Source organism: Brassica napus, chromosome C8, assembly GCF_020379485.1.
Source record: "Brassica napus cultivar Da-Ae chromosome C8, Da-Ae, whole genome shotgun sequence".
Taxonomy (NCBI): domain Eukaryota; kingdom Viridiplantae; phylum Streptophyta; class Magnoliopsida; order Brassicales; family Brassicaceae; genus Brassica; species Brassica napus.
The window spans coordinates 5,006,159-5,076,942 of NC_063451.1; the positions used below are offsets into that span (position 1 = coordinate 5,006,159).

At 40.3% G+C, this 70,784-nt stretch overlaps 6 protein-coding genes and 2 long non-coding RNA genes across 9 annotated transcripts; 2 read left to right on the forward strand and 6 right to left on the reverse strand.

Moving 5' to 3' along the window:
• Positions 1-1,031: 1,031 nt before the first annotated feature.
• On the reverse strand, positions 1,032-2,594 carry LOC125591657 (signal recognition particle 43 kDa protein, chloroplastic-like). Its single transcript, XM_048766229.1, has one exon. The coding sequence runs from the start codon at positions 2,334-2,336 to the stop codon at positions 1,194-1,196; it is 1,143 nt and encodes a 380-aa protein (XP_048622186.1). The 5' UTR covers positions 2,337-2,594; the 3' UTR covers positions 1,032-1,193.
• A 205-nt stretch (positions 2,595-2,799) lies between these two features.
• On the reverse strand, positions 2,800-22,443 carry LOC125591658 (tRNA-specific adenosine deaminase TAD2-like). The gene is made up of 8 exons (XM_048766230.1): positions 22,214-22,443; positions 4,031-4,110; positions 3,907-3,944; positions 3,761-3,827; positions 3,475-3,634; positions 3,312-3,399; positions 3,105-3,208; positions 2,800-3,024 (listed from the first exon to the last, which is right to left on the reverse strand). The coding sequence occupies exons 2-8, from the start codon at positions 4,094-4,096 to the stop codon at positions 2,981-2,983; spliced, it is 567 nt and encodes a 188-aa protein (XP_048622187.1). The 5' UTR covers positions 4,097-4,110; positions 22,214-22,443; the 3' UTR covers positions 2,800-2,980.
• Positions 22,444-22,607: 164 nt separating this feature from the next.
• Positions 22,608-24,537, forward strand: LOC106425169 (signal recognition particle 19 kDa protein). Its single transcript, XM_013865899.3, has 4 exons — positions 22,608-22,763; positions 23,013-23,192; positions 23,261-23,360; positions 24,245-24,537. Exons 2-4 carry the CDS (start codon positions 23,013-23,015, stop codon positions 24,403-24,405), a joined length of 441 nt encoding a protein of 146 aa, XP_013721353.1. The 5' UTR covers positions 22,608-22,763; the 3' UTR covers positions 24,406-24,537.
• A 1,738-nt stretch (positions 24,538-26,275) lies between these two features.
• On the reverse strand, positions 26,276-27,731 carry LOC106425204 (dolichol-phosphate mannose synthase subunit 3). The gene is made up of 4 exons (XM_013865926.3): positions 27,518-27,731; positions 26,887-26,997; positions 26,683-26,790; positions 26,276-26,599 (listed from the first exon to the last, which is right to left on the reverse strand). The coding sequence occupies exons 2-4, from the start codon at positions 26,986-26,988 to the stop codon at positions 26,540-26,542; spliced, it is 270 nt and encodes an 89-aa protein (XP_013721380.1). The 5' UTR covers positions 26,989-26,997; positions 27,518-27,731; the 3' UTR covers positions 26,276-26,539.
• Positions 27,732-29,730: 1,999 nt separating this feature from the next.
• Positions 29,731-30,543, reverse strand: LOC106425188. The gene has a single exon (XM_013865911.1). It carries the CDS (start codon positions 30,541-30,543, stop codon positions 29,731-29,733), a length of 813 nt encoding a protein of 270 aa, XP_013721365.1.
• A 19,075-nt stretch (positions 30,544-49,618) lies between these two features.
• Positions 49,619-50,545, forward strand: LOC106425189 (uncharacterized mitochondrial protein AtMg00810-like). The gene has a single exon (XM_013865913.1). The coding sequence runs from the start codon at positions 49,619-49,621 to the stop codon at positions 50,543-50,545; it is 927 nt and encodes a 308-aa protein (XP_013721367.1).
• Positions 50,546-52,474: 1,929 nt separating this feature from the next.
• Positions 52,475-54,777, reverse strand: LOC111209895. Of its 2 annotated transcripts, XR_007327766.1 has the most exons (5): positions 54,373-54,777; positions 53,759-53,910; positions 53,529-53,655; positions 53,190-53,357; positions 52,475-53,053 (listed from the first exon to the last, which is right to left on the reverse strand). It is a non-coding gene; the product is annotated as an uncharacterized LOC111209895 (long non-coding RNA). The 2 variants fall into 2 exon arrangements; XR_002661300.2 differs by having other exon boundaries at positions 53,759-54,774.
• Positions 54,778-57,626: 2,849 nt separating this feature from the next.
• On the reverse strand, positions 57,627-60,513 carry LOC106407152. The gene is made up of 6 exons (XR_007327764.1): positions 60,467-60,513; positions 59,142-59,500; positions 58,786-59,066; positions 58,348-58,658; positions 58,165-58,271; positions 57,627-58,053 (listed from the first exon to the last, which is right to left on the reverse strand). It is a non-coding gene; the product is annotated as an uncharacterized LOC106407152 (long non-coding RNA).
• Between the last annotated feature and the right edge of the window lie 10,271 nt (positions 60,514-70,784).

The window sequence follows — 70,784 nt, forward strand, 5'->3', positions numbered from 1 at the left end:
ACTTTGTCATGGTTGGGAAGACGAAGACCTTTTCTGGACCCTAACATGGTCGTAATCCTCACACTTGTGTATCAAACCTCTATGTATTCTGTTTGGAAGGAAAGAAACGCAAGAACTCATGCCTCTTCGCCTCATACTCCTCAGTCCCTTATCACTGAGATAAAGGACACCATCCGACTCAGACTTGACCCCTCTTCAGATCAACGAGGACAGTCCATTTTGTTTAAAGTCGTATTGGATACTATATTTTTTGGCTTTTAAGCCAAACATTAGTGTAAACCTTTTTTTTGGACCTTTGAGTTTTAATAAAGATTGGTATTAAAAAATAAAAATTATTTCTTTCACTATATATTTTATATTTTATCACTCTTATATCATTATATATATACATATATTATTTTATATATATATCAAATAAGTTTTAGTTTTTCTTTATCTTTATCTTTTAATATTCATATGTATACATTATTTTTATATATTATATTTTTGAAACTTAAATTATATTATTATCGATGGATGCTGCATAGAGGTGGATGTAGATGTGTGATGCAAGCGTGTGAAAGTAAAGGCATAAATGCAAGTGCATGAACGCATCATATATCGGTTGAAGATTAAGTTTGCTAGTGCAACATAAATTTGATCATTGTCTACTTGTCATCAAATCACTGTTGGAATTTAGTTGATGTTAAAGTGTGTGAGAAATCACTGTTGGAATAGTTCAAAGACATGCAAAACATACACAGTTTCATATGAGATGTGATTTGGATATTTGATCAATAAGATTTCCTTATGTGATGTCTTAAAGGAGTTTGAAAGTGCCTTCAGCACAATGCTTGATTGATCTGAAAATTGGCTCTACTTGCAGGCAAGTGTGCAGCCACTGCCACTAACTGTTCTTATATCGCACCATATCAATCTTTCAATTGGCATAGAAGAACAAATATCAATCGATGGCATTTGCAAGAATGTACAAACAGAGCTTGAATTGAGCTATTTTTGTTCTAATCTCAGCAGAGAACTAGCCAGACTAATTAAGAAATGCTTCTTTGTGAAATTAGAATTCACCAGGTGTTCCAGTACTCTCAGCAAATTTTCTAACACATCGTTGACAAATGCCCTTTTTGTGAAATATTTAGTTAAAAAGAAAATTTCAAAAGAAAGAAACAAAACAAAACAAAACCAAAATCATGGCGTTATTCCTTAATTATCCCAAGCTCAAGCTCATTAACAGGTTGAGCCTCTTCTTCTTGTTCGTAGAGTTGCACAAGGCTAATGTTAACGTTCTCCTCAGGCTCCCACGTGGCATCAGCCATATCAGTCCATTTGACAAGATACTCAGTGTTGCCATCGTCCCCCATCCTCTTTCCCATCACCCTCTCCGCCACAGCGTACTCAAGCCCAGCTTCGTAGTCCTTCACCACATCTTCCGCCACGTGTACACCTTTCACCCAGTCGCAATCTCCACCGTCCTTCCATTTCACCAGATACTCCACGTCTTTCCCTCTCCCTCGCTTCTCCAAAATCTCCTCCACCTCCGCGTACTCGAACACTTGATCTTCAAGAATGCTGATCACCTTCTCCAGCCCTATTCTACGACCGAACTGCATCGGGTTCCCTTTCGGCGTCGTTTTCAGAATCTCCCTCGCCAGCTCCAGCGGCGTCAACCCTCTCTCGTCTTCCACCTCAGCATCCGCTCCGAGCTCCACCAGCGCCGCCACCGCATCCGGTTGCACGTACCCGGCCGCCATGTGCAGCGCGGTTAAGCCGCCTCTTATGTCCCGGTGGTCAAGATCGGCTCCAGCTTCGGACAAGAGCCTTACGCACTTGTCCGAACCAAGCCCCGCCACGAACAGGAGCGCCGTCCTTCCGTTTTCGTCTACCGTGTTGGCGTCGCGGCGACCTTCCGACGATTCGAGAAGCTGAGCGAGTGCTTGGTCGTCGGCTTTCCTCGCGGCGGTCCACCAGGGTGTCTCGTACTCGGACACCACGTCTGCTGCGATGTAGCTGGATGGGACCCACGATGGGGAATGGCCGTCTTTCCACTCGATTAGGTACTCCATGGCGGCGCCACCTCCTCCTGCCGCCATCCGGCTTCCGATGATTCTGTTGACTTCTCCGTATGATTCGTCGTCGTCTTCCACGAAGGAGGCAGTTTCGTAGTTGTCTCTTTGTACCGCAGCAGGAGATGTAGCTCGGAAAGAGAGCTGCTTGTTTAGGAGTTGTCTGGTCTGAAAGGATTGAAAGGAGGAGAAAGCATAAGATTTGGGTACATGGGGAAGTTTGATGATGCGAGATAGAGACTGATGATGATTAATCACGAGAGATGATGTATCCATGGCCGGCCAGATGCTCAAAAAACAAACAAACGAAGCAAGGCGACTGTGAGAGCAGTGGCAAGAGAAAACAGAGAGAAGGAGAGTTAGCGGCAAGAGAAACACACTAGATTTTCTAGTGGATAAGAAATCTTAGCCATTCATTCATACAATCATCCAATGCCCATTTCAAATGGGCCCACCAGAAACATAATCTCACAAGAAACACTCCTCTCTTCTGTGTTTTTTATTAACAATAAACACATCCCCATACAGCTTGCTATCTTTTTTCTCAGTTATTAACATCAACTATGCATGTATGCATTGCATTTTGAACACTTGGGGTTTTAGTTGATAAATTAAACCATAACAACCGATACGGATAGTAAAAGAACAAGTCTGTTAGAGTGTTTATGGATAGAAAACAGAGTTCACCTTTTCTACTTCTCATGATGGTCATGTCTAATCATCTACCAACACAAGAAAAAGTTACAAACAGCAGCTAATTCCTTAAGTAGCTCAAAATTGAAATATCCAACTTAAGAGGTTATACATATGTATTGGATATAACTGATAACGTTCCATATGTAGAATCATCATTCGACAAACTCTACCTCAACTTCTTCATATCCTAATTAAAAACACCAGTTTTCGCAACATGTTCGCCTCTAAGCCATCTCTCTTTGAACTACAGGACGGTGTGGCTTTGGGGCTAAAACAGAAGGAAAAAAAACTATTTTTAAAGATGTTTCAGCAAAGAACATAACTGGAGCTAAAGATGAGAATGGTTACCGTTGGGATTGCCTTGCTCATAGAAACATTTGAAAAGAGAGACAGCTTCCTCTGCCATTATTCCTCTGCTGCACTTGTACCCTTTTCCTCCTTGACCTTCTTCACTATATTAAAAAACAGAGATCACAAACTTCAATTTAACAAGGCAGTTTCTTTGTAATAAGATTGTAGTGTGTATCTTTAGGACCTAGAGATGGATAATCTTACGTCTGAGAACTCCCTATGTGAAGCGGCAAAATGGAACCACAACCCCCAAATTTATCATTTCCGCATCCATAATACACTTCCTTTATACCTTCGATTAAAAAGTATGTCATATCAGGAACAAATCAAACAAAAAAAATGTCAAGTTCGGATTAAGGAACCATACCGAGAAACGATAAGGCGGATGCACACATTATGCAAGGTTCACATGTTACGTAAAGAACACATTTCGAGAATTTCTCGGCGACTTGTGAAGGTGAGAGTCCATCTTTTCGCCACTGTCCAATAAGTTCATCGATTGCTTCCATCTCTGCATGTCTTGTGGCCTTTTCGAACAAAATTATAAAAAAACAACTTAGTAGTATGGTTGAGGTAACAATAAAGAGACACTCTATACCATCGCATTGCAAAGGTGCTCATAGAGAGGAATATTGAAAATTTTGAAAAATTACATTGCGTGTCTCATTAGTTCGGTTTCTCCCTGAAGCAATGATGTTACCGTCCTCAAAAATGACACATCTGATCCAGACAAACAAAAAGATAAGAAATTAATTGATAATGATGGAGAGAAACACAAACTGGGATGAAGCAAAGTTACCCCACGGGAACTTCAAGAGCTTCTAGAGCAAGCTTAGCCTGCAGTCCATGTAAATCAGACATTGTAACTCTAAAAAAAAGCAACAAACTTTTGGAGTAATAATGGAAGCAGTACTAGTGTATACCTGGTGCAGAGCAAAACCCATATACTTATGCGACTCCTCACAGCAGTCCTCTTTCACTAGTGCCATAACTTTAAACTTGGCTTTAACCAGAGAGAGTAAAACAATGAAACAGGATCATTAAGATTCAGAATACCCTAATAATCGTTGAGTACTAGAGAATGTTTTTTCCTTGGCATATTGTTTATGCAGGATTCGGTTGATTAGAATAATGAACGTAGAAATGGGGTGACTAAAGACGCTTTTATTAGAATCAAACAAGAGGTTACAAGATTGACGGGAAATAAGGAGACAAAATCAAAGGTTTAAGCAACGGGATCAAAGAGATGATTAGGAAATCCTAGATCTAGCCGCTTCTGTGTGTGTTGTCCAAAAGTCTCCCTTTTCGTTGTCTCCTCATCCCCTCTTATAGTGTAACCGTCCGTGATGCTCTAATCGTGTCGTCTTTTGGGCCCTGTCGTTAAAGGCCGAGTATGCGGGCCTTGGTACTGTTCTCTATAAGCCGAGCGTATTTAGTCGGCTTAGCTGATCGGCTAAAAGTACTCTGGGATCGAGCCGACACCTTTAGCCGCTTAAGCCGACTAAACTGGTCAAGCTTGCCGGGCTAGGGCCTGTTATTCGATGGGCCTTGTGGAGGGATGTAATTCATCTCCTACAATAAGTCCCCCCCAGTTCACTTGTGAGCGGCGTAGCGGTCTCAGTGAATTTGTAGGTCACGTTCGTTCGTATATCAGGTCCTAGCGTGTTTAGTCGCATGTCGCTTTATTGACGTTTCTAGTCGCTTAGAGTAGTACTTCTTCATGATCTGCTTTGCTCGCCGAGGTTTTTGTCACGGAGGCACGTTTTACTCGGTAGGCGAATTACTCCGATATAAGAGCTCAAGCTTATCTCATCGGTTTACGTTAGAAAACCGGTTTAGACCGAAATCGGGGATTAATTTCGGTCTGGCATCTCGATTAGAGATCGGTTTGAACGAGAAACCGAACCGTCGCGAGTAAGCCTTTGGGTATTTAGGCGGCCTTTGAGGCCCATTTAGGTTTCTGTAGACCTAATGATTGCGCTTCGGAGGATGTGCCCTTGTTTTGGCTATAAATAGGCTCCTCCCTTTCGCTTTCGTCATTCTTCTCTGCAAGTTCAGGTATCCCGCTTTCTCTCCCTTCTCTCTACTTTTACTTTCTCTCTCTAGGTACGTTTCTCCTTACACAGGCTTGTCGGTATCGTCTGGCGGTTGTAGTCGTCCCCTAAATCCAGGATCATGCCTCTGAGAGGTCGTTTGTCCGGAGAAGAAAAAGGGAAGGGCGTCGCAGATTCTCCGAGTCCGACCAGAGATGAACGGGTAGCTGACAGCCCGCTGGATGATTTCGACTTGATTCATCGCGACGCTCTTCGGGATTTAGACAATATGACCCTATCTCAACGCCTTTTGGTCGCTGATGCTCATAAGATGATCCGTGACGAACGCGCGGATCACGTTGAAGCCGGGAGCAGTGACGTGAGCGGTAGCGGCTCTGGAGCGTCTAACCAAGCCTCAAGATCTTTGAGACGAGCTAGTCGGGAGATTCCTTTCGACCAGATAGACTGCCGACCCACGATCTATCATCCTGGTGGGATCTTCGAAGAACTCGGCCCACTCCCGTCCGAATTGCTTCGTGACCCGCGGGCTCAGTCGTGGGGGAATGTCTTCGATTCTTACTCCTCCCACAAGACGGTGAGGGATTTATTGAGGCGAAGTGGAGGTGCCGGCATTACATACATCATTCCTTCCAAGGGACAGCGTCCTTGGTCGCCTCCGATTGGCTATCAGTGTGTCTATGAGTCTTATTTTGGAGACCATACGAAGCTCTGGTTTCCAATTCCCCGACTGATCACGTCGTACGCATTCCGTCGGGACATCGCCATCTGTCAGTTGCTTAACGGGTCGCTGCGCATCGCGGTTATGCTAATGGTGATGGCAGCGGAGATAGATGTTTCGATGAGTGTGAGAGTATTCAAAGAGTTAACTTTTACGAAGGCGGAGCCACATGGGGTATTCTCAGTGAAGATGCGCTCGAGCTACAATGTCTTGTCAGGGCACCCGAACAAAACGAAGGACTGGCAGCGCTCATATTTTTACGTCAAATCTGACGAGCATGCCTTCTCGGAGCCACCTGGGGACGACTACCGCGTCCTATGGAACAAAACGCTTGGTAGATAGTGTTTGTTGTCATCATGCCTTATTCGAGTATCCTAACGGCGTGTTTCTTGTTGTTGCAGTTCGTCACCCGAATACGATCGCATACCCGGAGAAGTTCTTCGAGAGTGCTCAGGCGATCGCGGCTCACAATCATCTTCGTTGGCCTGATCTTAGTCGAGAGGGGATAAGACGCCAAGAAGCTCGGATTGCTAGAGGTGAGTTCATCGGTCTTTCTCCGAGAAGTTCTATCAAAACTTAGTCTCTCTTCGTTTCTTTTACAGCTGATTGGGAATCGAGGCTTCCTGTTGTGCTCGGGCCCCGTAAGTCGCGTCTGTACCTTTTTACTCGGAAACAGCAGGAACTTCTGGACGAAGCTATGACGATGGACGGAGTGCCGGATATGAGTGCACTGTTGAAGGGGAAGCTGCAATTGCTTTCGAAGAAGTCGATTCCTGCCGATGTGCAAGGGTCGACCAGTTCTGACGCTGGCCGAGCTTCCAAGGAAGGAGCTCCCGGTTTAGTCGACAAAGACGTTGGGGCGGAGCCTCCTGCCTCAAGTCCTAAAAAGAAGAAGAAGAGCAAGAAACCCAGGAGGAAAGCAACCGAAGAGCTTCCTCTTGAAGAGATCGCTTCTCTCGACGAACCTCCGAGGGTTTGGAAGAAATGAAGGGAGAGAGAGGAAGGAAGAGACCTTACGAAGGGGCTACTTCCTCCATTGATCGCGGCGAGGCACCGGCAGTAGGACGAGAAGGCGCTACAAGGGGTTCCGTCGAGTCTGACCGTTCCGAAGCGGCGCCTGAAGATCTTCCTAGAAAGAAGAAGAAGAAGTCCGTCGAGGCAGAGCCGCGTCCTTCTGATGCGTGGATTCGGTTGATTAGAATAATGAACGTAGGAATGGGGTGACTAAAGACGCTTTTATTAGAATCAAACAAGAGGTTACAAGATTGACGGGAAATAAGGAGACAAGATCAAAGGTTTAAGCAACAGGATCAAAGAGATGATTAGGAAACCCTAGATCTAGCCGCTTCTGTGTGTGTTGTCCAAAAGTCCTTATGCAGGATTCAGTTGATTAGAATAATGAACGTAGGAATGGGGTGACTAAAGACGCTTTTATTAGAATCAAACAAGAGGTTACAAGATTGACGGGAAATAAGGAGACAAGATCAAAGGTTTAAGCAACATGATCAAAGAGATGATTAGGAAACCCTACATCTAGCCGCTTCTGTGTGTGTTGTCCAAAAGTCCCCCTTTTCATTGTCTCCTCATCCCCTCTTATAGTGTAACCGTCCGTGATGCCCTAATTGTGTCGTCCTTTGGGCCCTGTCGTTAAAGGCCGAGTATGCGGGCCTTGGTACTGTTCTCTATAAGCTGATCGTATTTAGTCGGCTTAGCTGATCGGCTAAAAGTATTCTGGGATCGAGCCGACACCTTTAGCCGCTTAAGCCGACTAAACTGGTCAAGCTTACCGGGCTAGGGCCTGTTATTCGATGGGCCTTGTGGAGGGATGTAATCCATCTCCTATAAGTCCCCCCCCAAGTTCACTTGTGAGCGGCGTAGCAGTCTCAGTGAATTTGTGGGTCAGGTTCGTATATCAGGTCCTAGCGTGTTTAGTCGCATGCCGCTTTATTGACGTTTCTAGTCGCTTAGAGTAGTACTTCTTCATGATCTGCTTTGCTCGCCGAGGTTTTTGTCACGGAGGCACGTTTTACTCGGTAGGCGAATTACTCCGATATAAGAGCTCAAGCTTATCTCATCGGTTTACGTTAGAAAACCGGTTTAGACCGAAATCGGGGATTAATTTCGGTCTGGCATCTCGATTAGAGATCGGTTTGAACGAGAAACCGAACCGTCGCGAGTAAGCCTTTGGGTATTTAGGCGGCCTTTGAGGCCCATTTAGGTTTCCGTAGACCTAATGATTGCGCTTCGGAGGATGTGCCCTTGTTTTGGCTATAAATAGGCTCATCCCTTTCGCTTTCGTCATTCTTCTCTGCAAGTTCAGGTATCCCGCTTTCTCTCCCTTCTCTCTACTTTTACTTTTTCTCTCTAGGTACGTTTCTCCTTACACAGGCTTGTCGGTATCGTCTGGCGGTTGTAGTCGTCCCCTAAATCCAGGATCATGCCTCTGAGAGGTCGTTTGTCGCGAGAAGAAAAAGGGAAGGGCGTCGCAGATTCTCCGAGTCCGACCAGAGATGAACGGGTAGCTGACAGCACGCTGGATGATTTCGACTTGATTCATCGCGACGCTCTTTGGGATTTAGACAATATGACCCTATCTCAACGCCTTTTGGTCGCTGATGCTCATAAGATGATCGGTGACGAATGCGCGGATCGTGTTGAAGCCGGGAGCAGTGACGTGAGCGGTAGCGGCTCTGGAGCGTCTAGCCAAGCCTCAAGATCTTTGAGACGAGCTAGTCGGGAGATTCCTTTCGACCAGATAGACTGCCGACCCACGATCTATCATCCTGGTGGGATCTTCGAAGAACTCGGCCCACTCCCGTCCGAATTGCTTCGTGACCCGCGGGCTCAGTCGTGGGGGAATGTCTTCGATTCTTGCTCCTCCCACAAGACGGTGAGGGATTTATTGAGGCGAAGTGGAGGTGCCGGCGTTACATACATCATTCCTTCCAAGGGACATCGTCCTTGGTCGCCTCCGATTGGCTATCAGTGTGTCTATGAGTCTTATTTTGGAGACCATACGAAGCTCTGGTTTCCAATTCCCCGACTGATCACGTCGTACGCATTCCGTCGGGACATCGCCATCTGTCAGTTGCTTAACGGGTCGCTGCGCATCGCGATTATGCTAATGGTGATGGCAGCGGAGATAGATGTTTCGATGAGTGTGAGAGTATTCGAAGAGTTAACTTTTACGAAGGCGGAGCCACATGGGATATTCTCAGTGAAGATGCGCTCGAGCTACAACGTCTTGTCAGGGCACCCGAACAAAACGAAGGACTGGCAACACTCATATTTTTACGTCAAATCTGACGAGCATGCCTTCTCGGAGCCACCTGGGGACGACTACCGCGTCCTATGGAACAAAACGCTTGGTAGATAGTGTTTGTTGTCATCATGCCTTATTCGAGTATCCTAACGGCGTGTTTCTTGTTGTAGCAGTTCATCACCCGAATACGATCGCATACCCGGAGAAGTTCTTCGAGAGTGCTCAGGCGATCGCGGCTCACAGTCATCTTCGTTGGCCTGATCTTAGTCGAGAGTGGATAAGACGCCAAGAAGCTCGGATTGCTAGAGGTGAGTTCATCGGTCTTTCTCCGAGAAGTTCTATCAAAACTTAGTCTCTCTTCCTTTCTTTTACAGCTGATTGGGAATCGAGGCTTCCTGTTGTTAAGTCGCGTCTGTTCCTTTTTACTCAGAAACAGCAGGAACTTCTGGACGAAGCTAGGAAGATGGACGGAGTGCCGGATTTGAGTGCACTGTTGAAGGGGAAGCTGCAATTGCTTTCGAAGAAGTCGATTCCTGCCGATGTGCAAGGGTCGACCAGTTCTGACGCAGGCCGAGCTTCCAAGGAAGGAGCTCCCGGTTTAGTCGACAAAGACGTTGGGGCGTAGCCTCCTGCCTCAAGTCCTAAAAAGAAGAAGAAGAGCAAGAAACCCAGGAGGAAAGCAACCGAAGAGCTTCCTCTTGAAGAGATCGCTTCTCTCGACGAAACCTCCGAGAGTTTGGAAGCAAGGAAGGGAGAGAGAGGAAGGAAGAGACCTTACGAAGGGGCTACTTCCTCCATTGATCACGGTGAGGCGCCGGCAGTAGGACGAGAAGGCGCTACAAGGGGTTCCGTCGAGTCTGACCGTTCCGAAGCGGCGCCTGAAGATCGTCCCAGAAAGAAGAAGAAGAAGAAGTCCGTCGAGGCAGAGCCGCGTCCTTCTGATGCGTGGATTCGGTTGATTAGAATAATGAACGTAGGAATGAGGTGACTAAAGACGCTTTTATTAGAATCAAACAAGAGGTTACAAGATTGACGGGAAATAAGGAGACAAGATCAAAAGTTTAAGCAACATGATCAAAGAGATGATTAGGAAACCCTAGATCTAGCCGCTTCTGTGTGTGTTGTCCAAAAGTCCTTATGCAGGATTCGGTTGATTAGAATAATGAACGTAGGAATGGGGTGACTAAAGACGCTTTTATTAGAATCAAACAAGAGGTTACAAGATTGACGGGAAATAAGGAGACAAGATCAAAGGTTTAAGCAACAGGATCAAAGAGATGATTAGGAAACCCTAGATCTAGCCGCTTCTGTGTGTGTTGTCCAAAAGTCCCCCTTTTCGTTGTCTCCTCATCCCCTCTTATAGTGTAACCGTCCGTGATGCCCTAATTGTGTCGTCCTTTGGGCCCTGTCGTTAAAGGCCGAGTATGCGGGCCTTGGTACTCTTCTCTATAAGCCGATCGTATTTAGTCGGCTTAGCTGATCGGCTAAAAGTACTCTGGGATCGAGCCGACACCTTTAGCCGCTTAAGCCGACTAAACTGGTCAAGCTTACCGGGCTAGGGCCTGTTATTCGATGGGCCTTGTGGAGGGATGTAATCCATCTCCTACAATAAGTCCCCCCCAAGTTCACTTGTGAGCGGCGTAGCGGTCTCAGTGAATTTGTGGGTCAGGTTCGTTCGTATATCAGGTCCTAGCGTGTTTAGTCGCATGCCGCTTTATTGACGTTTCTAGTCGCTTAGAGTAGTACTTCTTCATGATCTGCTTTGCTCGCCGAGGTTTTTGTCACGGAGGCACGTTTTACTCGGTAGGCGAATTACTCCGATATAAGAGCTCAAGCTTATCTCATCGGTTTACGTTAGAAAACCGGTTTAGACCGAAATCAGGGATTAATTTCGGTCTTGCATCTCGATTAGAGATCGGTTTGAACAAGAAACCGAACCGTCGCGAGTAAGCCTTTGGGTATTTAGGCGGCCTTTGAGGCCCATTTAGGTTTCTGTAGACCTAATGATTGCGCTTCGGAGGATGTGCCCTTGTTTTGGCTATAAATAGGCTCCTCCCTTTCGCTTTCGTCATTCTTCTCTGCAAGTTCAGGTATCCCGCTTTCTCTCCCTTCTCTCTACTTTTACTTTCTCTCTCTAGGTACGTTTCTCCTCACACAGGCTTGTCGGTATCGTCTGGCGGTTGTAGTCGTCCCCTAAATCCAGGATCATGCCTCTGAGAGGTCGTTTGTCGCGAGAAGAAAAAGGGAAGGGCGTCGCAGATTCTCCGAGTCCGACCAGAGATGAACGGGTAGCTGACAGCCCGCTGGATGATTTCGACTTGATTCATCGCGACGCTCTTCGGGATTTAGACAATATGACCCTATCTCAACGCCTTTTGGTCGCTGATGCTCATAAGATGATCCGTGACGAACGCGCGGATCGCGTTGAAGTCGGGAGCAGTGACGTGAGCGGTAGCGGCTCTGAAGCGTCTAGCCAAGCCTCAAGATCTTTGAGACGAGCTAGTCGGGAGATTCCTTTCGACCAGATAGACTGCCGACCCACGATCTATCATCCTGGTGGGATCTTCGAAGAACTCGGCCCACTCCCGTCCGAATTGCTTCGTGACCCGCGGGCTCAGTCGTGGGGGAATGTCTTCGATTCTTGCTCCTCCCACAAGACGGTGAGGGATTTATTGAGGCGAAGTGGAGGTGCCGGCGTTACATACATCATTCCTTCCAAGGGACAGCGTCCTTGGTCGCCTCCGATTGGCTATCAGTGTGTCTATGAGTCTTATTTTGGAGACCATACGAAGCTCTGGTTTCCAATTCCCCGACTGATCACGTCGTACGCATTCCGTCGGGACATCGCCATCTGTCAGTTGCTTAACGGGTCGCTGCGCATCGCGGTTATGCTAATGGTGATGGCAGCGGAGATAGATGTTTCGATGAGTGTGAGAGTATTCGAAGAGTTAACTTTTACGAAGGCGGAGCCACATGGGATATTCTCAGTGAAGATGCGCTCGAGCTACAACGTCTTGTCAGGGCACCCGAACAAGACGAAGGACTGGCAGCGCTCATATTTTTACGTCAAATCTGACGAGCATGCCTTCTCGGAGCCACCTGGGGACGACTACCGCGTTCTATGGAACAAAACGCTTGGTAGATAGTGTTTGTTGTCATCATGCCTTATTCGAGTATCCTAACGGCGTGTTTCTTGTTGTTGCAGTTCGTCACCCGAATACGATCGCATACCCGGAGAAATTCTTCGAGAGTGCTCAGGCGATCGCGGCTCACAGTCATCTTCGTTGGCCTGATCTTAGTCGAGAGTGGATAAGACGCCAAGAAGCTCGGATTGCTAGAGGTGAGTTCATCGGTCTTTCTCCGAGAAGTTCTATCAACAACTTAGTCTCTCTTCCTTTTTTTTACAGCTGATTGGGAATCGAGGCTTCCTGTTGTGCTCGGGCCCCGTAAGTCGCGTCTGTCCCTTTTTACTCGGAAACAGCAGAAACTTCTGGACGAAGCTAGGAAGATGGACGGAGTGCCGGATTTGAGTGCACTGTTGAAGGGGAAGCTGCAATTGCTTTCGAAGAAGTCGATTCCTGCCGATGTGCAAGGGTCGACCAGTTCTGACGCAGGCCGAGCTTCCAAGGAAGGAGCTCCTGGTTTAGTCGACAAAGACGTTGGGGCGGAGCCTCCTGCCTCAAGTCCTAAAAAGAAGAAGAAGAGCAAGAAACCCAGGAGGAAAGCAACCGAAGAGCTTCCTCTTGAAGAGATCGCTTCTCTCGACGAAACCTCCGAGGGTTTGGAAGAAATGAAGGGAGAGAGAGGAAGGAAGAGACCTTACGAAGGGGCTACTTCCTCCATTGATCGCGGCGAGGCGCCGGCAGTAGGACGAGAAGGCGCTACAAGGGGTTCCGTCGAGTCTGACCGTTCCGAAGCGGCGCCTGAAGATCGTCCCAAAAAGAAGAAGAAGAAGAAGTCCGTCGAGGCAGAGCCGCGTCCTTCTGACGCGGAGACGGGCCTCGTCGAAGTTGTCGCGGGAGAAGACGTTTCTCTTGAAACCCCTCCTGAGGAGAGAGAGGTCTCAGCGCGGGGCAGTGATCCTGTTACGGGTGAGAGATCTATTCCTGATCCGTCTGCGAGGAAAGGGTCTCGTTCAGAGGGTTCTACTGCGAGGAGGAAGAAGATCAAGTTCCCCGATCACGTCGAGTTTTCCTACAACGAGACGACCCCCCTAATCCTTAATCCTCTTAGGTGCGCGGAGCTGACGCGCCAAATTCGTGGTGGGACGAAGGAGATGCCACAGTTGGACGACCTTTACTTTAGGAATGAATACATAGACGCTGCTTCTTCGAGAGCTCGGGTAACTGCGCTACCCTTCATACTTTATCTCATTATTCGATTTGTCGGGTTTACTCGTCTCACGTGGTCTGTGTTTGTCGTTTTTGCAGAGTGACGGGAGTATGAACTTTCTCGTTGAGAAATACGATAGTGCTCTGAAACAGACGATGATCCAGTTGGGATCTTCGGAGAAGCTTGCCCAGACGAGGTTGAAGGTCATCGAGAGAGTAAGGGCGGAGCATAAGAAGGCCAACGAGAAGGCCGCAGAGGAGAAAGAGATTCTTCGAGTAAAGTTCGAAGAACTGGAGGGCAAGCTTAAGTCTTCCAGCGCGGCGAGGAAAGAGCTCGTTCGAGAGAAAAGTCATTTGGAGCAAACGGCTGCGAACCTGGAGAAGGAGAAGACCGAGCTAGTCGAAGAGAGAGATGCCGCGGTAGACAAACTAATCAGAGAGAGGCAACGCTTGAGGGACTCCCGGGGTTTGGAGGTTACTCGTGAGAGGGAAAGAGTCGAGGCTGCTATGGCTGAGAAGGCAAGTCGCCGTTTTGATCGCGTGCGCGACCATTTTACTCGTCTGGAGGCTTTTGAGAAGGCGAAGAACCTGTATGGTCAAGCTTCGGGAACGAAGAAGTGCCTCGAGGTTATAAAGGCGAGTGGGACGGAGATCCCCCAAGAAATGATCGATGTCTTCGCTGAGCAGGAGAAACTTTACGAGGCGGAGGTTATGAAACTCCGAGTAGAGCCGCTGTCCGATAGTGACCTTACACTTTCTCCGCTGGTCCTTCCTTCTCGTTTCGCCGAGGACCGGTTCAGAACGTCATTCGATCCCTATGGGTCGAACGTAAATTTGATCGGGCCAGAGACGGCTTCTCGGCTCGTTACCTCGCTCGAAGTTGTTGAGGAGCCGTCAGAGGAGCCACTTGTTGATGTCACGTCTATCCCTACCGAGCCTGTCAAGTCCCCGGTGGGAAGCGGTTTTGACGAGCGCCCAGAGAATGAGAATCTGAAGGGGTTTCCTGGAAAGGACGGCCTCGAGATAGGCGACACTCTGGTTCGAGAGGGAGAGATCGAGAACGTGGGTGTCGAGGATCCTGTGCTCGTCTCTGATTCTTCCTCCGAAGGACGAGAGGATGGGGAGGAGGATAACGATGGGATCGAGGAGGCGTCGCTGCCACGTCCTGCCGAGGAGGAGACGATCTACGAAGCTGGGGATACAGATGTTCCTCCACGTCCCGTTGTAGACTCTCTTGCTTCTATTCCTACTCGGGCGGAGGACCCAACTGCTGCCGCTACCAAGGGTCCTGACGATCAAGATTATGTTCTTTGACGTTTCACTTATGTTCTTATCTGTTGTGGTCTTGATAGACCCTGTTGTTGTAGGATTAGACATGCTTTTTTTTTTTTTTGGCAAGTCGCTGTTTTAAGCGGACTTTAAATTTGTGGGTTGTGTTTCTCATCTGTACTTGCAAACTTTGTTAAAGTAAATGTCAGTATCTTTAGTGTCTCGCGATGTGTTCGCTTAGAAACAATAGATTCCCGACCTTTGGCTTTTGCAAATAGATAAGGAAACGAACCGCTAGGGGATTTATTCAGCTCTTGTCGCGTTTCGATCGAGACGACGTCTAGGCGCATTGTTCTATATCGAAAACAAGGGACTGGATCTAAGAGTGGAAGGTTCTTTCGTCCGTTTCCTCAATGACAATCGAGTAATTGGGTAGCTAGTCCATTACGCGTTTAGTCGAGGAAAGGTTAAAGATTCACTCCGTTTAGTCGGTCAATGCTCCTTGGGCATAGGTGACTAGCGACTGTTGGGTCCTCAGGCTAAGTGTCTGATCAGGACATAGCCAGGAAATGGAACGATAGTGTCCGCGTATCTCCTGCTGGAGACACGGGAGCCGTTGGGTTTGATGACAGGCATCCACTCAGTAGAAGTTGAGACAAAGAACAAGATTTTGACTTTGATTTTGTTACAGCTGGACCTGTTTAAGGCTGCCTACGTACCTCGGTTGAGGATCAAGCCATTCGTAGTTCGTTTTTCCCGAGTAAAAGTGGCCGTGAGTGGCGCATTTACTCGGTCGAGTAGAAGTGACCACGGGGTGCATCTACTCGGTTTTTTTTTTTTTTTTTTTTTTTTTTTTTTGGGATACACCTACGAGTAGAAACGTCTTAGGTGCATCGAGTTCCATGATCGGGGAACTTCTTCGCCACGTGAAGTTTGAAGTCGGTATACTCCGGGTTTGACGACTTTGATGATTTTATAAGGTCCCTCCCACCTGGCGCCGAGTTTACCGGCGTTTAGCTCCTTAGTGTTTTCAAACACCTTGCGCATGACGAGGTCACCGAGTTCCAGAGGTCGGGCACGGACCCTTTTGTTGTAGTAACTCTCGATCTGGTGTTGATAGTTCTGGATGCGCAGCAGAGCTTGATCTCGTCGTTCTTCTATCTCATCAAGGGCGTCGAGTAGCATTTCCTTGTTGAGTTCGACGTATTGAGGCATCTTGGAGCGTCGGAGGCTTGAAACGTTGACTTCAGCGGGAGCCATGGCTTCTACACCGTAGGCGAGGGAGAAAGGTGTCGATTTAGTCGATCCTCGCGGCGTTGTGCGATGGCTCCATAGGACCCCATCGAGCTCGTCGGCCCAGTGACCCTTTTTCAGATCCAGGCGCTTTTTAATGCCATCGATGATGAGTTTATTGGAGGATTCTGCCTGGCCATTACCTTGCGGGTAACGAGGAGTGGAGGGGCTTAGTCGAATGTTCCATTTGCCACAGAACTCCTTGAAGTTGCCTGACATGAACTGCGATCCGTTATCGGTAACGATCTCATAAGGTAAACCGTGGCGGCAAATAATATTTTTCCAGACGAAACCGCGGACTTCTTTGTCCGTGACTTGAGCGTATGCTTCAGCTTCGATCCATTTGGTAAAGTAGTCGGTGAGGACGAGGATGAAGCGTCTTTGGCGGGAACAGGGAAGTGGTCCAATGATGTCCATTGCCCATCGCATGAACGGGTATGGAGCGGTGGTTGTTCGCAACATTTCGGTTGGACAATGGATACTAGGTGCGTGCCGTTGGCACTTGTCGCAGCTTCTCGCGTAAGACTCGCAATCTGCGTTCATTGTTGGCCAGAAGAAGCCCAAGCTCCTTACTTTGATTGCTAATGCACGTCCGCCCGAATGATTTCCGCCAGCGCCTTCGTGCGTCTCTGCCATAACCCTTGCTGTCTCGTCGCCATGAATGCATTTTAGGAGTACTTTACTCGCGGTCCAGCGGTGTAGTTCATCGTCAAGAACGACGTAATGGGCGCTGCGTGTTTTTAGTCGGCGAGCTTCCCATTTGTCGTTTGGGAGTTCTCCCTTCGAGAGGTAGTCGATAAACTCAGTTCTCCAATCAGGACCAAATCCGTCGTCATCTGGAGTAGCGGGTTCGATGACCGGGGCAACGAGGGTTTGGTCGGTAGGAATATCAATGCTAGGTTTCTCGATACGATGTATCGGGATGGTTCGTTTAACTTGATCACGAAGCTTGCTGCCAAGGGCCGCGAGGGCGTCGGCGCAGACGTTTTCGCCTCTGGGAACTTTGATGAGTTCGAAGAACTCGAACTCTGCTGTCAGGCTTTGCACTATTTTGAGATAGGCATCCATTCGTAGTCACCGCTGAACTGACTGGCGACTAATTGAGAGTCGCAATAGGCGCTTAGTCGTTTAGCTTTTACGGCTTTTGCTAAGCGGAGTCCGGCGATCAGAGATTCGTATTCTGCTTCGTTGTTTGACGCGGGAAAGCCAAAGCTAAAAGACTGCCTGATTAGCTCTCCGGTCGGGGACTGTAGTTGGACTCCGGCTCCTGCTCCCTTGTTGGTCGACGATCCATCGACGTGCAGCGTCCAGTTTGAGCTTGGGAGTATAAGATCTTGTTCCAATTCTGGGGCCAACTCGACCAGGAAGTCCGCGAGGACTTGGGACTTCGCCGCTGTGCGGTTCTTGTAGGTAATATCGAGTCGCCGAGTTCGATGGCCCACTTCGTGAGTCTGCCAGATCTGTTGGTGTTTTGGAGTAGCGTTCGGAGAGGTTGATCAGTCAGTACCTCCACTGAATGTGACTGGAAATACGGTCATGCGTCTGCTTGTGTAAAAAATGGGCTTTTGTTCGCCGCGGTCTTCCTTTATCAGAACGCTGCTGACAGCAGCTTGTGACACCGCGACATAGAGAGATAGAACATCACCTACGTCCGGCTTAGCGAGTACTGGAGGTGTTGTCAGGTATTGCTTGAGTTGAGTAAATGCATCCTCACACTTCTCATCCCAAATGAACTTCTTATTTCCTCGCAAGAGATCGTAGAAGGGGAGGCACTTGTCGGTGGATCTGGAGATGAAACGATTTAGAGCAGCTATCCGGCCCGTGAGCCGTTGTACTTCTCTACTGTTCCTCGGACTTGGGAGGTTCAGGACCGCAGATATTTGCTTCGGGTTTGCCTCGATTCCTCGCTGTGTGACTATGTAGCCGAGGAATTCGCCTGAAGAGACTCCGAATGTGCACTTTGCTGGGTTCAACTTCATGCCGTATTTGTTGAGAGTTTCGAAGCATTCTTGAAGATGACGGAGGTGATCAATGGAATGGAGCGACTTAACCAACATGTCGTCGATGTACACTTCCATAGTGATGCCCAGCTTATCTGCGAACATCTTGTTTACAAGTCGTTGGTAGGTTGCTCCGGCGTTCTTCAAACCGAACGGCATGACCTTATAGCAGTAGGTTCCCTTATCTGTGATGAAGGCTGTCTTCTCGCGATCATCCGGGTGCATCATTATTTGATTGTATCCAGAGAAGGCGTCCATGAAGGTCAGCATCTCGTTTCCGGCCGTAGACTCGACTAAACGGTCAATGTTGGGAAGAGGGTAGCTATCCTTTGGGCAGGCTTTATTCAGATCGGTGAAGTCGACGCAGACGCGCCACTTGCCATTTTTCTTTTTGACGACTACCGGATTTGCCAACCATTCGGGGTAGCGGACCTCAGCGATCGAACCTGCGCCGAGTAGCTTGTCAACTTCTTCGTTTACGGCCTTCGACCTGTCAGGGCCGAGCTTACGTCGCTTCTGGCGGATAGGTTTGAATGTCGGGTCGACGTTTAGCTCGTGAGTCGTTATAGTCGGATCAATGCCTTTCATGTCTGCCATAGACCAAGCGAATGTAGACACGTTCTTCCTGAGGAAGTTCAGAATTGACTGCTGCATTTCCTCAGAAAGGTATGCACCAACCCTTACGGTTCGACTTTGATCGGCGTCGTCAATAGGTAACTCGAGAATCTCGCTTTCCTGGGAACGGACTTTTGAGGTTGGGGGAGACACAGAATTAACGGGTAGAGATGACCGTTGGAGTTTGACTGTGGCGACTAGGAGATCCCTAGCGGCCTTTTGATCCCCTCGCAGCGTTTTTATCCTTCCGTCCGTACCAGGGAACTTGACGCACTGGTGGTAGGTGGAAGGAACGGCTTGCATCGAGTGTAGCCAAGGGGTGCCGAGTATAGCGTGATAAGGAGCTTTTGTGCTTACAACGGCAAACTTAACCGTTCGAGTAACGCCACACGCGCGTACCGGGAGGCGGATCGTTCCCAAGATAGTTTCGGAGGATCCATTGAATCCGGTTAATGTCCTGGAAGACGCTTTTATGTCGTCAAGATCAACTCCCATCTTCTGTAGAGTTCCTCGGAAGATGAGGTCGACGGAACTTCCGGTGTCAATGAGGATCTTGGTGACATCATACTCTCCAATTCCAAGGACGACGAGAAGAGGATCATTATGGGGAGCGTGAACTCCTTCAGCGTCGTCCGGTGAGAAGGTTATCGGAAGATGACTTGTCGGTTTAGTCGGCCACTTCTGGGAAGTCGCGACCTGTCGACGATAGTCTTTTACAGAACGGACAGTGTCTCCGCTAGGAGGGGAGCCTCCCATGATGACATTCAACGACTGTCCCGTTTGTACTCGCTTAGAGTCTAGCAAGGTGCGGAGGTCTGTGGATATGTTGGTGTCATGCGCTGGGGGTTGAAAATGACCTTTAGCTTGCTCCAACTGTCGTCGTAAGTCTGTTGGTTTTGAACGGTTGAGCTGTATGCGAAGGTCGCAGGCGCCAGCGTTGAGTTTATCTCGGAGGTCTGTAATTGGCCCTTTGTTGTTGTTAGCGTCGGTTGTCGAGATACGACGAGACTTCCGTGTGTCCAGCATCGTCCGTAGATCTTTGTGCTTGGGACTGCTATCATTTTCGGACTCGGACTTCCGCTTCAGGACGTCTCTCAGATCTCCGAGTACAGGCGCATCGTCGTTATCGTCGTCGGACGACAAAGATTGCTGAGAGAGTATAACCTCGATGCGTCTGCGATTAGCAGGATGCTCTTCGTCGGCGGAGGAGTCTCCCCCACCGTTATCCTTCAGGGTTTCCTCCTCGTCGTCTTGTCGTTGAGCGTCGTTTTGCCGACCTTTGCCGGTGGCTTTGCGCTGGGCTCTTCTTTCCTTGTTCTTGCTCCAGCTCTTGCCATTCTTTGGTTTAGCTTTCAAGGGTTCGAACTTAAATTCACCGCTCGCAAGTGACAAGAGATAATGAGCGTAGAGTGATTTGCATTCTGTGGTATCATGTCCCTTGACGTCGTGATATTTGCAATGCTTGGTGAGATCGACGATCCTGGAAGACCCCGCTGTTGACCCGGCTCCGGCTGTAGGTTGGGTGGTGCAAACAGTATCGACTAGTTTGTCGGGCGAATCGAGCTCCCTTACCCACTTGTTCCATCCCTCGCCGCGGACTACGAGAGTTGAAACCGGCACGTTGTTCTCGTTGACGACATACATGTATACGTCTTTGCGGCCGTTTTTGTCGGTTGGAGCATGCTGGCGCGGTTCTTGTCGCGTGTTGGCGTTTTTAGCCGCTGGCGCTTTGGGTGCGTTCATCTTGCTGAGAATGGCGTTAGTATCTTCTTCCATTCGGATGAAGTTGTCAGATCGCGCGATAGCGTCCTGGAACGACGTAGTTGGGTTTTGGTATAAATCCTCCCGGAATTTAGAACGAACAACGTGTTCCGCAAGGCGTCAATGGCGATACCGTATGGAATGTCAATCCTTGAGACTACGGTTTTGAACTTCTCCATGTAGTCGCGAAGACTCTGGTCTTTGGTTTGGTTGAGGTTCCACAAGTTAGAGGCAGTAGCGCTGCGCTTGGTGAACATAATGTAAGTCTTGAGAAAAGCTGCCGACAAGTCGCGGAAACTTCCGATGGAGTTTTCTTCTAACTGGGAAAACCAGGTTGGGGCTTGCTCGTGGAGAGTTTCGACGAACAGTTGGCAGTAGCCTGCGTCCCTTTCATCTTCTGGGAGTCGAGCCCGTGCCATCGCAATGTTGAAAGCTGTCATGTGTTCCACCGGGTCTCCGCCGGGTTTGTACTCGGGTAGGCGCAGTTTTTCTATTTTTCTGAGTTGGACGCTGGTCAGAGCACTAGTAAACGGAGTGCGTGAGGTTGCGGCGAGGACGCTCTCGATTTGCGGGGCCGCGCTGGTTACTTGATGGATCTTCTCGCTCACTTGTTGGAAACTGAGTTTGAGCTCGGCGAGCTCGCGTATGGTTGCCAGATCAGAACCTACCGAGGGGTGGTCGGCGAGAAGGGTTTCGTTAGGCTCGGAGTCGTCTGAGAGATGTTCGCCTCCGGTCGCCGTCGGGTTGGTGTTAAAGAGGCGACGGCGTATCTGCTGGGGACGACTTGTTTGGCCGTCGGGAGCTGTGAGGGCCGCGACCAGAGCAGCTAACTGGTCGTTGGTCGTCTTTTGGTGTTCGTCTTGATGAGCAAGTCGAGCCATGATAGAGCTCATGAAATCTGTGGTGATGGGCGGCGCGGCTTCGGGCGTTGGGGTTGGTTCGCCGCCTGGAGCGCCGAGGGTGGCGTCGTTTTGAACCATGTAGATCTAGAACGTTACTTTAGTCGGCCCCACGGTGGACGCCAATTGTTTATGCAGGATTCGGTTGATTAGAATAATGAACGTAGGAATGGGGTGACTAAAGACGCTTTTATTAGAATCAAACAAGAGGTTACAAGATTGACGGGAAATAAGGAGACAAGATCAAAGGTTTAAGCAACAAGATCAAAGAGATGATTAGGAAACCCTAGATCTAGCCGCTTCTGTGTGTGTTGTCCAAAAGTCCCCCTTTTCGTTGTCTCCTCATCCCCTCTTATAGTGTAACCGTCCATGATGCCCTAATCGTGTCGTCCTTTGGGCCCTGTCGTTAAAGACCGAGTATGCGGGTCTTGGTACTGTTCTCTATAAGCCGAGCGTCTTAGCTGATCGGCTAAAAGTACTCTGGGATCGAGCCGACACCTTTAGCCGCTTAAGCCGACTAAACTGGTCAAGCTTGCCGGACTATGGCTTGTTATTCGATGGACCTTGTGGAGGGATGTAATCCATTTCCTACACATATCTATTCTACAGAGAATACCCGAAAGCAAACTCAATTTTTGCAACTCCCAATGTTCTTTATTTACTTGTGTGTAAGCTAAACAGTATGCACACATGTAAACAGATCAAAAATAGGACTCTAAAGCCTAACCTAATCAGGGATTAGTCTGACAGAACACAGCATATTTTTTTTTTTGAATTCAAACAGAAAGTCTATGAGCTATGAACGAGGAACATAAAAGTCACAGAGACAACAAAGACAGGTATGGTTTTGACAAAGCAAACAGTACGTGATAGAACAAAACAAAGAATTGATAAAAGAGTTTACCTAAGTCAAAAGTACTTTGTGTGAATCTGTCAGACCAAATCAATCCCCACTCTTTCACGGTACACGAACAAAATAGGTCTAAAACTTGAGAGAGAGAGAGAGATTGGTCTAAAACTGGAACAAGATAGATGATGTCATACCAATGCGTAAGTGTTTCTCTAAATCACAATCGAGGAGGAAGCGTATAAACTACACTCAGAGTTGACCGGCGAAGTAAAAGAAAGCTGATGTCTTCCGAGTAGGAGAAGAGTCTTTTGGTCTGTGGCCCCCTTTTTCTTTTAGACGAGAGAGAATAAGCAAATCAAAATCAATTCCACTTTTTACTGTGCCCCGGTTTATTCTGGTTCGATTTGGTACGGTTTAATTACGAAACGACCAGTCAAAAATCTTTCGAGGTCAAATTGTGTAAATACTAAATACTCACTGAGAATCAAATCAAATCTCTCTCGTTCTTTCTTTCTTTCTCCGTCGTGTTTCGTTTCTCTCTCTTCTGCCTCAAAGATTATCTGATCCGAAGCAATCTCAATCCACAGAAAAGCTTGATTTCTAGGTTTGTTTCTCTTCTCTTCGTATCAATTTAAGCATCAAGCTATCTTCCTTCTCGCGCGCATGTACACGATTAGGGCTCTCGATGCTTGCTTGTGAATTTCTGAAAAAATCGGAAGAGATCTGTGTGATTTATACGGTTTTTAATCGCGTATTAGGTCGCAATGTTTCTAGATTTTTTCAATTTCTTGGTTTCTGATTAAGGCGAATGTTTGTTTGCATCGTAACCTATTCGGATGTATTTGATCTGTAGATGGAGAATAATGGAATGCTCAACGTGAAGAAGTGGGTAGTGATGTACCCAGTCTATATCAATTCCAAGAAGACTGTGGCTGAGGGAAGGAGAATCAGTTTGAGTAAAGCTTGCGAGAGCCCTAACTGCATTGAGATTAGTGATTGCTGCAAGCATCTGAAACTCCCTAGCGCCGTCGAGGTAATTGCCTTTTTAAGGGAAAACATATAATGTATGATAATTGTCTTATGGGTATTTATTATTCTCAGATTGACAAAGCCTACCCGCGTGATTTCATGCAAGTGGGGAGAGTGAGAGTGCAGTTGAAAAGAGAGGATGGGACTTTAGTCAATCCCGCCATTGCTTCAAGTAAGACCTCACCTCACCTCACCTCTGCATTCTTTAGTGTTTCTTATGTTATTACCCTAACTGATCAGTTGAATTGAGCTTGCGGTTTTGTGTACACCTGACTACAAATCACAAGGTAGTCTTCATTGACTCACATGGAATCTGCTTTTCTTTCTTTTAGTCTTGTTGTGTTTCCCGCGAATGTTGCTTGTTATCTAAACATGAGTTGCATATTCAGTTTTGGTCGCTAGTATGAACTTTCAACAATCTTTTGTGGTCTGCTATCTTTTTTTTCCCATCATCATATCACACTAATCTTAACCTTTGTTCCGAAGGCTCTATGAGTTGTTCCATTGATCTCGAATTTTCTTTTTATCTGTGGCCAAGTCTCATTTTCCCTTCTTTGTGAAAATAAGCTGTTTCATATTTTGTACATGTCGATCTTATGCACCCAGAAGGGAACTACAAGTTTTTGTGCAACTTGTAGCTTTTGTTTGACGTGTTAGGCATTTGTGTTCATTATGATATGTTTAATCTCTGTCCAGTTCATCTTTTGGTAGGCTCTTATGTTCATTGCATATGATCACGGCAAACTCAGATTCAGAAATTAGCTTATTTTGGCCATTTTCAAGACTTCTGATGTGTTTGTGTTTGCCGTCGATAATGTTGCATTTGTATAGCTAGCTAGACCTGAACAAGCAGCAGAAATGAGGGATATGAAACTATTGTCCAAGTTATTGTTCTTCAGATGTTCTTACTTGTTTTAATCCTATCCATATGCTCATGAAAGAGTGAATATATGATATCTCCATATGGCTTTGCAAGAAAAAGAAACTCCCACCTGTGTATCACTGCTAGGTGTAACTTCATACTATATATGATGTGCTGATATATAATGTTTGCAGGGAAGCAACTGATGCAGAAAATTGCAGAATTGGTACCGAGACATCCAGAGAGAGTGAAGAAGCAGGAATCTCAGAAAGCGAAGAAGCAAGAACCCCAGGCAACAACATCAACCGCTGGAACTTCTTCAAAGGCAGGCAAAGGTGGCAAGAAGAAGCGATAAATAAACAAGCTCTCACTTATTTTTATTCTTCGCATGAGATTCTATGGTTTTTAATTCTACAGACTCACATGAGTTTACTCTTTACTCTTATGAGTTCAATACTAAGCTGAGAAAAAAGTGGGGTTTTGAGAATTAATTGTGACGCAACTAACTAGAATACCTAGATGGTTCAAATTCGATTTAAATGAAGCCGGCTTAAGGTTATTAATCGGGTGTCAATGCAAAACTGAACAACTATTCAAGAGCAATGAGGTGCAGTCTAGAACTAAGATCACTCGGCTAGAACAATCCACTATCGTGGTCTTGCTCCCTTTGCAGATCGGTCTTGAATCCTAAGTTCTCACTTGGAACAATACGCGATAACAAGCCTTAGAGACAAGATCTGATTAGTTCACTTAATATCCTAATATCTACTCTCGCTGATTAGGGATACAAAGCTCATTCAATATATGTGAATTTATCTCCTAAGCGGTTAGCTAGGTGATTAAATCAGAAATCGAACATTAAGTGATCAATTCAATGTAAGCAGTAAGAACAATATGAATGAAGAACAGTTAAGATCATTTATTTGTGTTCAGTTCATGCGGCTAACACCCTACAACCCTAAGCAAGCTTAGCCTACTACTCAATCATAAAGCAGGATGACACAGACATGGTTTCTGAATAATACTGCATATAAAATAAAGTAGAAAGACAAGGGTTCAGGATGATCTTCTCGTGAGGATGAAGCCTTCTCCCTAACAAGTTGCTTAATCCAAAGAAAATAGTTATAGGTCTCTTGCAAAAACTAGCGTAAGAAAAAGAAATGATAGCATAGGCCTTTTTATATGGAGACGCTGGTAGTAAAGAGATAAGAGAGAGTGGAATCTAGGGCAAACTTCCGGAATAGGAAGTTTCCTTAATGATCGGGAACAGTCAGACGCTGGTTCTCTTCGGGAACAACCTTCGGGTTGTTCTAGATGGCTGTTCCGCATCGAATCCTTCAAAAAGACATCTGACTTCCTGAATCTCTCTTTTTTGCTCTTTCACCTGCTCCAAACCTGGAATGATATCAATTAAACACGAATTAGGACTGAGAATTAGCTCAAAGCACACATATAATGGTATTAAAAACACCATATATCAAGCAGGGCGAGTGAGAGCTCCCGTGACATAGCCAAGCAGTAGCTGACTGTTGAGAAACTGCTCAAATTGAAGTTTACAGGAGAGGTAGTTGGTGTCGCTTAGTTTGAGAGTGACGACCTGAGTGATAGACGAAGTTGCAGGAGCGAATGCATCAGAAGGGGTTTGAGCCGCCATGGCTATGATACCATAAAAGCAGAAGCAAGATAGAAGATAACTTTGGTAAGTGATGAACAAAGAACTCTAAAGATTCATACTTTCATTCATAAGTTTTGAGATCTACATTTTGGACTCTTATATACAAGATACCACAACTGGACACACTTCTTAACCTAAAGGAATATCCTGTAGATATTCTCTTCCAGCTCATTCCTTATCGCTTAGCACTGAAAACCTGTTCCGTGTCTTGATTACATGAACCGTACGACTGTCCTTTGTGTTGCTTTTTGGTCTGCTTTGGGGACAAGTTACCGTTGGAGAATGTGGGCTTTAGTTGCTCATGGGCTAGAGACCCAGCTTCGCTAATAATTTTCTCTTGAGGAAACATTATTTTATATATATAAACACAACCCTAAAGACCTAGCTTGTTTCACACGGTTAATTCATTCTTTCAGAACTTTTGATATGACGTTGAACAAAACAAAGAACAAAAAACAGTCAATTGTGAAAAGCCAACAACTTTCAAAAGCAAAAGCTCCAAAATTCTAATACAGGAAAGATGATGAAACAGATGAAAGCAAAAGTACTATGTTTGCAGATGTAAAAGATTTTGATGGTTTTTATCACTGTGCTTTGGCTTTTTGGCATCATTATATCAATAGACAAGTACGAATTAAAGAAACAAAAGAAGAAAAAGACAAATTATTGTTAGGCGTTGCTTTTTGCGTAATGGGGTTTGCCAACATTACCTCAAGTAAAGTCAGAAAACACTGTTTGATTAAACTATTCAAACAGACACATGTAAGATCTCTTGCCATAAAAAGTTTAACTATTCTAGTGCTTCGTCATTGTATTAGTCTGATCCGACATCGACCCCTTTGTGCTTGAAGAAGTCCTTGGCCTCTGCAATATCCTGCAAGACCAGATTGTAAATATGATTGAGCCAAAAGAGCATGACCGGATCTGGCAAATAAGAAGCCTGTCTTAAAAAGTTACCTGCTGCAAAAGAACTGCTTCTTGGGGACAGGTAGGAAACTGCATTAGGCCGATACCAACCATTAATAGACCATAGCATCCGAGAGACACTACAAAGTAGATCGGTAGCTGCAAAAGCAACATTACCAAATCAGAAGGCGATCCTAATATCAAAAGATCAAGTAAAACCAAAAGGGGAAGACAAAATTGTCGGTTTTGACTTACCAACCATGTGTGGGTTCGAGGAACGATAGCAGCCTGCAAAAGACCAATCCAGAAGGCAGAGATTGCCACCAAGAGGCTCAATATCTTCACTATATGCTTCATATTTTTTACCTTCAAATAAAGGGTTTATGTAAAGAGTGTGAAGTATAGCCACTGAAAGAAACTCGGAATATTTTCATGCATTCTCCTAGAAGTTGTAAAGCCAAACACGATCAAAGTTAAACCGAACAGGATCACAAATAATACTCAAAGAGAAACAAAGACTACATCTCGAAACCTGGTCAGAAACTCAAAACCATAAGAAGAAATCAGTGATAGCAACCAGTTGCTACTAGATGAGAATCATGAGATCTAAAAAAAGAAGAAGCAAAAGGCATATTTGTTCTGTTGGGTTACAGCATTTACTAACACAAAGCGATCAAGTGTACGAAAACATCACGAACGAATATGATTAGTGCAACCTTAATCCAACGGGTAAATCACCAAATCAAATCAAAGTTAAATTCATGGCAAATCAATAGAATTCCCGATCCGAAAAAGGAAATGTTCTCTAAAGTGAAAGCAGATTAAGCGACAAATGATCCAGACACAAACAAAATCCAGGAGGAGGAAACGAATAAACTGCACTTACAGATGATAGATGAAATATCGTAATCGATAAAATCAGATCGAGGGAAGTAAAACAAAAGTCGAACAGAACAAGCTCCGGACTTGTGTTCCTCTGGTCTAAAAGTATCTTTAATCAGAATTTCGGTTCTCCGTATATCGGTTTGATTCGGTTTCAGATCCAATTCAAAATTTTAAATATATACACGGTTTTTAGATCCTCGCACGGTTTGATTAAGGATTTTCTCTTTTCAAGCCAACTCTATACGATCAAGAAGATTAATGGGAGTGCATCGAATAGAGGTGAACCATTGGTTAGGGTATCCAAAAAGACCCATTCGGAGGTTTTTTTTTTTTTTTTTGGTCAACTTTTGGTTTCATTAAGCATAATGAGCCAAAGACCTGTTTACAACTGAATAGAACATATTCATGTTGAAAACATGAAATATAGACGAAGCCCTATCTCTTATTTTTACAAATCCAAACATTGAAGATAAGGTTTTTTGCATGTACACGTGTCGATGATGGAGCCTCGCATTTTCTGGAATCAGGTAGAGACGACACCGATGCCACCGCCGGCTGCATGTCGGCCAAGAACCACCGGCCTTTCTCACCACTCAGATCGATTTACTTGCTTGTTCCTTCTTCTTTTTATCACCGTAGATCCAGAAAAAGCTCATATTCAAACCGCCAGAGATGAAATCCCGTGAGAAGCTTTAAAAAAGATAGCAACAAAATCGTGCTGGAACTTCCTTAAGAAACTCCAATTTATCTGAATCTGTACTTACTCCAAGTACTTTATCAATAACCTTTGCTCTTCACCATTAAGAAGACTTCACTTAAGACTTAAAGCGAAGATTGATTCCTGGTTTGATGAAAAGACAGAGCATGACTAGCGAAGAAAACCTGAGACTTCCTAGATCATTTGGAATATGAAATCAACCAAGAGAAGAGAAACAAAACTTAAATCCGATCCTAAGATCAGAATTTTATTTTATTAAATCAAACCAGAGTCGGAGAAGAAGATAGAAAGTAGAAGAACATCATCCGATTGGTTTGAAAACACAACAAAAATATTCGCCTAGCGATATTCAAAATCGCCTATGCGAAAAGATAAATCGCCTTAGCGAACAAAAGGATCAATCTTTCGATCGAAAACAAAACAAAAAAACTCTCTCTCCTTCATCCTTCTGAAAGATACATAGACTGTTAAGAAGGAGGCGAAGAGAGAGCGATTCTCTCTCTAGATGGGTGGAAACTTATTCGGAGTTATCTAACTTGACTCTAAATCGGGTAATTTCGGTTACGTTTGGTTTGATATTTTTGTTAAATTTTGGTTTGGTGTGAACAGAGAACCCAGCTTTCCAATTTGGGCTACTATGGCAAATAGGCCCAATATTTTTTTTTGAACAAAACAGCGTCGTAAAAGGAAAAAACTGAGATCCTCTGACCGACCGATTATAAGTGTTTAGATAGTTTAATTCACGATCATAAGTGTTAATGTTTTTGTTTGGATTGGGAGTATTGTATTTTTTCAAAATTATGGGAAAGTTGGGGATTATTAAGTTTATGCAATTGTTAAAAAAACAGAAAGATTAGCTCAAATTATCATCTGAAAGAAATAGTCTGAAATTTGTAAAGATTAAGTTAGTTAACTTATTCAAGTAGATACGAAGCCATGTTATTTATATAATAAAGATACATACTTGTCATAGCTGCATAAGAACTATGTGTGAGTCCTTCTTATGTGAATGTACCATCCTTTGGTTGAAATGTTGGACCTTGTAAATCTGTTGAATAGAATTACTTATGAGAAGACCTTTTAAAAATGGTGGGAGTGAAACGTTCTAATTTTAGTTAAAATACCTTGGTGGGGAGGAAGGCATTTGAAGATCCCTTTGTAGACTATGTTCTTCACTTTCAGCCGGTGCGAATCTTCGCCTTTAATGATTGTTAATCCTGCTTTACTTGTGACACGTGAGAGAGCCACATAAAGCTGACCATGAGCGAAGACGGGTTTAGGTAGATATAAGATGACCTCTTTTAAACTTTGGCCTTGGCTTTTGTTGATTGTCATTGCATAACACAATCTGATAGGGAATTGCCATCAACGTAAAGTGAACGATAGCTTTGTTTCATCATGCAAAAGAACAATCCTTGGTATCAAGACTTATTTTCCAATGTGTGAGCCAGTGATAATTTCGGCCTTCAGCACGCGGTCGCCTATGTGGGTTAGGATCATACGGGTACCATTGCATAATCCCTTTTTTGATTTATGTTTCGTAAAAGCATAATTGGGGCACCGACTTTCAAAGTGAGTTTGTGTGAAGGCAACCCTGAAAATTCCAAGGAATTGAGATACTCGACCGCGTATAATGTATCATTTTGATCTGATCGAGTTTCCGATATCTCAAAGCTATCAGAGCTGAAGTAATCTCTTGAAACCCCGTCAGTCTGTGAGATGGTATAAGCATTGATTTCATCGACGGTTTCATTACGGGGTGTGAGTATAGCTTTATCAATGTAGGAGCTTTGGGAGGTCATCATTTTGTTGACTTCTCCATGTACAACATTGACAACTTCTTTTAATGGGTCAACATAACTCTGTCGAATCAATGACTTATCGACAATTATCATTTGTTCATGGTAGTCCTCATACTCATTTCCCGATTCTGGTTGTGGATGACCTTCCCTGACAGTATCAGCTCTATTACCTTGTGGAATTACAGGTAGTATCTGTCTAAAATCACCATCTAACAGAACTGTCTTGCCGCCAAAATTCTGATCCATTGCGTTTGGATTTTTCCTAGACACTATGTCTTTCAACGTTTTGTCTAGTGCCTCAAAAGCATTCTTATGGGTCATAGGTGTTTCGTCCCAAATTATAAGATACGTTTTCTCGATTAGTTCAGCCAGCATTGTTCCTGGTTTGATGTTGCAGAGCTTACCTTCGAAGAGCTTTAAAGGGATATTAAAGCGTGAATGTGCTGTTCTACCGTTAGGTAGTAGCAATGCATGTCCTCGCTCATTGATTTCCATGAGTGTTCCCATAGGTGTTTAGGACTCGTAACGAAGAAGTTGTTTAGGAACGTGACAAACATATCGCGGAGTTGGAATGAGGTAACCCATCTAGCACCCTGTGACATACTCTCGTGCCATTCGACATCATTGTCCAAGTATCCTCGTGCGTAGCAAACTGATTTGAAGTCAGGGTATTTCACATCGTTAAACGTTTTGAGCTCGTCATAACTTCTACGACCCTTAATCTTATTTATGAGGATCCTTAGATAGTAACGATCACCTGCTGATGGATGAACAGCTACGATTCTTCCAATGGTTTTTTCTTTCTTACGTTCAGACCAGACTTTAGTACTGTTGTTCCATACAAAATATTCTGGTATTTGCACTTACATTAATGTCCGTGCAAACTCTGACCTTCTGCATAAAACCATCCATTCAGTGAACATTGTCTTCTCAATACATGGCTTGCAGATCACACGGCCAAGGTTATCAGTTTCTTTAATTGTGATATTATGTTCACCTTCTAAGTGATTGACAAGCTTCTCAGCTGATGGTTTTCTTTTGTGCATGTGGAATGCGAATGTCCGCCACATAGACTCACAAGTTGATAGATATCAAGCATCGACATAGTCTTGGATCTCATTTGCGTTGTTTGATGACTCTCTCCTTTGATTCGTCAGAGGTCTTTGTGTCAGATGTAGTTGCCGTATTTCCTTTCTCTATAACAGATGTTGCTCTGTCAACACCCTTGGTTATGTACTTGAATAAGTACTTCACCGCACTTGTACGATTACACCATTCAACATTAAAATGAGCTTCGTACTTCTTCATGAGCTTAATGTTATGAGGTACAACAAAGGTGTTGTTCAGGATTGCCCCATCCTTTACCACATATGCATTTTCGTTTCGGCGTCGACGATATAATACATATCCTGATTTGTCAATCGAAGTGTAGTCATTATAGGGCTGAGGATACTTTTTCGTGCACACGTTATTTTCCATACATGGTGACTTCGGATTAATGACACCACATGGACCATGAATCATGTGTTTTGTGACTAAATTGTAAGCTTCTTGGTCTTCTTCTTTGATTGGGAGCTCGGCTGAAATAATCTCATCTACTTCATCTGCACTTGGTGTTCTGGAAGAGTTACCAAACCACAATAATATATGTGCATGAGGGAGGCCTCTCTTTTGAAACTCTATTCTGTGGGGAGCTGCTGTATATGGCTTGAAGAAAGTTCCTTTTTTGAAATCCTTGAGTAGGTGATCTAACTTCATTTTGAAGACTCGACATTTAATGTTTGGTCTATCATTGGGAGAATCTTCACCATATTTCCCAAGATGCTCTTTAATCTCTCTCCAGTTAGGATTGGCAGTCATTGTGATAAACAAATCTGGATTACCATATTCTCTGCAAATAGCCATCGCATCATGGTATTTCTCAACTAAGTATCGGGGACCACCGGTGAAACTTGGCGGCAGTATAAAATTCTGACCAATAATTTTGGCATCGGTGTCGCCCTTGCTTACAGCATCAAGGACATTACTGTAGAGCTCGGCTCTCAGGACATCTTGATCATTCCTCGCCCACCTTAGCCGATCTTCTTCAATTGCTGTATAGAAGTCCACAACATATTGATGAAGGACACGACATCCTTTAATCAATTTCATCCCTTGGTTAAGACGTGTCTTGATTTGAGAAGCGTAGAATTCGCGTATGGTTAGGAATTGCCTTGTTCTTGCAGTGCCTGTCTCAAGATGTAGTGGGGTCTCGGGGTGAAAATCATACTCACCATATGGAAACATAAGAGGATTTTGGAGGCTCATGTATAGAGGGGGATCATCACGTATCTGCTGCAAAGTTTCAGATTGGAATTGGACCACTATATCTCGAACTCCAGCTGTTGATGACATTGTTTCCCTTTCCCTTTATCTAGGAGCAACCTAATAGTAAACTCTTCCCTGACGTTTTCGTAGTGGTCACGTGCTCGTCGGAAAACCTTAGCTAAGCAATTATTCTCGTCAATCATCTCAATAAGGCGCTTTAAAGTTCTCTCATCAAGATTACTTTCAGTCGAGGTTTGCCCCATCGCATTTAACCGATTTCTAGCTTCGTTTTTCGTGTAAAATTTATAAAGATGGGTATATTCTGGGAGACGTCCTTTGGGCGGTATAAGCGAGCCAATTCTATGGTGAGTTTGGCCCAGTATTCGAAAAGTGAAAGGGCCTGGCGCATGCACGACGCTGTAATCCAATTTCACCCCAATCGATGTAAAAGCCAGTATAGAGTTGTAGACTCGGATAGTATCTCGAAACCACCTACATTGAAGAGGTTCTTCTAACAGGGGTTGTCTGATCGGTGAAAGCTTGATTTTGCCATGGTTACAGCAAATCGTGAATGTTGGTTCACCTGTTTTGCGGTCCGTACCGGTGCTTTCTGAAGTCCACATTAACGCACTACATTTTGTGCACGCTACGACTGGATTCTCCTCGGTTTTTGATGTCGAACTTTTATCTGAATAAACATTTGTTAAGAATTGTTAAGTCCTAGTGTATTTAATATTTTAGAATTTTACCGGAGTTTAAAATTTGTTAGCACCTATTGTTGTTTGCAAATGTATATATTTTACATTCATTATAGGGTTTAAGTAGTATGCACCTTTCTTCTTTGCTCGAATGTGATGCAAGCCATCATCTGAATCTATGCATAAAAAATGTATATTAGAATTATAAATGTACTAAATCTAGGTAGATTTTCTTAGCTATGATGCTTACCTTGTGACGGTGCTGAAGTTCGTTTTGATATCAAGATGACCTTTCTCACACCACGTGCGTTTTTTTGTTTGACTAGTGAGGTTAAAAGTTATTAGTTTAAGAGGATATAACGTAGGAGATAGGCATTGGAGTATCGTCTCTTACCATAAGTGTCGCAATCATCACATCCACTTATTTGATTAAATTTAAAACTTAGTTGTTTTATGAATAAGTATTGATTAAAGTATGGTATTATAATCCATTTAAACTTACAGTCAAAATATTTTGGTTTGAATGTTGGGCGATCATTAATCAGATGAACTGAAAATATACATAATTTAAGTACTATCAACAAAACTTTTTAGTTTGAAAATTAAATATTTCTGAGAGTAAGGATACACCTTTCGATTTCGTACGTGATCCACGTGGACGGCCTCGTTTCCTTTTATGCGTGTGTCCGCCTGAAATGTTTGTATGGTGAAAATTAAATAACTATTTATTTTGTAAGAGACCTATATTTGCTATTACATAATCTGATATATGTATATTAATTTAGCAAAAAAGTATAATAGTTAAGTGTACATTGTTGTCTTAATGAAGCTTGTTATTGGATATATAGTATTAATTTAATTTGATAATTTTTGTAGTCATGTTATACATGTATTTATAAATACATCTAAATATATGTAGCGTTGGTCTAATTGATTCTTATAGCTGTGTCAATGAAACATGGGTTTTCGAATATAGTAACAGTTATTTGTAATTGAATGATAATTAGTCTTGATAAAACTAAAATATGTTTGAAATAAATATATTAAGTTGAACAGTTTCTAAACATGTTTTACAATTTTAAATATGTCAAAACAAACTATAAATTGTAATACGATATATATATTTTTCGATATGAAATGATTGAGTAGTATTTTATTACATTTCATTTTTTTAAACGCATATAATCTTTTTTCCTAATAAATAAACTATGAATAAATCTGAGCATTACAATCCCTTATATATTAATTGAGGAACATTTGAAAAGATGTAACCTCAATTTTGTATTAATTAAAAGAGGCCCCAATGCATAGGTGGCACTCAATTAGGTAGTCAATTACATTCAATTGAAAAATAAGTAGGTCCACATTCAATTTTTATATGTTGTTAGATACATAAGTTGGTCAAACTATATGATATAATGATATGATATGATATTTTCTTTCCTTAAATAAAACCTACGGAATTACCATAAATGACTAATATATATATGACAATTAATGAGTTTAATAATAAAGATTTGATAACAATGTATATCTCCTCCATCATTTTTTGTTTAATTTTATATTATTAAAATAAATTAAACAATCAAATTAGCTATAAAAATAAAATTTAGATTTTTTCGTATATGTTATATTTTGAATTTTTAAAAACGACAATAAATGACTAAAACTATTAAAATTATTATGTTAAAAATTAATGATCAATGGTTTAACATTTTTATTATAAGAAGATACACATGATTTAAAAACCATATGAGTAAAAAATATCATTAATAATAAAATAAATAAATATATATATATATATATATATATATATATATATATTAAACACTATATACCATAAGATTACATAAATATTTTAATATTAAAACTTTCAATGAATTTTCAAGAACATTTATAAATTATAAACTTATTAAAGATTTCAGATTGAAAATTTTGTTATCGATGATTTAAATATTTTGTTATAAAACGATATGAACGATCATAGAACCGTATGATTATAAATTCTTATTTAATAAATAACTATACAAAATATACTATTCCTAGAAAAATAGGTTGGTCCATCTTAACTTATATTACACTTTTTATTAAACTAACTATCGAATTGATAAATAACGTACCAAAAAATATTTTGCACTTTCCTTAAATAAAAGCTACGAAATTACCTAATATGATTAACGTATATGTGAAAATTAATTATAATGAATAATAAATATTTGATAACAATTTTTGTATCTTAGTTCTTTTTTAATTTTATATTATTAAAATATATTTAAAAATCACATTAAATATATAATAAAAACATTTATAATTTTTCTTATATGTTATATTTTGAATTTTTCAAAACGTCTATAAATTATTAGAAATTTGAATATCCCCACCCTGAAAATTTTGTGATCAATAGATTATTTTTTTTGTCATAATAAGTTACAAATGATCATAAAATTGTATTAATATGAACTTTTATTTAATATTATAAGAAGATACACATTATTTTAAAACCATATGAGTAAAAAATATCATTTAATAATAAAACATATATATTTATATATATATATATATAGATTATACTATATACCATAAGATTACATAAATATTTTAATATTAAAACTTTCAATGAATTTTCAAAAACATTTATAAATTATAAACTTATTAAAGATTTCACATTGAAATTTTTGTTATCGATTATTTAAATATTCAGTTATAAAATGATATGAATGATCATAGAACTGTATGATTATAAATTCTCATTTAATAAATGACTATATAAAATATACTATTCTTAGAAAAATAGGTTGGTCCATCTTGACTTACATTATATTTTTTATTAAACTAACTATCTAATTGATAAATAATCTACCAAAATATTTTTTGCACTTTCCTTAATTAGAAGCTACGAAATTACCTAATATGATTAACGTATATATGAAAATTAATTATTATGAATAATAAATATTTGATAACAATTTTGGTATCTTAGTTCTTTTTTTTAATTTTATATTGTTGAAAGATATTAAAAAATCACATTAAATATATAATAAAAACATTTATATTTTTTCTTATATGTTATATTTGAATTTTTCAAAATGTCTATATATTATTAGAAATTTGAATATTCCTACTCTGAAAATTTTGTGATCAATAGATTATTTTTTTGTTATAATAAGTTACAAATGATCATAAAATATAACGCATATGAATTTTTATTTAATAAATATTCAAACTAAATAATATATATATATAAACACTAATGATTTAAAGCAACAAGATTGGCTGATCAATTTAGTCGTCCAGTTGAAATCTTTCAAAAGTATGTGAAAGACTAAAGTCAAAGTAAATATTGATTTAGAATAGTAGTTATATTTTACTAACCAAATACCGAAAAAACCGAACCGAACCGAAACTAACCCGATATCCGGGTTGAACACCCGTAATCCAAATGAAGCCAAACTATTGTTTCATTCTCCAAAATATAATAAAAATAATAACTTAATCCCGCGCAAGGCGCGGATCTTATCCTAGTTAATATATATAGGTGAATTGTTTGGAAAAAAGAGATTATGTGGATGTGACTGTTTATTTTGTAAGAAACATAGATTTGTTATTACATAATTTGAGATATGTATAATAATTTAGCAAAAAAGTATAATACTCTCTCTCTTTCATTATAAGTGTCGTTTTAGGTTTCGGCACACGAATTAAGGAAACAATTAATTTTGTACATTTCTTATAAAAAATCACTATTACCTATACATCTAACCATATTTCAACCAATAGAAAAACAAATTTTGCATAAAATTAATAAATTTTGTACTGAAAATCGAAAACAACACTTATTTTGTAACGAAAAAAATTCTCTAAAGTGACGCTTAACATGCAACAGAGGGAGAGGGAGTAGTTAACCGTACATTGTCGTCTTAACGAAGCTTGTGATTTGATATATAGTATTCATTTAATTTGATAATTTTTATAATCCTGTGATACATGTATTTATATATACATCAAAATATATGTAGTGTTGGTCTAATTAATTCATGTAACTGTGTTAATGAAACGTGTGATTTCAAATATAGTAACAGTTATTTGAAATTAAATTATATTTTTCCTGTTCTAATTAAAATATGATTGAAATAAATATATGCTATGAACCAGATTGTGGATGGCTCATAACTAAGAGATTATGATTTATAATCTTTCCATTTATCTATGACAGTGTAATCTCCTATATAAGGAACCTCTACTTTATGAATAAAGATAGACTTTTCCATTACTTTTATAACACGTTATCAGCACGAAACTCTAAATCCCTAAGCTAATACCCAAATCGAAAAACCCTAAAACCCTAACCCTAGCCGGCGATCCGATGAACCCTAAACCCCGATCGCGTCTCTTGTTTCCGCATCTGTTCCAGCTCGCGTCCCCGATCAGCTTCAGCCGAAGGCGTTCCTAATCCTATCTCAGACGTTCGAGACCCGAGAGCAGCTCCAGTACGCGACCTCTTCCTCGTTCGCGATAGCATCATACAGCTCGCATCCGACGATCAAGGCGTTCCCGATCAAGCAACAAAGGACGTCCGCGACCCGATAGAAGCGACTCGATCCATTCCAGCTCGCGTCTCGTTCGTGTCCAGCTCGCGGCTCAACTCTTTTGGTGGTCCGATTCAACAATCATCTAAGGTTAAAAGGTAATTCAAAACCTAAGAACCCATAATCGAACATGGATTGATTGATAAAAAATGAAACCCTAAAACCCTAATCTTTATGAATCAAAACCATAGGGTAATAGATCAAAAATCCTAATTGAGTAAATCGAAGCTCTAAAAGTTCGATACCCCAAACCCTAAATCATGTTCCTACATGATTAAAACCCCAATCGGTTTTTACAAGTTAAAATCCGATAAACTCTAACCTTATATCTATAAACCCTAAATAATATAAGTATCAGAATTAATTATACTATAATTATCAAATTACATATTAAAACCCTAATAGAATATTTTGAAATCAAAACTGTTTTCGGTTTTGATCTTTGAGGTTTTAAATATGATTGAATCTGATGCTATGTTGCTAGAATTGTTTGACCGTTAAATTGATAGATTTATTTTCTCATCCTGCTTGGTTAATTGTTCATCTGATTTAAAATTGTTTAAACCTACCAGCCTGTTAAAACATTGATTGAATCCGATAGGTTGCTAGCTTGCTTTGCTTATATAATTCGATAGGTTGATAGATTGATTGAGGTTTACTTGTTTAAAATCCGAATGATCTGATTGCATGATTCTTGAGGTTTAATATCATCTGCTAGGATTGATAGTTTTGTAATCTGATCTGTTTTAAATTGAAACCCAAAATAATATGTATGATAGGTTATATTGATCTGATTTGGATGTCTTTGAAAATTGAGAATCCGTATGCTAGGTTGATAGATACATGATAAAATCTAATGTCTTGAGGTTTAAGATTGTATGCTAAGTTCGATTAAATTGATTGATCTGATTATATGTTTTTGAGGTTTGATAAATTCGGATACTAGATAAATTATTTACACATGGTTTATGCTAAATACCAATCAGCCTTGAAACTGATTAATTGAAATTCATGCTTGAAATCTATATTCTAGTATTGCTAAAATCAGTCTTGAAACTGATTCATTGAAATTCATGTTTGAAATTTATATTCTAGTATTGGTAAAATCAGCCTTGAAACTGATTGAGTGATTAATAAATCTTTTTACTAGTCTTGCTAAAATTCATTGATTGTTAAACCCTAATTGCATGATTAATTGAATTTGTTTTTGCTAGTCTTGATAAACCATAATATTATGAGCATATAGAAATAGTTTTGCTGAGACTTGCTAGAAATTGACTTATTGATTAAATGCATTTAAGATTGGTAGTCTCATTGTCCTCACAAGATTGAAATCCGAATTGATTGTTTTTAAAAGTAAGGCCGCATGAAAATTATACCTAAAGATTGAGTGATATATGATTTGAGATGTCGAAAATCAACCTGGATTTTGCTGCCCTAAATCTCTCTGGAGATAATTATTTACGGTGGGGATTAGATACAAAGATTATCCTAAAGTCAAAGAGACTTGGTGAATGTATCATAGAAGGCAATAATGCCAATGAGAAAGATTGATACAGAGCAATATTAATTATTAGCCATCATCTTATTAAGAGTCTCAAAGATCAGTATCTGACTATAGAGAATTCTCTAGACCTTTGGACAGAGTTAAAAATCAAGATATGATCACCAAAGAACGGTGTTATTACCAAAGGCCATATTTGATTGGAGGAATCCTAGAATCCAGGACTATAAGTCCGTGGATGAGTCTATTGCTAGCTGGGCAAAATAATGGATTACTGATGAGAAACAGTGAATTGAGACCTCCTGGATTAACCCCATTACCTGATACCAATAAAGCCACAGAAAAAAAAGGGTAACCACGTCCAGAATGATAGACCACACGGTCATGGCCGTGGAGGGTGGAAAAGACGTGGCCATGGCCACTATAACACATTTGGCCGTGGGAATCACTATGACAGAGGCCGTGAGTATCAACCCAATTTGAGCCATGGTCAAGGCAGTGGCCGTGGTATATCCTTTAAACCACAAAGCTCGACCAAATCAGTGTGCCAGAGATGTGGAAAGGGGAACCATTGGGCTAAGATATGAAGGACTCCCAAACATTTTTGTGACCTCTATCAAAGAGAGTCTGAAAGGGAAGAATCCTGAAACCCACTTGGTCTATAAAGATGGTGAAAATAATTTCGAATATGATCAAGATGATCTTATGGAATATCAGACTTATGATTGCCTAAAAGAATCAAGTTGATAATCTGATTTCGACATCAAACTTGTGTGATTGCTTTGCTTGTATGCTTTCACTGATTTTTATCTCCCTGAATTTATTTTTATTACATTGTCTGCTTAGATTAAATGAATGGATGATTTTTCTATATGAGTACACTAAAAAACACCAATATAAGTACTAAAACAGGTATCACCAGTCTGAAAGAAGACTTTGGCTAGGCTAATATATTATTGCCTAAGGGTATGCATCTAGAAATCAGTGATGCCTTATATTCACCCATCTCTAAGAGCAAGAGCAGCCTATTGAGTTTTAAAGATATAAGAATGAATGGTTTCCATATTGAAACAATGGGCGAAAGAAACAAAGAAATCCTTCAGATATATGTATAAAATCGCCCAAAGCCATAATAAGTCCTAAAGACTATACATGCATTCTCTACTGACCTAGACTATGCATAGATCAGTATGATAGAGGCTAAAAGCCTGCGAAAATATACACTTTATGGCACGACCGGATTGGCCATCCTGGTCCAAACATGATGCGAAAATTGATATTCAAAAGGCACACATTAAAAGATAGGAAGAGTTATCCCAAAGAATCTCACGTGTGTAGCATGTACACAAAGGAAACTCATTAGGCCATCACCAGCAAAACGGCTACGAGCCTCCTTTTCATAATAAAGACTATATGTCTAGATAATACAGGTGAATACATGTCCCAAGCGTTTAAATGATTATGGTATGTCCATGGGGGTAAGTGTGGACAATTTTGTGATACATGTCCATACCAAGAACGGCTTGGCCGAAATCTTTTAAAACGCAAATAGCTGATTGATAGACCATAACTTATGAGGTCAAAACTCTCATTCACAGCTGGGCCACACGAAATTTACATGCACCTAAGTTAATACACATCAGGCCATTTAGTGAGCATAGATATCCCCTATCACAATTATTAACGGGTCAAGAGCCAGACATACCCCATCATAAGACATTTGGATGTGTTGTCTATGTACTAATTGCTCCACCACAGAGAACTAAGATGAGACCTCAAAAGGAGGATGGAGATAAATGTTGGATATGATTCTCCCACAATAATTAAGTACCTTGAGCCAACTATGGGTGATTATATTTGAGGCCAGGTACACGGATTAATTTAAGACCAGGAGAAGAAAAATAATAAAGCTGGTAAAAGAATGGTAAAAGAAATAGAATGGAATCAACCATCAATGTCTTGGCAAGATCCTCAGACTAAAGAATGTGAAATAGACGTCCAAAGATTATACATTTACGAAGCTAGCTAATCAAATGCCAGACACATTTGTTGACCCGAAAAAGAATGACTAAGTCATATATAAACCAGCTTGTAAAGCACCAACGAATTTGATGTCCAAGAAGATACACAGTCAAGTTGCTACAGAGTCTAGACAACGTATAAAACGTGGTAGACCAAATAGGTTCCAAAAGATAAGAATCTTCGGAAACAAAAGAAAGGTGCAGAGAATGATAATCAAAATCCAAATCCGAGGTTACTAAGGAAACCATCCCAGACATGGAGATAAGGCCGACCGGCTCTAAGGTACATGTACCAAACAATGTAGCTTGGGACGCCAAGCTGTAAAGTATTAAAGGTCCTGATAATAATGAATCTCAATCGATTATATCATGTTTGGAACATAATGGAACCAATAAGGAATGTCAACATAAGATGATTTATTTGCATACATGGTAGCACTTGAATTTATGAATATAAGCGAGGATCATGAACCCACATCAATATAAGAGTGCGCACTCGTAGAACAGATTGGATTGAATGGAAACGTGAGGTTAAATAGTTTAAGAAAGAAATGTGTATTTGGCCATATGATTAAGACGCCATATGATGTTAAAACCAGTGGATATAAATGGATCTTGTGAGGAATAGAAATTGTGAGTTATAAAGCTAATGTTGCACAAGGATTCTGACAAAGACCAGTAATAGATTATGAGGTTACATACTCCCATGTGGTGGATGCAACTACTTTTAGATTTCTCATAAGTCTGGCTATATAAGAGAGAAAATTAAACTTGCAGCAAGTTGATGTAGTGACTGCATATTTATATGGTCCACTGGATAATGAAAGTACTAGAGGGTATTGAGCTGAAAGTACATCAAGTTCTCGAGAACAATATTGATAATCATCAAAGTATATGATCTGAATATCCTAGGAACCTCTGGATACAATTTCCCAAACAGTTGAATATCTCAAGAAAGAGTTTGAGATGAAAGATCCTGGAAAACAAAGTTTTGTTTGAGATTACATCTTGAGTATATTAACAATGAAATCCGAGTGCATCAAATAGTATATACAGAAAAGAGTACTCAAGAGATTTAATATGGACCAGTCTCACCCATTATCTAGTACATGGGCGTGAGATCACTTGTTTTGGACACTGATCCATTCAGTCCAAAGGTGGACAATAAAGAAGTCCATTTAGTCCTGAGATGGACGATGCAGAAGTCTTGTTTTAGACACTGATCTGATTGATCCATAAGAAGGACGATGAAGAAGCCTTTGATTTTGGTTTATTTTATACTATCCAGCCCAAAGAGGGGTTATTTGGTTTTGTTGATTTGTTTTCAGACAGGTTATGTTTTATACATGGTGGTACACGCATATCACAGCAACATCATCTAAGATTTCGTGTGTGTGTATTTGAGGTCGATGACTCAATATGTTCTATCAGATTGTGGCATGGCCGATGGTAAAGAAGAACCAACTATCATGTTCGAGGACGAAGCATATTCTGCCCAAGATCTTCATCACCCATGGATTGCAAAAAATTAGAGAGGTCCAAGGGACCTTCATTAATGTTCAAATCATGGGGAGTCTTGTGTGTTGTACTATTTTTCCTTCACCATGGTTTTGTCCCAATTGGGTTTTCCTGATAAGGTTTTAATGAAGCAACATTAAAGCACATTACAAGTTCTAAATAGTTATGGCATCCAAGGGGGAGTGTTATGAACCAGATTGTGGATGGCTCATAACCAAGAAATTATGATTTGTAATCTTTTCATTTATCTATGACGGTGTAATCTCTTATATAAGGAACCTGTATGTTATGAATAAAGATACAATTTTTCATTACTTTCACAATGAAGGTTTTGTCAAAAAAATGAAAATGTCGTGAAGTTAAAACATACTAGATGTAACTCCGAAACAAATGTATTATGTACCTATCACATATTATAATTAAATTATACAAAATAATTAGTAACATGTCAAACTTAGTTAAAAAAACTTAGTTAGAGTACACTTTCATTGGCAAAATTTCTCAACTTAGTATCCGAACTTAATACTATTAGTATTTTAATAAAAATAGGTATGTGATTAAAATATAATATCTAGCTAAAACAAATTTAGAACACATATATGCCAACATATCGCAAAAAATTATCAATTTTTTTGAAGATATCCTTCTCGTCTTTCCTACTTTTTTTTTCAAAACGTCTCTTTTACTTTTCTATTTTCTTTTATTATTAGTTAAATACTCGTCAGTATCTTCCAATGGAAATGTTTTTAAACAAGCTGTTCTTTGAAAAAAAAAAACAAGCTGCTTTACTTGTTTATGAGAAAAAATGTTTCCATTTAAGTTAAAAAAAATGTTTCCATCGAAATTATTTGAAATAGTCACTTATTTCGTCGGCTCCGTTTCACTTTTGGTTATTACAAAATTATTGGTTTCAGTTTTGATTAAAAAACTAGTTGATCAAAATAAACTTACTTAGACATGTATCGTAGTAAAAGTCTAAAAACCTTTAATTTATCCAGAGTTCTGAATGATATTAAGATTGACTTTCAGTTATTTGTATTGTTTTAGTCGTATTTCCACAGCACAAATGTATATATGATATAAATGAATACCGAAAGATTCCCTTTTTGAATATGTGGGCACGTTTATTTAATAAGGTTAAAGGAATCCAAAGAGTAACAATAAAATTAACGTGTTTTAAAAAAAAAAACAATAAAATTAACGTGCATTGAAGTTAAATGGCACATGCAGTGGCATTTGATTATAATATCAATCGATGTTCACAAAGCTATGCTCTGAGCGAATGATAGTGTAGCGCTTGTAACATATAATCAAAATATCATATGGCACAAGCAGTTTACGAATATGTATTTTTTTTTGTGTGGTTATTTCCTCGGCCGTGGAGGTTATGTTTCTCACTTGTTGCGGAATACAAACTCATAATACCCCTGTCCCTTTAAATACTCATACGATTCATCTTTGTTTTCGACTCAAGATTTTTTCATCCAGTTCACGGCCGCAGCTCGCTACATTTGGGGTGGATCCGGGATCCACAGTATCCACTATGAAGTATCGGAAAACACCTCCGATGTGGTTTACAAGATCATAGACTCTCTCTGTTCCCGAGTATGTAAACCCTAAAGAGTATACAAGAGAATACAAGAGAAGTACATGGCTAAGAGCTAAGCCTAGGATTACATATCTATCATTAGCTTACTCTATCTCTCCAAGAGACGCCATGGAAGCTCCCGCCTCCTAGAGGCTCAGCTTGAGCTTGGAGATCCCTGTCGTGATGTCTCCTTCTTTGTATCAGCACTTGACATAATGGGCTTCAACGATTATGTCCATATGTTGTCCGCATCTAACTTGTGCAAGCCGGCCCAATATTGAACATGTCTGATGGGTTTTGACCAAACCTCACAAAACTCCACCTGTTTGGTCCAAGTCCATAACCCTTACTTTGTGCCGACACCTCTTGATGTTTGAGTAAGCCTGCTCATCTTCTGCATCTCCTTGTCTTCTCTTATCTCTTCTCACTTCTCTCAGTTCCACCTTGAGCCAAGCTTGAAGTTCCTTCATGATCTTCTTTAAACCTGTATAAGCTTACACTTATACACCACAACCGCTAAGTAGATTAAACAATTAAATCCACTTAGCCCCATCAATGAACATAGACATCACGCCTGATGAAAGGTATGTGACAATCCCATTGCCATTCTGAGTATCCATCACCTTCATCTATTATCTTGAGTTGCGAACCCAGCTGCTACACTCCAAGTGTCAAGCCCAACTCCTCATTAACGTCGTGTTACTTCATATCTTGTTACTCTTCGTGAACTTATCAAGAGAAATCCTTCTGCATCAAATAGTATATACAGAAAAGGGTACTCAAGATATTTAATATGGACCAGTCTCACCCATTATCTAGTACATGGGCGTGAGATCACTTGTTTTGGACACTGGTCCATTCAGTCCAAAGGTGGACGATAAAGAAGTCCATTTAGTCCTGAGATGGACGATGCAGAAGTCTTGTTTTAGACACTGATCTGATTGGTCCATAAGAAGGACGATGAAGAAGCCTTTGATTTTGGTTTATTTTATACTAACCAGCCCAAAGAGGGGTTATTTGGTTTTGTTGATTTGTTTTCAGACAGGTTATGTTTTACACATGGTGGTACACGCATATCACAGCAATATCATCCAAGATTTCGTGTGTGTGTATTTGAGATCGATGACTCAATATGTTCGATCAGATTGTGGCATGGCCGATGGTAAAGAAGAACCAACTATCATGTTCGAGGACGAAACATATTATGCCCAAGATCTTCATCACCCACGGATTGCAGAAAATTGGAGAGGTCCAAGGGACCTTCAGTAATGTCCAAATCAGAGGGAGTAATGTGTGTTGTACTCTTTTTCCTTCGGGTTTTGTCCCAATTGGGTTTTCCTGGTAAAGTTTTAATGAGACAACACTAAAACACATTACAAGCTCTAAATGGTTATGGCATCCAAGGGGGAGTGTTATGAACCAGATTGTGGATGGCTCATAACCAAGAGATTATGATTTCTAATCTTTCCATTTATCTATGACGGTGTAATCTCCTATATAAAGAACCTCTATGTTATGAATAAAGATAAACTTTTCCATTACTTTTATAACAATATATTATTTTGACCAGTTTCTAACCATGTTTTACATTTTCAAATATTTCAAAACAAACTATAAATTGTAATAAGAAACATATATTTTCAATACGAAATGTCTAAGTAGTTATTTTTTTTAAAAAAACGCATATAATCTTGTTTAACTTATAAATAAACTATGAATTAATCTGATCATTATTATTAATATATATAGGTGACTTGTTTGAAAAAATGGGATTACGTAGATGTGTTGTCACATATCTGGCTTAGTGATCTGAATTATATAATTTGTGCAAAAAACAATATGTGCTATTGGTATTGTTATATCAATATTATTATGAGTAACGATAAAAGTTTAGTCGACCATGTGTTTGTCTAACTTTATTGGTGGAAATAAAGGAACGACATTGTGATGAAAAGTGTTTTATATGGAGTGGTAGTCAAGTCGATATTGTTTATTTTATAGAGAGTATTGGGCCAGAAAGTGAGACGATGATATGGCCCACGGTGAAGGATGATGCGAAGCCCAGCTCCAGCTCTTCTTCCTTCTTTGTTACGGCGTTGAATGCTCAAAGATCATGTAAAGCGAGTGCAACGAGTACGACAAGGCACCCTGCAACGTCTAATAGATTTGATTATCTTATTCACTCTCCAATCATGTGTTGACACTGCCTTACTAGGTTAAGGAGTGACTCTTGTATAAATAGAGAATGACATTGTATGAGATATTCAAGCTGAATAAAAGACTAAAGTTTCCACCTTTGTATAAGGTTTCTCTTTAGATTCAAATGGTATCAGAGCTGCATGGCCGATACCTCGGATCCTTTGTCAGCTCCTTCTCTAACCATTTCACAATGTGTTACTCTAAAACTTTTCTCTTCAAACTATCTTCTTTGGAAGACTCAGTTTGAGTCGTTCTTAGCGAGTCAGTCTCTCTTGGGCTTCATCAGTGGAAGCTCTCCTCGTCCATCTCCTACCGTGTCCATCAGAAACGGCGATGTTGTCACGGAAGAAGCTAATCTGAACTTTACTAAATGGATATGCAAGGATCAACTGGTTATGGCTTGGTTGTTTGGGTCACTAACGGAAGAGGCTCTACATTCTGTCTATGGCTTACACTCTGCTCAGGAGGTTTGGTTCAGCTTGGGAAAGAAATACAACCAAATCGCTGCAACACGCAAGCTCGATCTCCAACGAAAGCTTCAAGGTATGTCTAAAAACCAGAAGACTATGGCTGAATATCTAGGAGATGTCAAGAGCATATGCGATCAGCTAGATTTCATAGGGTTTCCAGTTACTGAACCAGAGATGATTTATGGAGCGTTGAGTGGTTTAGGAAAGGAATATGAGTCTATATGTACTGTGATTGAACATTCTATAGATTTCCTTTCGGATATGACCTTTGAAGATGATGTCTTTAAGCTAATTAATTTTGATGACAAGCTACAAAGCCAGAATCAAGCTTCAGCTGATGTCGTTACGCCACATCTAGCCTTTCACGCTGGTCGAGGTTATTCAAACAGAGGACGAGGTTATAACAGTGGCCGAGGAGGCTACAGAGGCCGAGGATCCGATTCTTACTCAGCTCGTGGTCGTGGGTTCCAGCAGCAGTTCTCTGGTAACTCAAGCTCAGGGTCCAACTCAAGACCAACATTTCAGATATGTGGCAAGTATGGACATTCTGTGGCTCGTTGTTACAGCAGATTTGATCAGAACTATCAAGTTCCAGAGAGTCTTCACAATGCCTTGACGACAATGAGGATCTCTGATCAAGATCATTACTCTGGTCAGGAATGGTATCCTGACTCAGCTGCTTCAGCTCACATTACAAACGATGCTTCTCGTCTTCAGTCGTCTGAGCCATACATTGGCAACGATCAATTCATAGTGGGTAATGGAGACTACCTTCCTATTACTCATGTTGGGTCTATTGCTCTGCAAACTCCTCAAGGTACTCTACATCTCAAGGAAGTCTTAGTTTGTCCTGAAATCACTAAATCTCTTCTATCTGTTTCGAAGTTAACTTCAGACTTTTCCTGTGAGATTACGTTTGACTCTGAATCTGTGCTTGTTAAGGAAAATGGGACAAAGCAGGTGATAACCCAAAGAAACAGATATAAGAATCTATACATGTTGAAGGATGTCAGACATCAAGCCTTTTACTCTTCAAGACAGCAGGCAGCAAGTGCAGCAGTTTGGCATCATAGGCTTGGTCACTCCAACAATGATATCCTTCAACAGCTTTCAAGAAATAAGGCGACAATAATGCACACCTCTGGTCCTCAGCAGCTGTGTGATGCGTGCCGGTTGGGAAAGCGTTGCAAGCTTCCTTTTCTTTCTTCTGAATTTTTGGCTTTTAAACCTCTTGAAAGGATACACTGTGACTTATGGGGGCCTAGCCTAGTTGTTTCTTCACAAGGATTTCAATATTATGTTATCTTTATAGACAATCACACAAGGTTTACTTGGTTTTATCCTCTCAAGTCCAAATCAGAATTCTACACTGTTTTTGTGTGTTTTCAAACTCTTGTGGAGAATCAGTTTCAAACAAAGATCATGCAGTTTCAGTGTGATGGTGGAGGAGAGTTCATAAACGCTGCCTTTCTGAAACATCTTGCAACTCACAGCATCAGACAGTTGGTGTCTTGTCCTCACACGCCTCAACAGAATAGTCTTGCCGAACGCAAACACAAACATATAACGGAGTTAGGACTCATGATTATGTATCACAGTAAAGTACCTCAACAGTTTTGGGTGAAGCATTCTTTAGTGTGGCTTTTCTTGGTAACTTACTGCCTTCTTCAGTATTGTCCAAGAATAAGAGTCCTTATGAAGCTCTGTATGCGAAGCCACCGATCTATTCATCATTAAGAACGTTTGGATGTAAATGATTTCCCTATCTGCGACCATATATGAAGAACAAGATGGATCCAAAGTCTCTGACATGTGTGTTCATTGGATATAATGAGAAGTATAAGGGATATCGCTATTATTACCCTCCCACAGGAAGAGTCTTTATCAGTCGTCATGTCTTGTTTGATGAGTCTGTCTATCCATTTGAAGATATGTCCAGTCAGTATCACAAGCCCTCAGACTCTGCTCTCTTGAATGCTTGGCGCTTCCAGTCTGCGGAAACAAGACTTTCCTGTCTCTACTGATCCTATTGAAGAAGTGTTTCCTCCTCAACGTTCTAATGTTATCCACATTGGTACTATACCATTGGTCATTCCATCAACTGGAACTGTTAACAATGCTCAACATCAAGATGTTGATGGAAACTCTTCTCAAGAAACAGAATCTGACAGTTCGTCTACTGACTCAAATCCGGAAGTCAATCAAGAAGTGATACCTCTGCAACAGCCAGCTCACTCTATGATCACAAGGGCACGTGCAGGCATTGTGAAACCAAACCTTCGATATGCCTTGTTCACTGTGAAGTCTGACTACACTGAGCCTAAATCTCTTAAAGCAGCACTAAGAGACCCACGTTGGAATGGATCAATGGGAACTGAGATAGGTGCTATGCATGAGACAGAAACGTGGGATTTGGTTCCTCCACATGAAGGTCAGAATCCAGTAAATTGCGGTTGGGTTCACAAGGTCAAGCTCAATCCTGATGGGAGTGTGAACAAACTGAAATAAAGGCTTGTTGCAAGGGGAAATGAGCAGGAAGAAGGGACATATTATATAGAAACCTTCAGCCCTGTTGTAAGAACTGCTACAATAAGGACAATTCTACAAGTTGCAGTCACCAAACGCTGGAAAATCAAGCAACTAGATGTTCATAATTCTTTTCTACATGGTGAATTAAAGGAGACGATATACATGATACAGCCACCGTGTTTTGAAGATCCAGACAAACCTGATTATGTGTGCAAGCTCAAGAAAGCCAGTTATGGTTTAAAACAGGCTCCTAGAGCTTGGTTTGATAAGTTCAGTCTGTTCCTCATTGATTTTGGGTTTGTCTGCAGCTTTCCTGATCCGTCATTGTTTGTCTATCACAGAGGATCACTTGTCATCTACCTTCTTCTATACCTTGATGACATGATTGTCACTGGAAACAATGAAGTATTGATACAGAGTCTTCTCAAGAGTTTGAATACTCAATTTCGTATGAAGGACATGGGTGAAGTTCATTATTTTCTCGGCATACAAATTCATCGTGTTCAAGATGGGTTGTTTATGAATCAAGAGAAATACACTCAAGATCTTCTAATCACAGCTGGAATGGCAGATTGTGCTCCAATGCCTACTCCTTTACCCTTGAAGCTAGATAACGTCAGTGGTCAGGATGCACTCTTCTCTGATCCGTCTTACTTTCGCACTCTAGCAGGTGAACTGCAGTATTTGACTATCACAAGGCCAGATCTCCAGTTCTCTGTTAACTATATTTTTCAGAGGATGCATATGCCAAGTCAAGAAGATTTCTCTTTGTTGAAGTGCATCCTGCGGTATGTCAAAGGCACGTACAACATGGGCATAAGCATGACTGCAGGAACAGACTCCACCTTGCTCTCCTATAGTGACAGTGACTGGGCCGGATGTAAAGCCACAAGACGTTCTACTGGCGGTTTGTGTACACTTCTTGGTTCCAATGTCATCTCATGGTCCACTAAGAGGCATGATACAGTCTCCAAGTCTTCAACCGAAACAGAATATAGGACTATGTCGGAAGCAGCTTCTGAAATTGTCTGGTTACAGACTTCGGGTGATGGGTCTTCAACAACAGATAGCCCCGTTGCTGTTGTGTGATAATCTCTCAGCCGGCTGCCTTACTGCGAATCCAATGTTTCACAAGCGAATGAAACACTTTGATGTGGACTACCACTACGTTCGAGAGAGAGTTGCTTTGAAAGCTCTTGAAGTTAAACACTCTTCAGCTCGCCGACATTTTCACCAAGTCACTGTCTCAGGCTCCCTTCTTTAAACTGAGAGACAAACTTGGTGTCTCAGTTCCTTCTACCCCAAGTTTGAGGGGGTGTATAGAGAATATTGGGCCAGAAACTGAGACGATGATAAGGTCCACGGTGAAGGATGATGCGAACCCCAGCTCCAGCTCTTCTTCCTTCTCTGTTACGGCGTTGAATGCTCAAAGATCATGTAAAGCGAGTGCAACGAGTACGACAAGGCCAGCTCACTACCCTGCAACGTCTAATAGATTCGATTTTCTTATTCACTCTCCAATCATGTGTTGACACTGCCTTACTAGGTTAAGGAGTGACTCTTGTATAAATAGAGAATGACGTTGTATGAGATCTTCAAGTTGAATAAAAGACTAAAGTTTCCACTTTTGTATAAGGTTTCTCTTTCGATTCACGTACTAGGGGTTTAGTGGCGCTACGCGCCGGTTTTTCTAACATTATTTAGATATTTTGATACATAATTTAAATATATGGTTCTGTTGTTAATATACATTTTATGTTATTTTATAAATATAAAACATATTTCATGGTATTTTAGAAAATAAACTATTTATCGAACATATTTTAATTTTATTATCTTGTCAGCATAATTGAATTTTTCAAAATAAATCAATGTCTAATTATATGCATGATAATCAATAAATATTTACATAAGAGTATTTTTTTTTACTTTTATATTAAAATATGTTACATTTGAATTTTTTTTGTAATAGTTAGATATGTTTTATATTTTAAGAGATGTACACATTGGTAATTGACAGCAACATCTCATTTGTCTTAAATTTATTATTTTAAAATTAGAAAGTGGATTTATTTTATCAAACTAAATTTCTAATGGAGCCCAAACCAAGCAAATATTATTACGATATTATAGTCACGTACTTAAGTGAACTATTATCATTCAAACTAAATTTTTAGGCGCAGAGCTATATGTTTTGATACATTTTTACTATTTTTTTTCAGATAGATTTTAATTTAGTTTTTCTATTTTTATATTGAATATTTACTTATTGTTTATTTTTTCTTATTTTGTATATTTACGTATTCCAATTTTTTTTGCTTTTATATCAAATAATAATATTACGATATACGTTTAATGTAATACTTTTTTTTTTCTTATATAGTATTTTACTTATTATTTATTTTTTCATATTTTATATTTACTTATTCTAAATATTGCGATAGATGTTTAATGTAATATTTATAAGGGTTTGGTCCATACTTCGCGCGGATAATTTGTATATTTTTAAATTTTTATTTTGAAATATTTGGTTATATATTATCTATAAATTATTATTTTTTGATTGGTTGTTTTTACTTTATCATTCTTTTTGATTTTAAATGTTTGGTGTTAAGATATTCTAACATTCGTCTTGTTGCCAATAAGAAAATCTCTTAGGTAAGTGTTGAGTAATTTTAATGATGATATGTTTTATTTTATATGTGTAGGATAAATCTTTATACATATTTTTTTTGATTTTAAGTCATTTACTTTTATTTCCTTATATTTTCATTGTCATTTTATTTTTAAATTACATATATTTTTAAAAAATACCTTTAATCTCATGTTTAAATCGTGAAAATGATTTTTTCATCTTTTCCATTTATAATGTTTATTATTATTTATTTATTTTGTTTAGTTATATTTTTCACCATTTATTTTGATTATATGTAAATTATATGTTGTGTTTTCTCAGTATAAATTATAGTATGATTAAAAGAGAGAAAAAAAACTCTTAGATTCACTTGTTTTTTTTTCTTTTTGGCTTATCTTACTTTGATAAAAAGTTGAAAACAATGACTTTGTTTGCTTTTCAATAAATTTGTTCCTGAATCTATTTAAATTACTAACCTTTTTACATGTTTTTATGCACACATCGGTTTATACCACAATCCCAAAAGACCAAGAATAATTATTTTGCTGGATGAATAGATTTTCATACGTAATCCAAATAACATACATATTTCAAATTTAAATGCTTTTTTTTTGGTTTTGGAAGACGATAGATGTATAAATTTACATGCTCTTGCTTCCTACAACTTGAAAAGATAAAGGCACAAACTAAAAAAACGCTACGTGTTCTCCACTATGTTGGAATGCTCAATCTTTTTGTAAGGGTAAAGGTATAACGTTGTTGCCGTCCATGTCGTTGCTCCAGAGATATCTTTGCTGGATCTTTTGTATTTCATGTGACTACTTATAAGTTGTCCAGCTGAAGTTGCTGACATTAGAGATAACTCTCAGGCCAAAACTGCTCATGCCACTATCATCGCTACTCTCCTTGAGACTCAAGGCTTGAGTTCATCCCCATCGACTCCATGGCCGTTCTTTTAACACCTAGCAGGTTTAAGTAAATCGATTAATACGAAAACTGTGTTTCTTATTTCACTGTCCCAACCTGAGAATGTACACCATGATAAATAAATATGTCAAGTCAAATTCAAGAACTTAAGAGAGAGATTTAATCAATTACGTCAATAGATGGTGTAGTGATAGATAATTGTATATCTTTCCCATTAATGGCTTCATCATTGTGCTGTCTTGAGAGCTCTCCATGTTTTGAGCTGGATCTTGGCAAGTGGCTATGAATATATCAAACACTATCTTGCTGGCGTGAGTGTTGAATCCACCAATAGAGAGCCTGCAACAGCATAGACGGTGAGGTTCTTGAGCATATTGAGCTCCACCAATACAGCCATACTTGTTTTCACTTTTACTAATATGCTCAAAACACTTTGGATTGATTACTAAGTTTACTAAATGTCCACTCAATTCGTTTTAGAAACAACAGTCTAATCATATATATAAATACCATCATATCACAGATTGTGTAGGAAGAAGAAGTCGATCGAGTATATCTGGTGAGTTCCCTTTCACGATCTCTCCTCTGATTACTGTCTTTCAAACTACTGATTTGCCACGTCGCTTGATCCAGTTCACTGCAGCAGGTTGTCCGAGAAGAAGTTAGCGGACCAATAAATCTAGAGTGTTTTAGTCTCAAGATGGCGCTAAGCTATAAGAAATCTCTGGTGAGTTCCTCACCTATTATTTCCCGTTTCAGATATTCCGATCACATCCATGTATGGGAAATCATAGGTAAGGAACTCAATAACATTATGCACACCTTTGGTTACCATGTTCATCCCCATAGTACCACCAGTGTTACAACTGAACCTTACATAGGCTTTTTTTCCCTGCGATGTACAGTGTACACTTTTAGCCTCTCGTAAATCTACTTGACATGCATCCACAAAATCTCTATTTCATCAGAAAAAAGTTTTAATCTTGAATCAAACCACTCCACAAACATGAAGAAAGTATACATCTTGGTTGTTGAAAACGACAGCCAAAAGTTCACATCATATGTGAAATTTTTGGATTGAGAACACCAATTATATAAATTTGGGAAGCAAAGGTTGAGGCTGCAAAATTTTATGCTTCAAAAATACTCTAGCTAGATAGGCATTCATTGTCGAAACAGAAGTGTTTCCCGAGGTTTTATTCAATTTTTTTTTACCTACAATTAGATATGAGGAAATTAAGGAAAATGGTATGATGATGTTGTATTATATGGCAGTTGTAAACATACGGTTGTACTGAGACCAAGGACACTAACCTATTTGTGAAAAACTATATAACATAAGCGTCAAGCTAACCTATTTGTCAACTCAGATTGTAATCATAACACGTTGTATTCCCTGAGTTTCATTGTTAAAGGTGATCTTGATGCCACAAACAACACCAAAAACGTCTGCAGAAAACATGTGTGAATTGAAGACATAATTAAGCTCTAAATCTTATATATTAAAACAGAAGTCACAATCTTGATTCATGTGTGATTTTTTTTTTAAAATGGACCTAATAGACTTATTTCTAAAAAGTCAGATTACATTTATTTTTTAATCTTATCATTTAAATTTTGGGTCTAACAAATTTTTTTATTGGGCTATCAATAATTGAATTTAAACAATAGAGATGATCCATTGGATTTATAGATAGTATAAATTAAATAGATATAATTTAATGTTGTAATACTATACCTCCATATGTTAATTATTTAAATATTTGTTGATGTTAAATTTTAAAATTATAAAGATTTTTTTAAATAACAAAAATTATAATTAATTGTTACTACCTTAAATCAATGAAAACAAATTTAAAACTATATAGTTTATTTTAAAAACTAAAAAAAAACTAAATGTTTAATTATTTACTCGATAATATAAATCTATGAATCGAAAAGTTTAATTTAAAAAAAACTTTCTAAATTTGTGAAATGTTACACTATCTTTGAATATGACAATAAAACAATAGCTTACTAATATTTATATATATAGTTACGATTTTAATAATGAAATAGTAATCCAAAATATATATATATATAGAAGAAGATACAAATACATGTGAAAGTTTGAAACAATCTATTCAATGAAAAAAATATACCGCAAAATTATTATGTTTTAAAAATTGATAGACACATATATATTATAATATATACCAATTTAGAATTGAAAACAAAATGTTTATATAAAGTTAAATGAAAACAAAAATCTGCGCGATTACGCGGGTTGAGATCTAGTTTCAGCTTAAAGTTAGAGCTTGAGAAAAGCATGAGTAGCTAAACATATCTTGCAAATCCACGTTAGTATTAGTAGTAAATTCTCTTTTCCCTCAGCATGAGCTTGAAAGTGTTGAGTCTATGATCCCCAATAGACGTTGGACCAAAGTTGACTGAAAATATTAGTGCTATAGTCATATGGCATACCTCGAATAGATGAATCAAAAAATTTAAAACTGAGTAAAAAGGAGAAAATTCTCAGTAATGTTACCTTCTCATCCAGAAAAACCATGTCCAAATCCATAAACTCTTTCTTCATAAAAAAACTGGAGTTTAGTACTCGCCATAAGTGGAAGCTGTGGTTCTGGGTTTTGTCAAGTTTTTGATTCTAAGACGGTTTGAGAATTTGCTAGACATCGATACATCACATATATAGTCCTTGAATTGGTAGGGTAATGAATAATATTGCATATAGATGTTTAATGTAATATTTCTATTTTATAAATTGTATATATATTTTTATAGTTTAGTAAAATAGTAAATTGCCACGTGGCATCTTCTGAGAGAAGTTTTTTTGGCTGATGTGGAGGTCTCTTTTATTAGTAGATATTTCACTCCAGCCGACACAAAAGCAACGGTAGTCGGTTTGTGACCTTATACACTACTAGGGGTGTGCCCGCGCTCCGCGCGGGATGTCATCTTTTCGTATGGTCTATATATGGTGTCTATTTGTGTACGTCTTTGTTGTGAGTGATTGGTTTTTGTTGTGTCTGTGATGCTTGGGTACGTGATAAAACTTTATTTCTTTATAGTGTTGTCATGAGTGTACGATCACTAATCTTAGATTGCTAGGTGGGGATGTCCATGATTTGGTTGTAAGATGTCTTGTGACATTAAAATTTGTTGTTGGTTTGATCGTTAATGTTTTATATGACCGTATATGTCGGTGTGGGCTGAATGCGGTTAAAGTTATCATTGTGCATTCGAGTTATGTTAAGTGTCCATGGTGGTGGCTTTGAAACCCATTTATCTCTTTTTATTAGTAAGTTGTTGGAGTAGTTGTTTGTTTTGGGTTATGTTCGTTGGGTACTTAGAAAAGTCAAATCCACAGTGTTAGTTTCTCTGAACCCATGTTGATGTGGGGTTGGCCGTTATGCTTGTATTGGAGACGATGTAAAATTTGTCGGCGGCTAGAGCTTGAGGTGTGAAAGTTGGCTTGAATTAGATTGTTTTTAGTACAACGTTCGTGTCTGTGGTGTACACGAACATAGCTGCAGAGTTGATATGTTTGTTGTAGTGTGTTTTTGATATTGCAGCCACACTCTCCACATACTCGTATTAAGTGAAGCATGAAAAGATCAGTTCGTGACTATATTTTGTTTGTAGTATTCAACATCCATTTTGATCACATATTATTCGTTAATTTGTATTGAAGCAGTTAAAAGGTGATTTACCTGTTAAGAATGTTATGATAATATGTTGATTCAATATAAATTGGGATGGGCGAAGTTGGTTATGCTGTTTGAGAATTAATTAACTATCCATTGCAGTCGTAAAACTTTTAACTGTTTTTGAATTTTTGTCTTGACTATAATATGCACTTAACGGAAGCTATGGTTTCGTTTACAGATGGAGGTGATTATAGGGGTTCTCGAAAGTTTGAATTACCTAGTGACAATATTTTTATATCATTAATATCCCCTACACTATATTTGCGAAGTGATTTTGCCACATGTCCTTTTTATAATCAATTTAACAAAATAAAAATGACATGATTACTGAAATTGATGACATGACTTCTAGAAAAATAAGACATGGATAATTTCATTGAATGTTGATTTATATTTTTGGCAAACTTATTAGAATATAGTAATAATTCATATATTACATTCAATATTGATATTTCTTTTTGGTAAACTTTTTTTAAATATGGTAATAGCTCATACATCATTTATAAAATAAATATATTCAAATATAACATTTCAAATTTCAAAATATTATTGTTTTGTATTACTAAAGCTTTAAAAAATTTCTACAACTTTAAAAAAATTTAAATATCTAATCGTAAGATCATTAGTTTTTTATATATCTACAAATTTTATAAATATTGTTTAGGCCAAATTTTTTATAATTATACAATTTATATCATTTTATTAGTTTGATACAAATTTATTTAATATATATCAAATATATATTAAATATTAGTAAAAAATAGTAAAATCTTTAATATTTAATAAAATTTATTTTTAAATATAAGTTAGATTTAAAAAATTCTTTACTGCACATAGTGCAGGAAAACACTAGTCTTATTCTTAACTAATAAAGCTACATTGGTTTCTCAGTGTGTGTTTTTTTTAATTTAGTTTTAAACCAATTGGTTCGTGTTATTAAAAACATCAAATGATCTGGATATATACTTTGTTTGGCTTACTCAATTTGATTTCTTTGTGACCCTGCTACAAAATTGCGAATCATTAAAAGAAATAAACTTGATAGGAATAAGAACAAAGGTCTTTACAAATCCTTCGTTTACCCCTTAAACCAAACCAACCAACTGCAGTAATCTCATGCGCAAATCCACCCGAACTAAAAGCACTGCTTCCATCATTTTATCACACAATATTGGAGCCGAATCAAGACCCATCTATCATCATGCACATTGGAGAGAACACAGATGATAAATGAAAGTTATGTTGTTACGGCATTGCCGGATCTTCCAAACATCTTTCTACGTGGTTCCTATAAGGACAACCTGTCTTGCTACCGCATTTAAAATCCCCTGCAATTTGAACACAACATCAAAAAGACTCATACTTTACACATCATAGAGCCTTTTTCTTGCTAGTATGTTTTTATTAACTGAAAGAGAGTGATCAAGATAAGTAAATACCTGCGATAAGGAAATCCATAAATGGGTTTGTGACCATATTTTCCCAGGAGGGATATCTGCAACCCTGTTACTTATAGCAGGCACTCTGATTTCCTACCCGATATTTGCTGTCAATTTCAAACATGGCTTTTAAATGCACAATAATTATTAAGAGAGGCTGTCAAATGAAATACAAAAATATACATCTGACGTTCTCTTAGAGCAGTGGCCTCGTCTAGAGCTTCCACATTTGATGCTTCCATGCTCATCTCCTTTCATAAGGCAGCAAGCGATGTACAACTCGAGTTATCAAAGCTCAAACTTATCCACTTCCTATGTACAATCTCAGCGTGATGTATATGTTTCTGCTGATGCTGCAGATGGTAAGCCTGTAGCCGTTCATGTTGATGTTTTGGAATTTGCTCGACTCATAGATGACCCCTTCCCTCAGCAAGTGGTTGAAAGTGTTGAGTCTATGAGCACCAATAGAAGTATAGAACCGTGGATCAAGGTAGCTAAAAAAAGGATGAACTCGTTGGTCTCAATGGTAAATATAAAGGCAACAAATCGTTTACAAAAAAAAACTATATATAAAGGCAAGATGTTAAAGTAATTACAATAAAACCTTTCAAGGATCTTTACCTTCTTATCGAGGAACACCAAATCCACACCCATAAGCTCGCCGGATTTCTTAACATTCCTCGCCTCCCAACACCTCTGTCCTTGCAACGACCAGCCTTCAAATTGGAGCAGTAGAGCTGAGTAATCGCATTTCAAGGAACTTCTAGTTGTAGGGTTCTCGCAATAGTATGATTCGTAAGAGGTTTGTGCTTGTCAAACAGCCATTCGGCTCTTGCACAGTCTGTCTAGCAGTTCTTGCGGCACCAGCTCTCGTCTACGTTTTCGTGTGACCCTTAAGAAAGCTAAGAAGGGTAACCACAAAATCCAAGCTTCAAGTTAGATGCCTTAAGCAAAAGCGAAAATGGATTTTCATATACCTAATGGGTGAGACGTTGCCGCAAGAACTTAGTGTTTTCAAAGAGAGATAGCCTTAGCGTTTTGGTTTTGGTGTGTGCTTCTTTTAATTCTCATCCTTATCTGAGAAACCATGAAATAAGTCGGATTATACCAAAATCGAAACATAAAGCAATAGATCGAGCATCCACTTTCTCATCCATAACTCGGACTTGGAGTTGAAGAAAGGAAGTGTTAAGTTGAGGGAGTGAGTCGGTGAGACAACCCAATGAGGAAGCCATCCTCGTCGTCCCTGCCTTCCTTATCAGTCAACATCCAGCTTTCGAATCAGCAAGAAGAAGGTGGGAAGTCGGCCGTTGATGGAGTTCATGCAAAACAGAGACTAAAACCGATTGAATGCAAAGGAGTGGGATCATTGGTCGAGACCACATATCTTATACAATAAAGGAGACTTGCCTCTCTCCTTAGAGTGCCAAATCATCGAAGAAGGAGAGGCAAATCAGGACACGTGTCTGATTCTCTAAAAGCGATTGTAGTTCTCGATTTATAACTTTACACGATTTGTACTTGCATGTTGGGCTATTATTTAAGAGCTTAGCCCAGTTAAAATAATAAACATCCGACCCACTAATAAAGTAGCTGATTCGGTTGATGGGGGAGGTGAAAAGTCTGGATTGATGAGGAGAAAGTACGGTGAATTAATTGCATGCCATTGATACTGATTTACTCCATTGACGGAATTGAGGGGAGAAGATTTGATGGTTGCGTCGACAATGAAGAAGTAGAAGACGCTTGCTTGTAACCTACTTTATTAGTGGGTCGGATGTTTATTATTTTAACTGGGCTAAGCTCTTAAATAATAGCCCAACATGCAAGTACAAATCGTGTAAAGTTATAAATCGAGAACTACAATCGCTTTTAGAGAATCAGACACGTGTCTTGATTTGCCTCTCCTTCTTCGATGATTTGGCACTCTAAGGAAAGAGGCAAGTCTCCTTTATTGTATAAGACAGCTTCATGAGTTTATTTTGAACCATTGGTTTGATTATTTTTCTTTACAGTAGGCCGATGTGGTGGAGAAGACCAAAATCAACAGATGTTTGTTTGATGAAAACTTAGCAAATGTACACGGAGGAAACCAGGTTACACCCAGTTCATTCCTTGACCGTAATTGTCTAATCAAAGTGTCGAGAGGGATGCCCAAAAAGTGGAGCAGAGCCTAAATTAAAAGTAGTGAAACAGTAGAAAAGTTTCTATGCTGAATGAATCGAATCACTAACTGAGATTAAATTATTTCATATTTTGGATTGGGTATTGCAGAGAAAGAAGCAGGCGACTACATATTTACCTGCAAGTTCTATGGCTTGGTCAGAGGGTGAGTTGTCCATTCGTGATTTGTACGGCGATCCTTACAACCAACCCATTAACAATCAGGTATATGCATAAGCTTTTTAATATGTTGAGTTATTATGAATGTATTAAACTTACAGAGTTTGTGGAGGATATAGTCTTGTGAAGATGGTAGAGAACGTTTGTTGGACTTAGCAAGAGAAGGATAAGTTTTTGGGAGAGTTGTTTTTTTTAAGATTTTTTTTTTTTTACTTTGAATTGATATAGTCGAAGATTGTAAAAGCTGGTTTAATGAAATATTTAACCTTCCTTTTCACACGAAGATTTTCCGTAAATATGAGATTTTGTAATGATTCCGTATAAAATTAGTAATCATGTATCTTAGAAGATTTTGTTAGTTGTGATTTTTTCAAAAAATCTAGTTTACGTAGTCTGTTGGGTTTTAACTTCAAAAACAGCTTCATGGGCTTTGGAGAGAATTAATGGGATCGTCAAATATTTAAGGTTGTTGAATCATAACCTGTATGCTGCTGTTCCTCGCCTCGAGGGCAATGCAATAGCTAGCGATTGTAACAACAACATTGAGGACAGTCTTAGATTTTTATTTCAGTCATGGATTATTTTTATCTCTTTTACATGGAGGGTTTAGAACTGGTTATGTTGCTCCTTCTACCTAGGTACATCGTGTTAGTTCAATACGTTCCGCGGATTCTTCGTATGTAACCTTTAAGTTCAGAGCTGAAAATAACAACATCAGTATTCGCGGGAACTGCTTGGGCTGGTGCAGCTTACTAATTGCTACTTTACATGCTTGCAAGTCATGTAAGTAACCATTCCAACTGCTTCTATTGTTTCCTTTCAAGTGATAATGTTTTCATAGGAGTTTTTTTGTAAACGAGAGCGTTGTGGTATTTGCTTGCTAGGAACGCAATAACGATTGCTCAAGTAAGGCTCTTATGATGATGGAAGTTCTTAACTCTCTAGGGCTAGATGACCTGTGTACAGACGTGATGTTGATGATTCTCGTCATATACACAGAGTATGCTTTTGTACTCATTGTCCCCTAAATTGACCATGCTTTTCAAATTTTCCCATGGTTTTCATACAACTGCATCATCACTATCATAACTAATGAAAACCATATTGTGCTACCATGGTGCTTAATCTAACTCAGCTGCTTTCTTGAAGTCTCATTGGTCTGACTTACTCACAAGGATTACCATACATATAAGTTTTACTCGCTAAACAGGTAAATTGTATATGATATGGGAAGGAGAAGCAGATTAAAGCTTTTTTATGGTTTGTATTATATACATCTTATTTGCATTTATCTCTTGTATTTTTTTTATTTTATTACTGTTAATTATGTGATTTGAAAAGGTTTTTGTTTCAAATTTACTTTTTGGATAGAACAAAATTTTAAAAGTTAATATCCTACATATTTTCTATTTTTAAATAGAGTTTTTAATTTCTATGTGCATATTATGTATTATAATATTTAATTTTCTTTTTTTCTTGAAAATTATTATTTTTAATATTAAACCGACTAAAACAATAATGGAAAAAAAAATAGCTTTGATTTTTTTGGTGTTGTTCTTTTTCTTGGGGAACTCTACATAAATCTCTCTTTTAATATTTTGATATTACCTACGTGTAGTCTTATGTATCTAATATTTTTATATGTAAAGATTCTGATGTTGAACTAATATTTTTGTATGTAAAGATTCTGATGTAAAATCTTGTTCATATAGCGAGTAATCATTTTTCTTAGTGTTGTTGTGTAGGATTTTTTCTTGACTCTTATATATCTCATCTATTAGAACAGAAGTCATGACTTATTTCACGTTATTTTCTTTGGATCATTCTTTACAACCTTTTTTTTTTTGAAACACAACTTTCATTAAACATAACTTCAAGAACTACAAAGACAAGAGGAAATTAAACATCCTCTTAGAAACAAACAATAAACTACAAGGAGAAATGAAATCAAACAGGATAAATCTTCATATGAAAATGACAGCGGATTCAAGACAATGCTTGAATGCGTCTGGAGAACCTTCACGACAAAGTCGGACAGCTGAGAAATAGTCACAAGTGACGTTGAGGGACAACCCCCACCAACGAGAAGAACCAAAGTAATCTCAATTGCACCTTCTGGCCCCGTACAGACCGCTACACAAGGTGACAAACCGGTGAGTGAGTTGAAACAAAAACTCGGGATAGAACCCAAGAGGACATCTCCATTCATTGAAGGAAGGTATGGTGGTGAAATACTCTCCTCATTAGAGGAGGATGATGACAAATTCTTCCTAAAGAAGTGATATTGCAATAATCTCAGATTATAAACCCCTATGAACCCATGGGAAATCTTCAAATTATCCAAAGAATTCAGACCAGCAGCTAAATATCTCACGTCTTGAACTGATAGTCTGGCCTTTAGAATCTTGATAATTTGGTTATAAGCTTCAGCAAAAGAGTTGGGCCAGGCCCACTTACGTATAGATCTCAGTTCAGAAGCAAAGGCATACGCCGGGAAGTTACGAGACGTCATGGATCTCGGTTGAAGGTCGGAGATGGTACGTATGACGTCGACTGAGAGATATATGGCACTCGCCGGCGGAGAGACAAGTTTACTGAGGTAAGCTGGGTTACCATCGAAGCCGGATGGCGAAGGAGACGGTCGGTGAAGGTAAGCTGAGCCGCGGTTGAGAAGAGGGCACACAGGGGAAGATGACAACACACTTAGAGGCGAGGAAAGTGAAGAGCTTCGAATTAGATCCGGATCGAGGCTTGAGTTATCGTGGATTCTGGCGTCGTATAAGTGAAAAAGAGCAACACCCAGTTGATTTGTTGTCTCACTTCCCGGTGGCGGAAAGCGAGAGTTTGTACGTTGAGATCTGAACTCCATGAGCAATTGAAGAGCAAGGACAAAGTCGACGGTGTGGCTTGTCCGTCGACAGCCAGAGAAAGGTTCACCGGAAAACGTTCCCGTGAACCAGAGTACAACGGTGGTGAGAGAACCCTCTCGACTCATCGTTGGGGAGGAGACCCACCAAAGAGGAGGCGCCGTTAGGAGAACTGCAGTGAAGACGACGAACCAAAGCTCTTGTCTCCATTGAAAGCTCCGCCGGGAACCCCTTTCTCCAGTTAACAAAACGCTACGACTCCGCAGCACACGAGAGATGAAATGAGAAACGAGCAAAGAGATGAAGACAGAGGACAACATTGTTGGGAGTGGCCAGCGCCGGCGAGAAAACGCGTCGCCGGCGCCGGAGCGCATTGAATCACAGAGTACCTCGAGCCCCGTGCCTGGGAGCGTTAGAGCGTTAAGGTTTTTTATTGTTCAGTTGTTTTATTTGTGTAAGTTTGGGCTAACCTTATGATTCACAACTTGATTTCAAACACAAAGGTTAGCCCAAACTTGAATCAAATGCAAAAGTAACTTAAAATGCTATTGAAATTACAACCAACCCCTTGTGAACAAACAAAGAAACCAATTTTTTTTTACGTTTCTAACCCCCGTAAGTCGTCTGGACTAGTTTTACTTAGAAATAATTTAAAAATTTTGTAAAAAATATTTTGATAAGTGAAAAATTGAAATCAAGTTAGGGTTGCATTTGATTCAAGTTTGGGCTAACCTTTACAACCTATATCAATATAATTTGATTGGGAAAATTGCCAAATATGATTCACAACTTGATTTCAAACACAAAGGTTAGCCCAAACTTGAATCAAATGCAAAAGTAACCTAAAAGGCTATTGAAATTACAACCAACCCCTTGTGAACAAACAAAGAAACCAAATTTTTTTTACGTTTCTAACCCCCGTAAGTCGTCTGGACTAGTTTTACTTAGAAATAATTTAAAAATTTTGTAAAAAATATTTTGATAAGTGAAAAATTGAAATCATGTAATTAACATATGTTTTAAGAGATATAAATTAAGATATAACAAAAGTTAAAGTTAATTGTTTTCAACATAGATGAGTGAAAGTAGTGAGTCATGATATTCTTTGGTTTAGGTTTTGCCAACATATGTTGTAGTATTGTATGTGTTCTTAGGGTTAGATTTTGAAATGCATAAATATTTTTTTGAAAACTTTAAAATTTACCTAAATGTTTTTATTTCTGTGTATAGTAAACACTATTTAAGTAAAACTACGGGTTTATAACGTGGTTAGTTAGTTAATTTAGTCAATTTAGTTTAGGGGTTAAATTTAGGGTCTGGGACGACTTACTAGTAAGTCGTCTGATGTACAGTATTCAACAGACGACTTACTAGTAAGTCGTCCAAACCGGACTAAACCTTTAATTTTGCAATGTACTTTTAAACCTAACTGGATTATTTACCGGCTATATATAAGGTGCTTTTTTTCACTGTTTATCGAAAATCAGAAAACCCTAAAGCCGTTTCTCTCAAAGGCGATTTCGAAAGCGATTTCCGTCGATTCTCTCTAATCCATCGTTCTCATCGTTCTCATCGTTCTCACCGCCGGTTATCTCTCCGCCGTTATCACCGTCGTTCTCACAGCCGCTTCCTCTATTTAAGATCCGAGAGGAAACCCTAGCGCGCATTCTCTCAGAGGCGTCTCGTTGAACTCCGCCGCCGGGAAGTTATATCTCTTACTGTCGAGTGATTGATTGAGGAAAAGATGAACATAAAACTGGAAGTCTTGGAAGACTTATAATTAAGTCGTCTGGAAAGTCTTCCAGCTGGAATACTTTCCAGACGAAATACTTTCCAGACGAATTAATTATAAGTCTTTCAGTTGGAAAACTTGCCAGACGACTTAATTATAAGTCTTTGATTGTTTGAGATGGTTGTCTTTGATTGTTTTGCAAGCAAAAAAAATGGAGATGCCAGAACTCCCCCGTAGGATATATACATTAGGGGAAGAGCCCCCCGCAGTGCATAGCATTTCGTATCATACTTGCTGGACGTTGCATGCTGCTTTAAAGAAAGCTCTTCATGATGACGAATATGAAGAGCTGAAGGATTCGAAGTTGGGAGTTTTTGTCATGTCCCCGATCCTAGATAGGATCGGGGGGACGGGCCATGGTGCGGGGAGATGCACCAGTCAGGTCATTGGACCTTGAGACAAGCGTATCATGGCCCTAAATGAAGGTTAAGGGCATCAGTCAGCTGAGACTTAACCAGGATAGGATGAAAACAAGGTTAAAGGAGTTGAGTGACTGCTTAGGCAGCTGGACGAGTGTTGGTTTGAGTTCAATCAGCTCGGTTCAGCTGGTATTCAGTTCAATAAGATCTGTTCAGCTCATGGGAGCTGGTGGACTAGCTCACTCAGCTGGGAACAGCTGGAGGTCAGCTCAATCCGGTGAACGGTGCGTTCTGGTTCGGATCAGTGTGGACGAGTCTGGGACGGTTACTGGGCGAGCCGATGGTCCGGGTGCGGGACGGTTCGACCAAATTGGTCTTAGGCTTGGGACAGGGAGTGGGAAAGCTTCCATAGTGTGAGCTAAGGCTCAGGTTTCGTTTGAAAAGGAAGGAAAAAGAAGAATAACCGCCATGGGCAGTTACTTGGTGGCAGTTATGGGAAAAACTGCCCCTTTTGGTACCTTTTTGGTAACTGCTCGTCCAGGCAGTTAGGGGGGAGGTTATGACCGAATTCCTCTTCATTTTTCTGGTCTCTGGTCGAAAATATCATTACAGGGAAGATAGAAAACTCAGACAAACTTCCAGAGAGAAAAGAGAGGCAAACCGACGGTTGGACGATCTGATCCGTGGTGGTTCCTGGTTGTTTCCGGTGGAGTTTGTTTGTGAGATCAAGAGGATGGATACTAGGCAGAAAGGCAAGGAGAAGGAGATTGAGAAGGAGAAGGAGACGGCCCCTGGAGATCGTAACCCTAAGGTGAGAGGTGTGGCTAAGAGTAACCGGACGAGGCCGCGGATGATGGCCGTGTGAGTCTGGCCGGTTTGGATCGATTGGCCACTCCTTACTCTGACTTCTTCTACTCTGTTTCTTCATATATATTGTACTATGGATTGTTTTATGATATTACAGGGAAGGATCTATCGATCTTAAGGCCTCGGCCTGATCAAATCCCCATGAAATCCCCTTGTTCTTGTGTGGGCTGATCATGGTTGAGATCACTATGATCTGAGCCGGTTCTTTTGAATCTGATTATGGGAATATTTTTCTTCTGAATTTTCATGATTTATCATGAATTTTATTTGGTATTTGGATCTCTTTTCAAAGGGGTCAGATTTGACATTTTTGATAATTGTTCTTGACTAGATTGGATCCGACCATGCAACGTGAACTGATTCTTGTTTTGTAATCTAACCTTGTGATTGTGTGTTTGTCTGTGTTGGATCCAGGACCAGAAATGGACCGTGGTAAGGGAAAAGCACCATGAGGACCGCGGCCATGGGAAGATGTGTGGTGATTGGGTTGATTCGGAAAATTGTGTAATTATTGTAGCCTATTGTGCAACTTGTGAACTTATGCGATTCTAGTGTGTGATCTATTTATTAGGATGATGAATGATGTATGAACCTTGGTTATTATCTATGAAATATCTATTTGCCCTAGTCGATGTTGGATGGTTTGAGTGTGAATGTTGGAACCTCAAAACTCTGAAAAAGACTTAGAATTATTTAACACTTGAACTTGAATATGTAAATGAAACTGGTTGCATTGTTTGGTGAGGCTGCGGTCTGGTTGGATTGGGGAATCCAGGATCGGGTCTTACAAGTTGGTATCAGAGCATTCTTGATTCTAGGATTTGTTGGGTTATTGGTTCACTACACACTTGGCCGTTTGGACTCATGGTGAGATAGTTGGGTTCTAAGTAATCTTTTGTACTGATTAACTTAGGAGTGATTGAGGTTTGTGTGTTCAGTTGTGGACTAACCTTTTGTTTGTGTTGGTAACTCCTAAGGGTACAAGAAGGTATAAATCTCGGAAAGGAAAGGAGGAAAGTGGAGCGTCTGGAGCAGTGGGGCAGGATGGTGCTGAACAGACCAGAGTGTTACCAGCTGGAACCATTCCAACCACAGTGCTACCCGCTCTGGTGGGGCAGGTGGACAATGTAACCGGACTTCCAGTGGGTCCAACTCTTCCTACTGAGGTTAATGAAACTAATGTGGACGAGCAGCAAGAGCAAGTCCATGGAGACAATACTGGGTCGTCCAACGTTGGTGCTGGGAGTGGCCAGAACGTTGATGCAAACAATGTTCGGGTCACTGGTGCCGAGGTGGTCATTGAGCCGACCATAAGGGGCTTGGTGGAGGCTATGCAGATCATGGGAGCTCAGATAGCCTCCTTGACACAGGCGTTCACACCATTGGTGAACTCGTCCGTGGGACAGGCTAATCCCCCGGTTCGGGTTGCTGCTGGAGTGGCTGATGTTGGTGCTGGCCGTGTGGTTGAGGTGATTGAGATAGACCCACCGGTCAGGCCAGTGCATGGTATGGACTACCTGAAGGTGCTGGAGCATATCTCCAAGTTGGGGACCAAACACTTTGCTGGAAGTGTTGATCATATGGAGGCGGACGAGTGGAGAACCAGGTTGGTTCGAAACTTCAAGTCCACACGATGTCCTGAGGATTACCAGAAGGACATAGCAGTGCATTTCCTGGAGGGAGATGCACATAATTGGTGGTTAGCCTTGGACAAGCGTACCAATGGCACCATTGAGCACTTTGCTGACTTCGAGGTTGAGTTCAACCATAAGTACTTTCCTGCTGAGGCGTGGGATCATTTGGAGTCCAAGTTCCTGGACTTGAATCAGGGACGGAGGACTGTTCGTGAGTATGAAGAAGAGTTCAACCGACTCAGGAGGTATGTGGGAAGAAAACTGGAGGATGAGAAGGTTCAGGTCCGAAGGTTCATCTGAGGCCTAAGGGTGGAGCTTCGAACCTACTGTTCTGTTTGTAAGTTCCACACGGTTTCTGAGTTGGTTGAGAGGATGGCCTTGCTAGAGACCAACCTCACCGAGGAGGGTAAGCAGAAGCTGAAGAGTGTGGTGGTATCCTCGGGTCAGAGTGGTGACAAGAAGAGGAAGAGGGACTCGACCGAGGAGGGTAAAGCCTCAAGTGGTAGGTCAGAGTGCCCTAAGTGTGGTTGCTACCACGGTGGAGAGTGCTGGAAGGCCATGGGCACCTGCACTCGATGTGGTAAGATGGATCACTCATCCAAGGATTGTCCAAGCCCGTTGGGTGAGTCAAGGACCTGTCACCACTGCGGCCAGAAGGGCCATTACCGCAGGGATTGCCCTAAGTTGCAAGGCAACCAGGGTAAGGGTCGTGGAGAGGTTAACAGGCCAGTCCAGGGACGAGGCCAGACCTCAACACCTCGTGTGTATGAACTATCCAAGGATGTGGGTGGGACTCAGCCTTTCCAAGCGATCACTGGTAATATTCTAGACTACTACTTTTACAATTCCAGTAGAATTGCATGGTATGGAACCTAGGATGGATAGATATACTTTAATGGGTCTTGTGTAGGGACCTTAAGTATTGGTGGTGTGGAAACACACACATTATTTGATACTGGAGCTACACATAGTTTTGTGAGTCCAAGCATGATTGGAAAAGGTTTGTTCCAGTATGGAACATGGGATGGTCCTGAACGAGTGAGTGCGGCCGGAGGGCAAGTTATGAACTCACTCGGTCTGGTTAAGGACATCCCTGTGGTGATCTTGGATAGGCCGATGCCTATAGATCTGATTGTTGTCCCCCTCAAGCATCATGAAGTGATCTTGGGCATGGACTGGTTGGGAAAGTATTGGGCAACTCTAGATTGTCACCGGGGAAGGGTGCAACTTGAGAACGAGTTTGGACCCCCGATTAAGTACCAAGGAATCAAGCCAACCTCTTGTAGTTTGGTGGTTTCAGCAGTCCAAGTAGAACAGATGCTTGGAAATGGTTGTGAGGCCTTTTTGGCTACCATTTACACCGATGAGGTTGTAGGGGCCTGTGACCCAGAGGGTATACCGTTGGTTCGGGAATTTCAGGATGTGTTTGGGGCACTACAGGGCATTCCCCCTGATAGAGCTGACCCATTCATCATTGAATTGGAACCTGGAACGGCCCCATTATCAAAAAGTCCATATAGAATGGCACCAGCTGAGATGGCAGAGCTGAAGAAGCAACTTGAGGAGTTGCTTGAGAAGGGGTTCATACGCCCTAGTGTATCACCTTGGGGAGCACCAGTCCTATTTGTTAAGAAAAAGGATGGTAGCTTTAGGTTGTGCATTGATTATAGGGGTTTGAACAGGGTGACTGTGAAGAACAAGTACCCTTTACCCAGAATTGATGAGTTGTTGGATCAACTCCGTGGAGCCAAGTGGTTCTCTAAGATTGACCTGGCCTCTGGGTATCATCAGATCCCCATTGCACCAGATGATGTGAGGAAGCCAGCATTCCGAACTAGGTATGGCCACTATGAGTTTGTGGTTATGCCGTTCGGACTGACCAATGCACCTGCTGCATTCATGAAGATGATGAACGGCATCTTCAGGGAATACTTGGACGAGTTTGTGATCATTTTCATTGATGATATACTCGTGTATTCCAAGACAAAAGAGGACCATGAAAGACACCTTAGGGCGGTGTTGGGCCGTCTGAGGGAACAGAAGCTCTTTGCTAAGCTAAGCAAGTGTAGTTTCTGGCAGAAGAGCATTGGGTTCCTTAGACATGTGGTGTATGATAAAGGAGTCTCAGTGGATCAAGATAAGATCAAATGTATTCAGGAATGGCCACAGCCAAAGAATGCTACGGAAGTTAGAAGCTTCTTGGGGTTGGCTGGTTATTACAAGAAATATGTCAAGGGGTTCTCGAGCATAGCTCAACCTATGACTAAGCTGACAGGCAAGGACGTGAGGTTCACATGGTCTGAGGAGTGCGAGAAAAGTTTTGCAGCACTCAAGAACATGTTGACTAATGCACCTATCCTGGTGTTGCCTGAGACTGATCAGCCTTATGTGGTGTATACGGATGCATCCATAACTGGTCTTGGTTGTGTTTTGACACAACATGGGAAGGTGATAGCCTATGCTTCCAGACAGCTAAGGAAGCATGAGGGTAACTATCCGACCCATGATTTGGAGATGGCTGCAGTAGTATTTAATTTGCATTAAAGATATGGAGATCATATCTTTATGGTGCCAAGGTGCAAATACTCACAGACCATAAGAGCTTGAAGTACATATTCACTCAGCCTGAGTTAAACTTAAGGCAGAGGAGATGGATGGAGTTTGTTGCAGATTATGATCTGGACATAGCTTATCATCCTGAGAAAGCTAACCTAGTGGCTGATGCTTTGAGCCGCAGAAGGGCTGAAGTGTCATCTGA

Bases quoted from the DNA above. Each gene is read 5' to 3' on its own strand.
- LOC125591657 (XM_048766229.1), bottom strand. From the start codon at position 2,336: ATGGATACATCATCTCTCGTGATTAATCATCATCAGTCTCTATCTCGC.
- LOC125591658 (XM_048766230.1), bottom strand. From the start codon at position 4,096: ATGGCACTAGTGAAAGAGGACTGCTGTGAGGAGTCGCATAAGTATATG. The intron at 3,400-3,474 runs GTATGGTTCCTT...TTTTAATCGAAG, and splicing joins ATCCGCCTTATCGTTTCTCG to GTATAAAGGAAGTGTATTAT. The intron at 3,209-3,311 runs GTAAGATTATCC...TTTTTAATATAG, and splicing joins CACATAGGGAGTTCTCAGAC to TGAAGAAGGTCAAGGAGGAA.
- LOC106425169 (XM_013865899.3), top strand. From the start codon at position 23,013: ATGGAGAATAATGGAATGCTCAACGTGAAGAAGTGGGTAGTGATGTAC. The intron at 23,193-23,260 runs GTAATTGCCTTT...TATTATTCTCAG, and splicing joins AACTCCCTAGCGCCGTCGAG to ATTGACAAAGCCTACCCGCG. The intron at 23,361-24,244 runs GTAAGACCTCAC...TAATGTTTGCAG, and splicing joins CAATCCCGCCATTGCTTCAA to GGAAGCAACTGATGCAGAAA.
- LOC106425204 (XM_013865926.3), bottom strand. From the start codon at position 26,988: ATGAAGCATATAGTGAAGATATTGAGCCTCTTGGTGGCAATCTCTGCC. The intron at 26,791-26,886 runs GTAAGTCAAAAC...TTGCTTTTGCAG, and splicing joins CTCGAACCCACACATGGTTG to CTACCGATCTACTTTGTAGT. The intron at 26,600-26,682 runs GTAACTTTTTAA...CTGGTCTTGCAG, and splicing joins AAGCAGTTCTTTTGCAGCAG to GATATTGCAGAGGCCAAGGA.
- LOC106425188 (XM_013865911.1), bottom strand. From the start codon at position 30,543: ATGGGAACACTCATGGAAATCAATGAGCGAGGACATGCATTGCTACTA.
- LOC106425189 (XM_013865913.1), top strand. From the start codon at position 49,619: ATGATACAGCCACCGTGTTTTGAAGATCCAGACAAACCTGATTATGTG.